The sequence below is a fragment of the Neovison vison genome, chromosome 6 (assembly GCF_020171115.1).
Source record: "Neovison vison isolate M4711 chromosome 6, ASM_NN_V1, whole genome shotgun sequence".
Taxonomy (NCBI): domain Eukaryota; kingdom Metazoa; phylum Chordata; class Mammalia; order Carnivora; family Mustelidae; genus Neogale; species Neogale vison.
The window spans coordinates 23,839,297-23,911,385 of NC_058096.1; the positions used below are offsets into that span (position 1 = coordinate 23,839,297).

Consider the following 72,089-nt stretch of genomic DNA (forward strand, 5'->3'; position numbering starts at 1 on the left):
TATAAGCTGAAATGACTTCCTTTAGCACATCATTATGCCAGCTTCTGGACAGTTTAAAGAGAGAGAATTACATTGTACCCCAAGTTAGATTAGTTAGCATCTGCTTTGGCATCTAGAATCTCCATTTCCTATTCTTTATTGTAATTTTTATTATTTTTCACCTATATAATTCTAGTTTCCTTATCTATATGTCTAAAATTAGTATTTCAGAGCAGTGTTATAATTAAATGGATGAATAAATTATATAATGGAGTAGTTAGTTCATAGAAATCCCAGATATGTTTTTAATATTTATGGATCAGAAATACTCAAACAGTTGTGAAATGGTTTCATTTAGGTTTGAAGAAATTATGTATGTGTTCAGTAAATGTTAGCTATCATTTCTCTTCTGTATATGCTCTCAAAGAAATTATGCAGTCAAAATAAAAAAGATTCCATAAAAAATGTACAGATGGTACAGAATAAGTGCTAAACTACAAAAGGAAATGCAAATGATATATAAAGCAATAAAGTATCACTATAGAAATCAAAATTTAATAGAAGCAACAGAAAAGATGAAAATTAACAAAACTAAGCTATAAGAAAATGGTATAAACCAAAACATACAAATGTAATTAAAAACTCATTTGAAAGTAGGTTAAAAAAAAAAAGGAAAAAAGAGAAAAAGAGTGATGTCTATTAAAAGGGCAGAATTACAAATATAAGAAAACTGATATTGAAAAAACAATAAAAGAAAATGTTCCTGAAAGAAAGACCTAAAGATTGTAAGGAACATTCAATTTTATTTAAAAAAGATATACATATTAATAACTTATTTTAAAGAAGTATTATCATTCACCTATATAAAATAAGAAAATAAATAACCTCCACAGGTAGATTAACTGTAAAGAACAATACTAGCTTCATGTTTCTCCAAAATTACATTCAATATTAGAACAAATCAAATAAGGTCTATAGATCATACTTTATTTTATTTTATGACACCAAAGGACCAAACTCAGAACTTCTAGGGAGAGTAGAGAAGGTCACTGAAACAAATTGTGCTTATTTTTCATAAAGCAAGAGTCAAATAGTTTTCCAGTTAGAAACACTGATGAACTAACCAGCTCAATTTTGAAGGTGTGGGGAAGGTGGTGTATCACAGAAGTAGCAACAGGGAAATTCAATCATATATTGGAGATAAATATTCCAAACAAAATCTTGGAGAAAATAAAGTTAACTAAACCAAAATTTTTGGTGTGCAAAGTCAATGGACCAAATTAAGTACACTTGACAGTATCAATGCACTAAAATATCTCTGATTTAGATTAAGTTCTGCTTTAAAATGTTAGAGGATTTTTTTATATAATAATTTTCATCTCAGTTCATATACTCATCAAATAAAAAATTTTCACATGAGTATATAACTCAGCCAATATTGCTTCCATGAATGCCTCAATCAAAGAAACATATCCATAACAATGCAAACAAACCAAGTAATAGAACCAACTGATTATGTTATCTATACAATAAAACAGGATTCAAATATAAGGCCCCAGAGAGGACACCACTTCTAAAACATTTGTTACTGCTGTTACAGAATTTACTCCGTGGCAGTGGATTAGTAATTTAGATAATCTCTTTTTTTGAGATTACATAACATTAGAAGATAGAAAAGGTGGCAGTCTAGAACTTAAAAGTCAAATCTAGCTTGCCATCTTATTTTTATTTCCCTGAGCTACTCTATTCACAATGGTAAAATTCAGATTGTTATAACTGGAGGGCATACTGGTTTGTGGAAAAGCAAAGAGCTTTCTTTTGCCTATGCCAAGTTAAGGATGCGTAGTAAACATCAACACAAGAATTCAAGTGGATAGGCTGTGGTTGTTAAACAACTAATGTTTCTGTAAATAACACATTTTATTTTTCAGAATGAGATGCCTTTATATAATAGTTTTAGATTAAGTATTTTGCTTTCATGGAGGTTTCATTTCAATTCACAGCATTTCATAGAGATTTCACTCCAATTCACAGCAATTGTAAGCAATGAGCTCTTGGTTTTGGAGGAGGTCATGACCCCAGGGTCCTGAGTTCGAGCCCTACATGGGGATCCAGGCTCAGGAGAGTCTGTTTGAGATTCCCTCTCCATCTCCTTTGCTCTCTGCTTCCCACCACCCCCACTCGTGCTTTTGATTTAAAATAAATAAATAAATAAATAAATAAAATCTTTAAATTACAATATTTCCTGATTTCACAAAATTAAGATTGTTTATGGACCTAGCAAGTTGACTCAGCATATTTAACAATAACAACAGATAACTGTTTCTCCTTGCTTTTATCATTTATTTTTAGTGTGACTTGAAACTAATGGGAAAAATTTAAAATAAAAAATCAGAAAATATCAACCCAAATTACTACTAAACAGAACACTTCATGAGATTACACACTGTTGATAGGCATTAATCATATCACCTTTAAAAGTTTTATTTCTGGGGTGCCTGGGTGGCTCAGATGGTTGGACATCTGCCTTTGGCTCACGTCATGATCCCAGGGCTCTGGGATTGAGCCCCATACCAGGATCCTGGCTCAGCAAGAAGTCTGCTTCTCCTTCTCTCCCTGCCTATCCCCTTGCTTGTGTTCTGTCCTTCTTTCTCCCAAAGGAATAAATAAAATCTAAAATAAAATAAATAAAATAAAAGTTTTGCCTGGGTAGATCAGTCAACTAAGTAAACCGACTTGACCTCAGCTCAGGTGTTAATTCCAGGGTCATAAATTCAAGCATGTGTTGGGGCTTAATTTAAAATAAATTACTTCAAAATTATTTGTCCAACTATTTATTTTTCTGCAATAGATTTTTTAAATTAAATTTATTTATTTTCAGCGTAACAGTATTCATTATTTTTTCACCACACCCAGTGCTCCATGCAATCTGTGCCCTCTATAATACCCATCACCTGGTACACCAACCTCCCACCCCCCTGCTACTTCAAACGCAATACTATGAATTAATTTTAAAAATCTATCTGCAATAGATTTTTAAAATTAATTCATAGTATTGCTTCTCACACTTTTTGGTCAAGACAATTTTAAATTATTAAAAATTAGTGAAAATCTAAAATAACTTTTATATGGATTATATTTGTCAATATTTATCATGTTAAAAATTTAGCTGATTTTATAAAATATATATCAGTTTAACAAATAGCAGTGATATAACCATTATATGTCAATATAAATAATATGCATGAATATTACTGTATTTTTCCAATGCAAATATTAGTGACAAGAGTAACATCATTTTACATTTCGTATTGTCAGGCTTAATGGAAAACAACTGGATTATTAAATCTATTCTACTTTAATTTTTTGCAATGTCACAAGTCAGGTAGTGCTTCTAGAAAACCTTACATTTTTCTCTTGAGAGAACTAGAGTGAATAATGTCTTAGAATCATTATGCAAATAGTTTTGAACTGGAAAACCCCATAAGTCCCTAGACTACTTTTGAGACCTTTTATTCATAATAATATATCATTCTTCTTTTACTATTTTCTTCTTTATCCGTTTTTCTTTCCTCACCTTTTAAAAACTTACTGTCAGCTTTCCAGTCTCACCCATGTTGAAGTGATGAAACCAATTTTGAGTTAACACCTTAAACCTTTCCATGCACCTTGCTAGAAATGATTTGAAAATGGGAATTCATCATCTCTGGCTGTGGAGCTGAAGGATATTTTTTTGGATAACCCAGAGAACCTAATGGAGAACACTTTTAGGAAGGCTGCTGACTTCTACCTTGTGTGTGTGTGTGTGTGTGTTTTCTCTAAATAATGACATATTGCTAAGAAATGCCCATATGAGTTATTATAATAATTTAATGTTCTAACTTATATTTAAGAGGGAGGGTAGATTTACAACAACATGCATAGATGTTCCATGAACAAACAACAGAATGCTGTAGTAATTATTCCTGAACCATCTCTCTCATTCTGTGTCCATTACCACTAGTATCTATCACTCATAAAAGAGTTATGAGTACCAAATTTCAACAGGCAAGTAAAAAATATACTATATTGAGAATTGTTTTAGAACTGCACAGCCTTGAGGCCATACAGAAGGAATCAGGATATACAAATTTAGTCAGTTCTACTGAAGTGCTTTTATGAAACCACAAACTTGTTCCTACATGATTGATGTATTAGTGAAAACTCTAAATGTAATGGGAATTCTCCGTTTGCTTATGTATGTTATAATTTGTGAGAAATACCAGGTGAGCACAGAAAACTGCACCCAGCTGAACCAAACTGTGTAGGAAAAGAAAAATGCACACAACTCAAACACCCACCAGCTGCTTCACTTCACCATATGTGCTACCCTATAAGGTTTGTTTGCTGTGCTTTTGCATTTATGAATATATATATATATTTTTTTCAATATTGCAAACATGCTTAAGTATCCTGATTCAAACTACTGAGAAGTAGAGAAGTGGTAAGCAACAGGAAATGCAGTTTGTTTTATAATGGCAAGAAATGCAAAACAAAAATTCACCTTATCTAAAATACTTTTCTTTGCGATTTACGTAAATCTGTATAGAACTGTGGTGTGTCTGTGCACGTGTGTGTCTGCAGGCTGGTGCTGTGTATATTTGTTTTTCTTATATAAGTGCTCTCAAATGTTATTTTAACACACATAACAGATGACATTTTTATGCAAGACAACTTTAATGTTTGCTTTCTGCCATTTTAGTGGCAACCAAATAGAAAAAAGTGGGCCGCCGGGGCTGTCAGCATTTCCGGTAAAGCAACAGTGGCCCCATTCCTTTGCTGCCCACTAATGCACAGCTGACTACTATCATGTGAAATTACGGTTAGAACCAGTGCTCTTCTACATATGAAGAGATAAAACCAAACTGTGTCGTGATTTTCACTAGAAACAAGTGAAAAATTGGTACTTTCCGATAGTTTTTTATTACTATTTCTAGCTGGTTTCTTGAAAAATAAAACAAGGAAACCAGTGAGCTGTCAGTAAAGAGAGGTGAGGAGACTGAGCGTTTTTGACTTATTCTGCTCACCGTTGCAGCTGCCCGTTGCCCTCTTGGCTTGAACGTATCCCAGGAATATTGGATTGTCTTGCATATAAGAAGTATCTCATTGATTTATGCTAATGTTTATCATTTCTTATTCTGCAAATGAAAATGCCCTCTGCGCACGCTCCACAAAGAAAGAGGGGGGAAAAAAATGAAGGTGAATTAGCAAATTGGGAAAACCTAGAGTTCATCAGTATGAAGGATCCTCAGCACGTCTCCCTTCTCTTAGCGTGAGTCCACCGTTGACCAAAAGAATACACAGTAGTACTCCCTCTGTGAAGGAAAGCCCAGTGTTCCTGAGTTCAGTTCTCCAGAATTTAGCTTTTCATTTCTCCCTTATGTACTTCATCTGACTTGTTTCTTTCTTCTGATCATGATTCTTTCTTCTTCTCCCTGCCCATGGCTGGGTGCACAATAATTAAAAATACATATTTGTCAAAGGAAGAACCAGATGTTCCAATTGCCTGTTCCCTGTTCTTAGCATGGAAGCCCAATGATTATTGTTATTTTAAAAAGTTATAACTCCTGACTTTCACATTTTGTTTTCTGGCAGGGTATACCACGGCATTTTTTGCAACCAATGAAAGTTACATTTAGCAAACATTGGTACCTCCTGGCATTAGCTTTACTGCATCACTAAGGTCCTTTTGTTGAACCCAATTAGTTCTGATAACAACAAACAGTGAAAATGCATGAAAAGTTCCAACCCTCTGCTTATTTGAACCTGTGTTATGTCCTTTGCAACATAAATATTAAACTACCCTAGAAGTCATTTTAGTAGTTGTAGGTCATAAGTTAAACAGCTACAGGTTAAAATTAATAAATGTCTAGAGGCATGGTAGATGAAATAATGAATACTATCACCTTGAATTTTGAGTAGGTTTCAAAAGAAAATTCAGAAAATGTGGATACTACTGCTAATATAAAACTTCCATTTCAGACTAAATCTTGCAGTTAACCTTGTCTCTGGGCACACTTTACTTTAGTCATGTTTTTCTTTCCATTTAATTTATTTAATCACTAAATTAAGCTAAATTTGGGCTTTTAATTTTTTCGTCGATAATTCAATAGCTTGAGCTCTTATAGAGAAGACTGTTTAATGATGGCACAAGAACAAATTAAAATGGTTGACAAATCCCAGGCAGAAGAATAGGGCACTCTAGTAACTTTTCACACGTGTTTCCAGTTTATGGGATGTAGTGAAAGACAGGTTGGTAAGCAAACCTTTAGATAACTAAAGCTTATTCTATATAAGATCTGGAAACTCCAACAATCTTGCTACATCACAAGAGTGAGTGACACTGCTGTGTCATATTTATTAACAAAATAATAATAAAATAATAATAATAATAATAAAGATTTAAAGGCTCAAGTATCACTTTGGGCAAAAGTATAACAGTTCTGTTGTCTAATGCAGACACTATGTTTTTTAAATCTTACATTTTTCAGTAAGGCAGAACATTCAATAACACAATGAGGACATGCTGCCTAAATTGCATATTCTCAATCTCACTATATAAGAATAACCAGCCTAATTATTTTGGAACCCAATCCAGAAATCAAATAGATACTCTGCAAGGATATGCGGATATGCCTCGGCAATTCATTTTCCTCCTCCTATTAAGAAAAGACATACTTAAAGTTTGACTCAGCACTGGCAAAGCCTGGTCCCTATATTTCATTCTAATTGTTTTACCTTTACAATAGATACATTTCTTTCTACCATTGCCCCTTTGGCAGGTCACTTGTCTCATCAGTCACTTAGACATAACTGTGCTTGTTAAGCAATCATCAGAGTAAAATCAATACTAAGCTTTATGCTCCCTGTACTGTAAAAGGGAGAGTGTATAGAGCTAATCAACACAAAACTTGGTGATGTTTTGACCTTAACTCTAAAGGTTTATCAGGGCAAGGCAAGTTGCTTAAGAGTTGTGCGGTACTAGATTTCCACTGTCTTTATTTATGCCTCTCAATGTTCCACTATTTGTCATCCACTCATATTTATTGTGCATTCCCAGGTGCCTGACATTGCAATAAGTGGTTTGAGATTTAGAGTTCTTATTTGCTCTTTGCCCTTAAAAGTCAGCTTAATGGCGCCAACAAATACAAGCAAATAGCTTATATTGCTAGGTTCGTATGCTTAGAATTGCAAGTAAGTAACAAGAACAAAAGCAAAGAAAACATTTACAAACCAGGGATGAGGACTGGCTGAGATTTTTAGTTAAGTGTGAACCAGCTGAGGACAATATACAGGCTTTGACATATTCAAAACTGCAGAGTAGACCTGAACACATAAGATATATTTTAGATAGAATAGACAATTCATTCACATTTAATCTAGCAGGAGAACAACAACAAAAACCACTAAATCGCCAGCCTCATGAACCTTAAACATTTTTAAAGTTAAGTTATATATGATAAATAAAACCAGATATCTCAGACTCAAGAACTACATCAAACACTGGTATTATCTTATCTTGTATCAAATATCCATCTGTAAAATTAAAATACAATTCATTCACTTATAGAAACATTTGAGGTGAAGTAGAAAGTTAGAAACAAGAAGAATACTGGCACTCAATTTTTCTCTAGACAGCTTGATGGGATTAAATTATTTTGATGATCTTGAGGGGTGATTTTGGTGTTTGCTGTTCCTTGATCTCCGCCATTTCCCATTAATGAAACTCAACCCAGTATGATTATTATTATTTTGAATTTTGTGACATAGACACACACATGTGTATAATACATATATAAATATATATAACATACATACACAAATACAAATATATGTGTATGTAAGTATATATAGTTTCTGAGAGAATTATATGAACTCAATTTGAATTATATTTAATATCTGTACTCTCAAAACAAACAGATTACAATAACACTACCAGTTAGTTTTATGATCTTGGACAAATTATCCAACTTTCCTAAACCTCCATTACATCATTTCTACAATAGTAATTTTCAGAGTATCTTTCTCCCATTGTTGTTTTGAGGATTGAAAGCATTGATTCTAATAAATGAAACCAGAACAGTGTTTGGCACATTGTAAATAAATTGTCTTGGTTTCTTAGGTGTTTTTTTTTTTTTGTTTGTTTGTTTTTTTGTTTGTTTGTTTAAAGACCATAAACTGGGTAACATAAAACAATAGAAATACATTTTTTAAGCTTCGGAGGCTGGGAAGTCCAATATCAATGTGAGGGAAGATTTGGTATTTGGCGGAGGCTCTCTTCCTAGACTTCTATCTTTTCACTAACCTCATGTAGTGGAAGGGGAGAGGTCTCTTGTAGATAAATCCATTGATCCCATGCATGATGGCTCTGTTTCCATGAACCAACCACCTCCTTATACCACCACACTGGTTATTATTGCTTCAACATACAAATTTTGAGAGATAAATATATTCAGTCCGTGATAACTCTCAGTAAATGTTAACAATGTGTGATATAATTTGATCATTGCTTTTGTATCATATTATTCTATAGGATACTAGGCTACCATTCATTATATGATAAAACTACATGATATATCACTACATATCAACAGGTATTTTCCATGATAGTATCATGATTTACAGTAGGTTTGGAAGAAGTAGTACTATTGCAATGGCAGGTTGTAGGGTTAGAGAAAAAAAAAATCCTTGGTAGTCTAAAAACTGACAATTATCTTACTCTGTCATTTGACACAAGGCACTCTGACCAGTCTTGTTATATCTGCATGCCTGATGCTTTCCCTAGTGCTCAGGAAATTTACTATAAACTGCATGGACTCTTCAACCTCTGTGCTGCCACCAAGATCATCCAACCTCTGCTATTTCTTAACCCTTTCTTGTCCATTCCAATAATCCTAAAGTCATCACTTTACATCATATTTGCTTATACCTTTCTCTTAGTTGCTAAAACAAAATAATCATAAGACTTGATGGTCTAAAACAGAAAAATCTTTTTGACAATGCAGGAAGTTAGAAGTCTGAAATTAGAATGCCAGTGTGGTCAGGTTCTGATGAGAGCCCTTTTCTGGAATGCAGTCAGCTAACTACTTACCTCACACAGTGGAGAGAGGTAGCTATTTCTCTCACTTCTTTTTATAAGGCCACTGGTCCCACTTAGGAGGGTTCTACCCCATAACCTAATTACTTCCCAAAGGTCCTACCTTCAAATACCATCCCATTAAGATTAGGATTTTAACACATGATTTTTTTGGGGAAAAACATTCAGTTCACTGCAACTCCAAAATACTTCTCAATACAATGCTGCATTAAAGTCGTTACATGGTGATATTTACTCCTACTTATAATTGCATGAATGTATCCATTTTATATTTTTTTCCATATTATAAACAATTCTCCAATGAATAGAATACACATCTCACTATACAGAGTAGCTGAAATTTCCATCGACTGTATTCCTAGGAGTGGTTTAGGTGAAGCATAAATATTCAAATTTTCAATTTTACTCTGCATTGGCAAATTGCTTTCTAGAGTAGTTGTAATATTTCCATCCCTAACTTTAAGGTAAATTATGTCGGGATTTAACAATCTGACAGTTCTCAGTAAACTCCAGTTAAAATCAAGCAGAAATAATTTTGTGAATAAAGATGAGGTATGCTAGAGTGAATTAATGCAAAGTTTTAATATCAGGATTATAAATACAGATTTTTCTGCTAGGTTTCTGATTTATATGATTTAAAATTTTTTGATATAAATATATGAGAACATATTGTTTTCAATATGAAAATGAAAAAGACAGATCCAAGAGTTCATAAATATATATAACAACAATTAAACATGAAATTAAAATAATCTGGATAAAGCTTGGTCTGTGTAAATGAACACTTGTTGAATATGAAGAGTCAGTTGGACTTGGTATTGGGGTTGGTGCAAGCCATTTTGATGTTGAGGACTAACATTTATCAATATCTATCACATACCAGTGAGGTCAGTTGATTTTATATGGTACTTTATTTCCATCTTACTATACATTTTATCTCTTAAATCTTATTTCTTCACATAAGGAAACTGAAGCTTAGATATATAAGAATACAAAGAAGAAGAAAAGAAGAAATAAAAAAGTTTTCCTAGAACAGTGTCTGTAGGGTATCAGATAAATGCTGTTGCCATTGACAGGGATGAAGATTTGGAGGAAAGGTTCAAGTTTGGATATACTGAATTTAGTTGCTGAGAAGATATATTTTGTTGGTTATCAGAACATCTATTCAATTTCACATTGAATGAGCTTCTCTAAAGGATTTAGATATGCCTATTCAGCTCTGAGCATTCTTATTGGAGCAGAAGTAAAATCATATTTACTTTAAGAAAGATTATACTCAGTTCAGTCTTTCTTATCAAAATATTAACAACCATCTAACTAGAAAGCTGAGTGAGGGAAAAAATGAAGCAACGGCATATGTTAAAAAATCAAAAGAATATTTAATATTTAAATGTATAATGCTCTCAAAAATACTAATTAATGCATTTTGGGTTTACTTATATTTTATGATTCATATCCCTGATTTCAATGCAAAAAGCTGACTTTCAGAGAACAGATTCTTGCTACATATTATGTCTATAATTGATACTACTCTCTCCACACTGTTAACTTTTTAAAGCCAAAATGTTATTTTCTAGGATCATTAATAATACAACATATCTGACTGCATTGTAAAGTTCAGTTAGCATGAAAAATTCACTAAAAACTACAAACTGGGGTAATCTGCCGAAGCTTATTTTCCTTTCTATACCTGATATATATAAAATCAAAGGTTCTCATATTTATCCAGCCATCTATTTTTATTGCTAGTAATTCTTGGCACAGAAACCATCACTTGAACAACATTTCTACTTTAAAAATATATATGCATATATATAATTTTTTTAGTTTTTGTTTGACTCAAATTTTTATGGATAATTACACAATTTTCACATACACTGGATTCTCTAGGCATTCTGAAACTGAACATCTTAACGTTTGCTAATTCTGAGATGCATGTTTCACTTTATCTGTATCATTTAAATTGATGATTTCTCACTGCATAACAATAAACTTAATATATTCCATATTTTTTCATTCTTTCATTCAACAGATTTATTGGGCCTATGCTTCACACTAAACAACTTCCTGGACACAGAAAATATACAAATGAATAAAACTCTTTACTTAATGGGCTAAATGTTTAATAGAATAGATATATAAACCATGAATTATGATGCAATATCATAGTTTTTGAATCAGAAATAAACACAGAGTGGAAGAGAGACTTCGATTTCTCTCCAAAGGAATAAAAGGAAAGGCGTGAAGCAGGATACTCTCTGAGTATCCTGAGTAATGACACCATTTTTGTATCACCCCCTTCTCTCCAGGGTCCACTGTATTGCCTCAGACATGCAGTCTCAGACCAGGTCCCAACAAACCCTGACAAGCAAAATACTTCACCTGTAGAGTGTGAAGCATGAGGAATGTGGATTGAAAGAACCCAGATGTCATAATAGAGTAAGGCTGACTGTACCAGCCGTTACACAAGATGTGTCAGTTAGAGGTGGGGGAGACTTGTGAAAATTGCCTGGAAATCAGAACGTAAAGTGTACTATTATTGGGAAATTAAGATAAAAGAATAAATGCCAGTGTTAAAGTCTTGTAAGCAATAAGGACAGGCTCCTCTGAGGTGTGTTATCAGGACCCATAATGGGACATCATACTCAGAAGCTGAATGAATATGTCAGCAGGATGTAAGAAAGGAAAAATGACCCCTTCAGACTGCAAGAAATTTGATTTACTCTGAAGTCATTAAAGGATACTAAAAACATATAACGATTTTTGTTACATAAACTCTCTTTGAATTTGATTGTATAAGATTAATAAACAAATAGAAAATTAAGACTGCAAAGAAGGGAAACTGAAATATGTATGAAATTTTAAGAATAAACATTTGCTGTTCCTTAGCAAAGGAATGGCAAATAGTGAGTAATTGATTCATTAGTGTTCATTATTTTAAACTTGTTTAATAAATAAAGGGTTATTTTCTTATTTGTGTGTGTGTGGATTTTGGGGGGAAGTAAATGGAAGATGGTGAAGAAATCAAAGTGATATTTGTGTGAGGCTTTTCCTTAACATAAGACTATGTAGAAGAATGTAAAATACATTTAAAGCTTGTCTTTTATTTCTACTATTTTATTTCTATTCAAAAAGAATTTATCTGTGGATTTTAGAAAGAGAGCCATGGAAAACAGTTATGCATGTAGAAAAAAATGTATAAAACTTTTGGCTATCTGGTAGAAATGGATTTATTATAAAATAAGATCTTCAGACTAAGAATCAGGAGTCCTGGGTTTGAATTCAGACTCAATCCCTAATTCGTTTTTTATTACATTCAGGTCTCATAATGAGAAAAGCAAGAAGTCTAGATCCAATCATTTTTGGTTTTGTTTTAATAAAGCTATAGTTTCATAGTACACAATTTGAGGACTATTTGCATTCTGACAGTGTTTCAGAAGAGACTAAAAGGGATTGAGAAACAAAAGAGTAAATCTTTAATAATTGAGTTCAGAAACTATAACAGGTCATAGGGTATAAATTTTAGGTATTTGGCCTTCCAGGTGCCCAGAAAATAACACCATATAGATGGTTTCTGGGTCCTGCTTACTTATTAAGGTCATTCATAATAATAAGATGAAGCACAGATCATAAGTCAAACCAGTGCAGCTGCTGACAGTTGGAAGTCGTTTTCAGGGATGTATTTAATACAAATCACTCTTCAGTTAAATCTAGTAATGCAAATTATATTGTCAAAAACCCCCTTTTTAATAAATAGCCAAACTGTTATTATTATGACACTAAGGAGAATAAACACTAAGCTTTTATCACAGTCTTCTGAATTGAAAAAAAACTAACACCACCACCACCACCACACAGAAATGTCTAGAGAATAATGCCTCAAACAACTGTGAAACAACCATCAGTATTAATTAACTCATAATATTTCCATTATATCCCTTTAGATATTAAAAGAATAATTTTTACATATGAAATATATGCTTGTTTTACTTGAATCCCCTTATTACATCCTTTTCTTACCAGAAACAACTCCTATCAGTAATGTTGTGTATAGCAATTCAGTCTTTATTTTGATATTTAGCTATAAATGTCTGTAAGTAGACTCAGACACAAATGGAAATTTGGTACATGATATAGTAGGTCTCACAAATTAGAGGGAGAAAAATGTTCTCTGCAATAAATCACTTTGGATCAATACTCCTAGTGTTGGGATAATCACTATCAGATAACCATTAATTCAAACTGCATTATAATCATTTATTTGAAAAACAAAACTTTAGAACTATTCAAAATAAAAAAGTAAAAAAAATTAGATATGACCTATTTCTGCATTTGTAGTTCAAAAAAATTTCTTAGACAATTCATGGAAAATAAAACTCAAAAAATATTGATTAATGTGATCGTGTGAAAATTTAAAACAATACAGCTTTCAACATTAGTTTTATAAAGAATATTCATGAATATTGAAAACAAATGATAGGAAGAAAGTCACGTAATGCTGTTTCTTTGAATATTTAATAATGTCTTTACGTAGAATAAAGCTTCTCCTTTTTCATTATGTAGTAGAAAGAACGTTGGAACCAGTGAATTTCTTAATCTCTCAATTCTAGCTTCCTCATTAACAAAGATAGTCTAAAAACATCAATCTCACTAATTCTTATGATAATTAAGTGAGAGAACGTGTGCACGGTGCTCAATATATCTTAGCTCTCTCTCACCCAGATAGAGGCAAAATATTGCTAAGAGATATAACTTCTATCACTTAGAAATTTTTGAACTATCAATACTTATTTTCTGCTCCTTCAAGTTTGTGTCTATTCTTGAATCTGGGTTCCTAGTTAAAAATCAATGTAATTTTTCAGGCTTGACCACAGGCAATTACGAAATGTTTTTTCATGGTGGCCTTCAGTGGAAGAAAGTTGTCCTTTTCATCGTAACTTGGAGACAGCCAATGCATTGCAGTTTTTGAAGATAGTTTCAGTCTAGGAGGTGGACTCCCCTGGCCAGATGGTCATGCTCTTCCCTTAACTGCATTCTTAGTCTGATCATCTCCATTGGTGACTCTCTTTGTCTAAGGCCTTGGGCACAGCTCCTCTTTAGGCCTTAGACAAAGAGAGTCACAAATGGAGATGATCAGACTAAGAATGCAAATTTCTTTTTGCCAAGGAGAACTATGAAAAAGTTATCAAAATGCTGAAAGTGCTCTGAATCGAGAAAATACAAATGAAAAGGATAATAAGAAATAGCTATCTTGGGCTCCCACATGGCTCAGTTGGTTAAGCATTAGACTCTTGATTTCAGCTCAGGTTATGATCTCAGGGTTGTAAGACAGAGCTCCGTATTAGGCTCCATGCTCAGTACAGAGTCTGCTTGAAATTCTCTCTCCAGAGTTCTCCTTTTACATATGTTTTCCAAAGAGTTATAAAAATGAATCATTTTGTAATATTTCCATCTGTTTTTTCCTACTGCATTTATTTTCCCCATATGAAAATTTGAGGAAAATAAATAATAGCTTTATGGTGCTACTGCATTGTGATCAAAATGATACCCCATAAAATGCTTCTTCAAAATAAATTACAGAAAATATTAAGTGGCCTAGTCACTTCTCTACATTGTCATCTTTTTATTCCGGCCCAATTACTACATCCAAAAGAAAGTTCTCTTTAACTTCTATAGCTATTTTATCTATTCCTTTTTTAAATGCATTTAATATACTCTCTAGTCATGCACCTACTTTGTGATTTGCTTTCTCCTCAAGTAGTTGTAATAGATGACTACTGTGTAGTTTTCTATATGTTACTATCTAGTGTTTCTTCAAAAAAAAAAGAAAAAGAAAGAAAGAAAGAAAAAAATCTCTAGTAATTTGCAAATGGCAATTAGATAAAACTTTATAATTTACCCTTTTAGGATTTTGATCTAACTCCCTAAACCAAGAAGAGTTGATGTTGCTTTTTTGATATCTCAATACCCTTCTTGAATGATACTAAATTTGCTATCTAGCGTTATGCTCCCAATTCTAAGAACACAAGTAACAGTTGCTCTCTTGCCCCTGCCCCCCAAATCAACTTAAAGTCACACATCCCTTGTTAGTTTACTCGTGCCTAATTATCATCTTGATCTCTGTTCTCTGGCAGGGTTCGGCCCAGGCAGTTTAGTATTACACATGTAGGCTCATAATAACTTTCTTGTTAAAAATACATAACCAGGGCACCTGGGTGGCTCAGTGGGTTAAGCCGCTGCCTTCGGCTCAGGTCATGATCTCAGGGTCCTGGGATCGAGTCCCGCATCGGGCTCTCTGATCAGCGGGGAGCCTGCTTCCTCCTCTCTCTCTCTCTCTCTGCCTGCCTCTTTGCCTACTTGTGATCTCTCTGCCAAATAAATAAATAAATAAAATATTTAAAAAAATACATAACCAGAAATACTTATTCAGAGAGCGTGATATAGGACTCAGGGATCCACACAAAGTTACTTTGGACACCTTTTGAGGATCACTCCACTATCAAGGTCAAGTTCTGCCACTAAAAATGCTCCCAGTGTTTTCTATGCTGGCTAAACAAAGTCTTAGTTATCAGAGCAGTCCACCAATTAAGACCAAACCAATCACCACAGAACAGGTAGAGGAAATATAACAAAAAACAAAGATGAAATGGCTTTTTTAAAGCAATGTGGTAGAAGAAGAGACAATTGATCTTCTAAGTTTTATCCTGTTCTTTCTGGTATACCTTGATTCTAATTTCTGTTTTAGTATTTTCAAGGAGATAGAAAAACAACATTAATTCCAATTATGAAGAAAACTAGCACTGTTTACTTCCATAACATAATTCTCAATCAACTGAACTTGTTATCCAAAATGTACTAATGAAATAATAAGTGTGGTAGGGTTTTTCAAATGTAACATGTTAAATATTAGTAATATTATAATTACTAATTTCATTTTGCCATCAATGTAACTTCTTGTTATTGTTTCCTTCAGGAAACTCTTCATGAAACGGACCTGAATTGCATTTAAATTTTTGTTTATTAATTGATGCTTTAAACATCTTGCAGAATTTAACCTATTTACATTATGATAGCATTTACTCTCCATATTTAAACTCAACAGTCTAAGACTGAGATGCCCCTTTTGTTTCTGTGAGCTGATATTGACAGCAATACAATTTAAGAAAATAATATAGTTATATGAACAATTATTGTTAATACATATAACATATAAATACATATAATACATAATACATATAAAATACATAGTTAATAATAATACTAATAATACCACTAATCCACAGAAGGCTGAAGATAAACCAAAGATGTATTAACCCATCAAGGAGAAGATATGCAGATCCTTGAAGTTCTAACTGATTTAACAGAAAACTATCAAGACCTGATATTTGGAATGACTATTTTTCTAGCTACCCCAAAATTGATTAGCAACAACTGGAATGGATAATATTAAGCACTTAAAGATATGCCAGGGGAATCCTGGAGAGGTTTCTGCATTTAATAAGAGTGAATAATGTGGATTATTTTTTATTATATAACAGTTTTGTAGCACCTCACTCACCTACACAAGGAAATGAGGAAAAGATAGTAACTCTAATATCTTTTTAAACATTGACAAAATATAATAAATTATTTTCCTTGACATATAACTCACAGAATTTATAAAGTTTGCTTAAGAGAACAGAATTGACTAACAGTACAATATGAACAGTAATACATAAAACAAACAAACCTTCTGTTATCTACAAAACTGCTAACTCTTATTTGATTTCTTAGAGACTTATACACTTCAAAGTCATGTTTTGTTTTAGAAGATATGATCAAATATATTTTCACAGGAATAGGAACAAGTTTGCACCCCAGATATTGTGAAGACATATAGAAATGCTTAATCATTTAAGGCAAATCACAACTTTATCTGTGAGTATAAAATCAACATATGGCTTTGTCTTAAATTGTGAAACTTCTGCATCATTTCTATATTGCCTTTACTTTTCAGCTGGAATGTTAATGAAATCTAAGAGACCAATGTTGGCTTACACAACCATTTAAAATATCTGGAAGCTTCATAATTAAAGGCTGTCTATCTCTCTTCTAACTTTTTCTATGATCATTAGCAGTTGCTCAGAATGTTGCTTGGGGCTGATCAGGAGTCTTGAGAATCCTTGTTTGGGCAGAGGTGTACAGTGCCAGCCACACTGTAAGGCAAGGGCATGAGACACTAAAAAAAGTTGTCTGAAATCCAAAGCCTGCAAAAGTATAGGTCTTAGGGGGACATATTAAGTATTTTCTTAAAATAGCAAGGAACTGTTCCTTATCTGATTAAAAAAAAAAAGAGCTGGGCATTTCTAATGAGAAAGGAGTATGTTTCCTACCTGAGATATCTATTCTTTTCTTCCTAGAACATTTTTAAGAAAACATGACCTGGAAAACTGGACAGATAGTTCTACAGAGACTATCAATTACTCTAGGAAGAAACATATGGCAGAGAACTGTCCTGGAAAAATAAGGGAAACTCACAATCAGTTTCAAACTTATTTTTGTATGGTAACAAATGTTACCACAAAGAGAAATAAAAGTATTATTTTCTTAACTTACCCAATTTGCATTCCAGCTATAATATTTAATCCTTACTCTGTCAGAGGAGTATTGGATAAATTATTTTTACTCTGATGTCACTAAGTGATCAGATTTAGGCAGACTGGTCTACTTCTGCGAGCTTCAAATTCTCATAAGCACAATATAGATAATCTACTTCAGAGGAATGTGAGACACAAAGGTGAAAATATATGTGCTTTCATAGAATAAATTGTAAACATATAGCTGTTGAATTTCTTTCTGCCTGAATGGACTTTGCAAGCCCCTCTTAGAATTACGTTCTGAATTTTGAAGCTTTACCATTGGACTGAGAGAGATACTGATTCACTACCATCCGTAGTTAAAATAAAATTCACCAGAGGAAAGAAGGGCCTTGCAATATATGCAACAGTCCAAACAACCGAGTTTCCAATAGTTCGTAATGCAGACTATCATATGAGTAATTGGAAATACACCACATTTTAATTCATGAAGTGGTGATTCTTAATTTTTTTGTGGCACATATTTCAATGGGAGAATTTGATGAAACCGTAGACAGCCTATTTGAAAATATGCTTTTCTATATTTATATACATAATTTATTTTGAAGTTTCAATTTCAAGACACCTCTGAAACCCACCTACCAATAGTAATAACTTTTCTACAAAGGTATAGTGGATACATAGCCTCCTATCTATTCTAGGTTCCATTATTTAAATGGAAATCAGGGTTGGTCTTTTATTCTAATTCTTTTAAATTGGTGACTTTGAAATGAGGTCCTGTTAATCATGTGCTGGGCTCATAGGAGTACTCTGAAACACTAATGATCATAAAATGTTCAAAGAACTTTAGAAAGCATCATTCTAACCTTTTTTATAACTAATTAGACTTTTACTTCTCTAGAGTCCACTATGATTCTGTTGTTATAGTAATTAAATTATACTCTGGAAACAGACAAACAAATAATCCCCAAAGCTTACAGTATCTTGCTTGATTTGATACAATTTAATAGGAGAATACACACATTCAAAATAGAAGTACTCCATTTCACTGCTTAATTTTCTTTTAATTTCACTGAAATAAGTTTTCACCCACTAGAATAAACTAATTCAACCATGTTCAGCAACTTTACGTTTCTCATAATCTCAGTGTATTGCTGTTGTTGCTTTCTTCACTGGGAAAATTAAAAATTTACATCAAATCGGAAATTATGTTTGAATCCACATTATATTACTATTAAGAAGAGAGTACTTGGGGAACCTGAGGACATATTCTAATGTGACTTTTCAATAAAGAAAACACTACTTGAACTATATCGTCTTATTTAAAGCCAAGTGATAGAGCTGTTAAAAACTGTAGGATTCTATCTGAAGTTCAAACCCATGCTCTTGTGACTGAGACATTTTGAAACCTTCCCTGCGCAAGTTTGTCAATGGGAAAGAATGAGAATAATAATTTTGTTAAACTGAAAGAACCATTGTAAAATGTAAATGAAAAATGCATGTGTACAATTATGCATGTATCATTTAATAAATTTAGCTAGTCATCGTAAACATTCACAAAATAAGTAAGTCACAAAAACCTTATATAAAAATATGAGGTTTTTATATAAGTTTTTAAAACTTACACTCTAATGCTTTTTCTTTAAAAATGAAATTCACAAGGATACAATCAAAATCTTCACTTTGCTAACAAAAAATGAGATCAATTTATATAGTTTTTAAACTTTTCTTCAATTTGTTTTGTTTTCCTTTGGTATATTATGGAAACCTCCTCATGTTGGTACAAACATAGAATTTACAGAAAGCTTTTAGTTTTCTGATATCCAACCCACAACTAATCTTCTAAGGGAATGATTTGTAGTGATTTCAAGCAGTTGATTTTCTATACCATATCCAATATCATCATACAATAGATGTATTCAGTGAATTGAAGGGATTTTTTTTCCTAGTTGTTTTGTGCTCTAAAATAGAATATCAATATTTTTCTAAGGCAGGCCATCTGAACATTTTTTTTGTGTGTGTTCTTTACTGTTTTGATTTTAGGATGTAACAAGTGAACATAACAGAAAAGTGTATTTTGAAGTATTAACAATTTTCTTTCTCTGGCATTTAGTTTTATTTTCTGATTTTAATTAGGCTATTCTGAGCTTCCTATTTCGGAGAAATGATGTGACATCCCTGATATGAGGAAGTGGTGATGCAACATGGGGGCTTAAGTGGGTAGGAGAAGAATCCATGAAACAAGATGGGATAGGGAGGGAGACAAACCATAAGTGACTCTTAATCTCACGAAACAAACTGTGGGTTGCTGGGGGGAGGGGGGTTGAAAGAAGGGGGGTAGGGTTATGGACATTGGGGAGGGTATGTGCTTTTGGGTAAATTGGAAGGGGAGATGAACCATGAGAGACTATGGACCCTGAAAAACAATCTGAGGGGTTTGAAGTGGCGGGGGGGTGGGATGTTGGGGTACCAGGTGGTGGGTATTATAGAGGGCACAGCTTGCATGGAGCACTGGGTGTGGTGAAAAAATAATGAATACTGTTTTTCTGAAAATAAATAAATTGGAAAAAATAAAATAAAATAAAATAAAATAAAATGGTAAAAAAAAAAAAGACATTGGTGGGAGGGGGAAGGTGGAAACCAGGCATGGGCTAGATTTTACTCTTCAGAAGTTTAGATTCTTTCAGAAACACAAGAACAAAAAACTTTTACAAAACATGGAAAAGTAAAAGTTCAGTAAGAGCAAGGTTTCCCTGCGTGCTCTCCTTCTTCTTCCTGGTCCCTCCACATTCTTTTTCTTTTTTTTTTTTTTTAAAGATTTTATTTATTTGAGAGATAGAGATCACAAGTAGGCAGAGAGGCAGGCAGAGAGAGGAGGAGGCAGGCTCCCTGCTGAGCAGAGGGCCTGATGTGGGGCTCGATTCCAGGACCCTGGGATCATGACCTGAGCTGAAGGCAGAGGCTTTAACCCACTGAGCCACCCCGGTGCCCCCCTCCACACTCTTAATTCAGAGAAATAGTGGACTGGGAAGGGGAGAGAGAACATGCAGATAGACAAGTGGCTTCAGAGAGACACATGGTAGTTTCTTGAACTCCATCCTGACCTGAAAGATCACAAAGATCCTCACACCCTCTAAAGTGGAGGGACAAGTGAAAATCTATCAGGTTGAAAGAACAATACAATGGAGACCAGGTTATGTTGGCCCTAAAAAGAGCCCTAAGGAAATGGGAATAGTGATATTAGGCAAAAAAGGTTTCAATACTCCAAGGAAATGAGGACTTGAAATAGTAATACACTTTTTATTTTTTATTTTTTTTTTTATAGATTTTATTTATTTATTTGAGAGAGAGAGACAGTGAGAGAGAGCATGAGTGAGGAGAAGGTCAGAGAGCGAAGCAGACTCCCCATGGAGCTGGGAGCCTGATGTGGGACTCGATCCCGGGACTCCAGGATCACGCCCTGAGCCGAAGGCAGTCGTCCAACCAACTGAGCCACCCAGGCGTCCCAGTAATACACTTTTTAAAAACAAAATCATGCTTCTTATTCTCTAGGCCTTTGGAGTAAGATCTTTCCTATTACATAAATTATTTAATCTGCTTCTTCTAAGTGAACTGGAATCCTAATGTGTTATTTGTGACATTTATTTAAGTGGAGTCAGCCTAAGTACTGTGCCGTTTTGCCTATAGCTCATTATACTCACAGAAGGGATTCACAAGTTTATAAATCAACAGCATCTTTGCAAAAGACCTATCGTACTATAAAGTGTCCTAGATTTAGCAGAAAAATAAGGGTGAAGAAGATCTATAGATTTGAAGCACAACAAAAAAAGTTCATTTTCTTCTACTTTAGAAAATAAATTTAAGAAACTCATTTTCAGTGTCAATAAGTGCAACATCCTGTTTCTTTAATTTTTCTAAGTTTGATTTGAATATTGGTAATGACCATATGTGGTGTTTTAGTTTTATATACTAAGTTATTTGTATACTTAACTGCACACAATAATTATTTTCATTATGACTAAAACCAGACACTAAATTTTCTATAAGATTTTGTAGAAATTATTTCTGCAGAATTTGACATCAATATGATGATGATGTTTATATTCATATTAGTACCCTTCCAGATACTCACCTAGGGTCAATTATCAATGTGAACTTAAACTAGAAATTTGTTAATTGTATATTATTTTGTGTTGATTTCCCGGTAAGTTGAAGGGTACAGAATGACTAACTTAGTGGATTTTAAGAGCCATTGAACTGGCCAATGCCATTTAAGCCTGAATTCCCCTCATGCTCCTGGGCGGCTTTGCCTCACCTCCTCCAGACAAAGTGCTGAGAACACAAAGCTCAGGCTGCATCTATGTCCTAACAAAGTCCTTTGTAGCTGAACCAAGAATCTCTTGTCTTCTCTAGGTATCCGTGACTCTTTGGCCAATTAAGTGTTAGCCTGAAAATAGCATAAAACCTCAGATGCTTAAAACTTCTTGCCACTGCATACATCCACATTTTATCTAATAACAATGTCCTTGTTTTTCTCTGAGGAACAGTCTCCTTATCATTTCCTGTATATATTCCTCAGGAGAATATGCACCTCAGCTGTGGACATTGAGAGCACTGGAATTTATTGAACATAGAAATTTAGTTAATAAAAGGATCATGACACAACTTGAACTATGGAAAGTGAGGTTTAGACCTCTGTACAAACACTTTGGCAAGTATATAATTTTTTGTTCAATTAGGCCTTTATTAATAGTGGTTACTATGAAGCATCTTAATTTCCTGTGCTTCTATTTCTTTATAAAATAAGGATAATGTTAGTTTCTATTTCATGGAATAATTGTGAAGATGAAATGCGTTAATTCATGTAAATTCTTTGACAAGAGTGCCTGGCAAATTGGAAACACTCAACGATTGACTATTATAATTATGATTGTACCTCTGAGATGGTAAGCCAAGTGTAGTTGGCAGTCACCATGATACCACATGGATCTTGACAATGAGCGGAGTAGAAATGGAGAAGAAGCTGTCCTGAGGAAATTATTTGAATCTCAAATTCCATTTCTGCTGGAAGCTCATGGATTCTGAATTAAGTATACCAATAAATTCCACTCATTTATTTTTCAAATCACTTTTGGCTTAGATATTGTGTTACTTGCAACTAAAAAAAATCAATACTAGGAAAACATGAAAATAAACAGTCTTACAATTCAGAATAAACTGAGTTATAGTAGCGTGATTAAGAAAATAAGGACCCCTATATTTTGTTCTGGAATCAGTGAAACATTGCTCTGACTTGCTCTTCGGAAGTCGTATCATGTATCATTCACCTTTACTGCAAAGCAAACAACTGCAAATTTAAGTGCCTTTGAGTAACATCTCTTACTCACGTTTGAGATTGATGACCAAGGATAAGCATTGGCTCACTTTAGCTTACACTGTCTCAGATTATCTCTGTTCCAAAACTCAACCTGAAGAAGAAGCCCTTAGAAGAAACATGCCCTTTTCTTGTGGCAAAGGGCAAGAGGTAAAGAGGGTGTGTAGAACCACCCAATTCCAGGGCTATCTTCTGCTCTTATGTGACGTATAACACAAAACACAGAAATGGCTTAGAGTTTAATGGCTCAAATCTCATGGGCTAAAGCAAGTCATAAGACTGAGACAGAGGTGCCTGGGTGGCTCAGTGGGTTAAACCTCTGCCTTTGGCTCAGGTCATGGTCTCAGGGTCCTGGGATCAAGCCCCACATCGGGGGTCTCTGCTCAGCAGGGATCATGCTTCCCTTCCTCTCTCTCTGCCTGCTTCTCTGCCTACTTGTGATCTCTGTCTGTCAAATAAGTAAATAAAATCTTAAAAAAAAAAAAAAAAAGACTGAGACATCATCAATGGGACAAGGGAGTATAACTCTTCACCAAAAGCACAGGGAAGTCATTTCATGGTGGTGAGTTGATAACCCTCCGACGAGGTATAGGGAATGGATGAATACAATAATATCTGGAATATTAAAGGATTTGTTAGAAAAAAAAAGATTTGGGGGCATAATACTTTTTACTTTCAGTTTCAATGACATTATATAAAAAGTTGGCCATATCAGACTTAAGCTATCCTATTCAGAAGCAGATGGAGTTAGTAGGAAGTCCTTTCTATCTATTGCTTGCAATTTAAAATGGATGGAGCAATTATTTTCTAGACTAAGATCAGTTTGACTTGTAGTAGGGGAGTGTAAAACTAGAGATAGACTGGAACTTAGAAGAAATTTTTTTCTTTTCTATTCTTTAAAACTTCTCTTCTAAATGGTGAAAAGGACTATTTTTCTCTGTTTTAAAGAGGCAGCTATGAGGCAAGGGTAGACTGAATCTACAGCCTGAATCATTATTACGAATTGTCCAGAGGTTGAAGCCAGGTGAAACTTAACAGAATGATTAATCTGATAGCTAATAATTATTGAACATTTAATATTTGTTAGGCAGTGTGGTGTTCTAAACACTTTAAAGGCATTCAATAATTTATTCAGTATTGCAACTTCATAAGGTAAGCACTATTAACATCCTCCTTGTGTGAGTAAGGAGGAGCTTGCTTAAGTAACTGGCACAAAGTACAAGTACCCAGCTGGGAAATGATGAAGCTGGGATTCAAGCCTAGCAGGAAAGCTCCTAATCTAAATTATTAAGCAGTGAATATACCACTATCTTGCAAGACAAAGTGTCAACAACTTGCTACTATGTTTCTGAAGTGCTCAAACAGGTTCTGAATTTCAAGATTGTATTTTCACTTTACAAGAAATTTTAGAAAATCAAGAACTAAAGGGAAAACTGAGAAACTCCCCCTTCCCCCGCCTCCATGTTTCCATTGTATGAGTTAAGAAAGACCACATCTGTGGCCATTACCCACTTCCAGGGATTATGCTGCATTAGGAGGGGCTCAAGGCTCTTGTCAGGAGCTCAAGAGAGGTGACCCTCCTCCAGCTTCCTCACCTTCATATCCAGAAGTCCAGAACCTTCACTGAGCCATTCTCCTCAAAGCACACTCTCTCCTTCACAGCACAACTATGGGAATGAAGAAGGTCCTGGAACTCAACCTGCTTCTGGGAAATCCATCTCTAATCCTGCGACTCTTATCACTACTTGCCCAGGACCATCAAGATTATACACAGTAATCTCTCTATTCTGGTTTCTTTTGATTACAATGGAAGTGCAGTCACCCAAGCAATCAGTGATCTTTATATTCCCATATAATTTTGTTTTTCCTCTGGACTGGATCAGAACTTAACAATTTTGATCCAGAGATGCCTGGGTGGCTCAGTAATTAAGCAGCTGCCTTTGGCTCAGTTCATGATTCCAGGGATCTGGGATGGAGCCCCCCATCCAGCTGGATGCAGGCTCCTTGCTCAGCTGGAAGCCTGCTTCTCCCTCTCCGACTCCCTTTGCTTGTGTTCCCTCTCTTGCTGTATCTCTCTGTCAAATAAATAAAGTCTTTAAAAAAAAGAAAAATTTTTGATCCAATGGTAGCTCTGGGACTCACAGTCTTTAATAAAATCCTCCTATCTCCTCCCTGCAATTGAATCTTCCATTTATAAACTTCTCCATGATATTAAAATCCTGGAATAATTGTTGATCTCGATTTCTCTTCTACCATTTTCTCTTGAACTCACTCTGTTGAGACATTCCTACCATACAAACACCCTAGCGAAATCAATCTGCTCAAGGTTAACTGTATCTTCTACACTGATATGGTTAATTCTTAATTTTCATATTGCTTGACTTATCAGTAATTTTGACACTGCTCATCTCTGAAAGTTTTTTTATTTGGCTTATAGCCTCTTGCTGTCTTCCCTCCCTCTCTCTCTCTCTCTTTCTCTCCCTCTCTCTATTTTATTTTATACTGAATTATCCCTTCTATCTATTTTGTGTTTCTGTTTTATCCCCACAATGTTTGTCTTTGGATCAGATACAGTAATATGACTTTAAATACTATCATTATACCATTAATTCTAAAATTTGTATCTCTAGAGCAGACATCTTCTCTAAACTATAGACTTGTGAATGCAGATCACTAGTCAACATTTCATTTCAGTTTCCAAAAGTTATCTATTATATGGTATATTTAAAGTATTTTCTCCTAAAATTTGCTTGTGGACAGTCTTTCGCATCTCAGTTCGTGGGAATTCCAACTCACTCAAAATACTAACTCTGAATTCTAACAAACACTAACCAAACTTCAAACTGACAAAAGGTTGATATCAAAATATTAATATTTTGGGAGTGTAATTATACAATTACAATAATTACACTACACAATATACTACATGATAAATGACACAATATACTACATGATAAAATGTAGAATGTTTTTATGAGATCTAAATAGTTCTTACTTAAGCATAAAAGGAAAAAAATCATGAAGAAGATAACAACATGAACATTTATATATTTCACTTAGCCTCTACACTGACATGTTAAGTGGAAAATGAGAAAGAAAAAGAAAGAGAAAGGGAGAAAGGGAGAGAAGGAAAGAGGAGAGAGAAGCAGAGAGGAAAGGAGAAAGGGGTAGAAAGAGGGAAAAAGGACAGAGAGGAAAGAAATATGACTTAAACAACATAAGCTTAATTTGGTAGTCTTATATAAACATTCTTCTTCTAGCAGATGTATTTTAAAAAAACCTGATCATTAACTATACTAAAGAAAGGTATTTTAAAATACAAAAGAAATATACAAAATAATAGCTTATGATCATATTTCTCTAAATACAGTAAAATAATAACAAGCAATGCCAAAAAGCTTTCCTTAAGGAAATTCTTATTTTTTCAAGAATTAGAAAATATACATGGTCAAAAAGAAAATCACATTGAATATTATAAAATATTCAAAACTGAACAGCAAATACAATACTACATTCTCTAACTACACAATTAATGCAGTTGGATAATGTACTTGGATGAAACTTATAACTTCAATATATAAGTTGGAGTCAGACATTTTTTGAATTACAAAAAAGGACAATCTAGTTTAAAAAAATTAGAAAAGTAGGGAAACCAAGTAACACAGCATGAATGGGACAACAAAGAGAAGGGCAAGAAATAACAGCAAAAACGAAGAAAAAGTTCAAAGCAGTATTTTTTTTTTAAAGCTAATACCAAGATACTTTGGTTTCTCTTCAGATCGTATAAATCTTTCGCCTTTTAAAGCTCATACCAAGAGCAAACCTCAGCCAACAGTGCTGAACATAAAATTGAAAACACACTTAATAATGTGACAAAAAAAGGAGACAAACTAAATAAGAAAGAGGTTAAAGTAATGTATTAACTTTGTCCTGATACTGTATAAAATACATTTAATCTGTGGAAAGTACTAATTACCAAAATGACATTTTTAAAATATGCCTGAAAAAATTAAGGGATATGAAACATAACATCATAATTTTTCTACAATAAAGCCACAATAACAATACTACCCCAAGATAATTTAAACATTGGGTTTTAGGAACTCTTCAAGAAGCGTATAAAGTCTTTTTTTTAATCTTTTTTTAATCGTTTTTTTAAATATTTTTATTTAGTCATTTGACAAACAGATATCACAAGTAGGCAGAGAGGCAGGCAGAGAGAAAGAGAGAGGGGAAAGCAGGCTCCCCACTGAGCAGAGATCCTGAAGTGGGGCTCGATCCCAGGACCCTGAGATGATGATCCGAGCCAAAGGCAGAGGCATTAATCCACTGAGCCACCCAGGCGCCCCAAGAAACATATAAAGTCTAATACATTCTTTCTTATTAAATGGAGGAGGGCAACGTTGTAGTATGAACTTTAACAAAACATAAGAACTCAGAAAACATAATTTAAATCTATTTTACTAAAATGTAAATGCAAATATCTTAGCTAAATATGCAAAATGAATTTGATATCATTTTCCTCTAAATAAAATAATTTTAGGTAACTTTAATTAGATTTAATATTTTTGTATGAATATGTAATAAATCCTACGAAAAAATCATAGTGGGGGCACCTGGGTGGCTCAGTTGGTTAAGCAATTGCCTTTGGCTCAGGTCATGATCCTGAAGTCTGAAGATCAAGTCCCACATTGGGCCATCTGCTCAGCAGGGAGTTGACTTCTCCCTCTGCCCCTTGTCCCTCTCATGCTCTATCTCTCAAATAAATAAAATCTATAAAAAAAATTATAGTGGGAAAATGTTAGGAACATTTCCTTTGTAAGGATATATAAGAAAATAAAGCCAACTATACATTATTTTATTCAAAAGTAGAATATAGACCTTATCCTTAGGCAATGGAAAAGAAAGGTAATAAAAAACAAAATAATAAAAAGTAATGAAACAAAATCACTCTGGGCCAATGTTAAAATGTTCACAGATAACTCATGGAGCCTCTACAGAAAATATGTAAAGTAGGATATGAGCACTATGAGACCAATCACGAAAAATTTTCAAACTAACCATGCCACATTCATTTTGTGGATACACTTTGTGCTGTGCTTCCTGTTGTTGACCTGACACCACCATAACACTACTGAACCCTGGGAACTGCATTTCCTAGAATGACCTTCCCTCAGGTTCAAGTGCGCCAATGACAGGCACTCACAGACTCAGAAGCTGGAAGTCAAGTGGCAACCAGCAGTTTTAGACTGACAAAACATCAATTTCTGGTGTCTACTACAGGATCCGCATGCATCTCTGGCTGCCCTTATTCTAGATCTTTCCCATGTTTGGTAACTCTCCACCTCCACGCTTATTCCAGTGATTCAGTTTAACTTTGATCATTCGTTTTGTTTGTTTGTTTGTTTTCCCAAAGACTACCTTCTTTAGAGCAGTTTTAGGTTAACAGCAAAACTGAGAGGGATCTACAGAGAAAGATTTTTTCACTGATTATCTGGCTATAGCTCTTCTCACCCTACTGCCCTGTTTTCTACATTAAACCCATTTGCATATCACCTGTTAGTGGTTCTATTTTTTTCTGACTGATACACATACATACATAATGACATTATAAATAAATGGTCTGGAAAGATAAATATCAACATCAAGATACTAGTTATTTCAAGCCACAGGGGAAGAGAGCAGAATTAGCAATGGATACAATGGCAAATCTCAACTGTGTTACTTTTGTTTTATTTATTAAGAAATAAAATCTGAGGAAGGTATAAGGAATGAACTAACTTGTTACAGCTAGATTATATTAGGTAAATCACTGTGTGTTAAAAAAAATTAAAACTTTTATGCATTATTCCAGATTTTTAAAATACTTCCTTAAATAAAAAGATGTAAACATCTTTTTACCTGAGATGCTTTCCAATATTTCTTTTTAAGTCATCAGATTCCCTGTTTAACATACTCAATTATGGCCAGAAAAGTATAATTATATTGATGAATATGGCTGATATAAAACACTAAAATTATCATCATCTGGGCTGACATTAGGTGTCTAGACACTTTGCCGTTAAAATGATATATTATTAGTTTTAGAGGAGTTCATGAATGAACTTGATTTCCATTTCAAATTCAAATTTTTAGTCAACCATAACATATTACAGCACTGTTTGCTATAACATCTCTTTGAAGTGGTATTTAAGAACTATCTTTGAAGAAACTTGAAATTTGAGTCTTAGTTGAGAGAGGGAATGGGTGCATCCTCATGCTTCTCCCAAATTGATATCACTAGGTTCCCTCACCATGCTCACTTTATAGTGCAAATGAAGATGAGAAACCTGTTCAAATGCTAAGCTGGCCTAATTATACCACAGCTGTCTAATAAACTCTTCACAAAAGAAGGAACATGAACATTAGTTTGAAAAAGTTCACTTAGGGGCAGCTGACTGCTTCAGATGGTAGTTAGAGCAGGCAACTTTGATCTTGGATGTTCTAAATTCAAGCCCAATGTTGGGTATATACCTTACCTTAAAAAATAAATAAATAAAACAAAGTTCATTTATAGTTTTCAAAAAATGACAAAATATTTTTATGAGTCTTACAATTATTATGATTTTATTGAGATAAGAAGTATTAACACAGAGGGCATTAAAAACCACTTGAAACCTATGTATACTACGGTAGTTTTGGTCTTAATCCTAGTAAAACCCCTTCCCACCTACTGCCATTTCTTTGGTTGCCTACAATTAGCTTCCATGTCGTCTATAGGTTTCCCAAAGAAAGAAGCCCTATATATTATTTTGTTCCCTAAAATTGCAAATAAACTTCATCTCATTTTTAAATGCTTCCAGATGAAAGACTTGAAACACCTTGAGAGCTGTTTAAGAGTTTTCAATTCTTAGCCATATATTAAGCCCATCCTGTGAACCCCATGTAAGATCCACACACAATCATACTTTGTATAAACACAGAGGTAACTCAAAATTGTTCATAAATTTAATTTTGTAAGTATTTGGAAGAACTGCAAATAGAACTTGACTTCTCTGAGGCTTTGAGATTAGGACACACATCGTCTTCCCCCCTCCAGAAATGCATCTAGATTTTTTTTTCCTTTTCCTTTTTGACAGTTGCCAGAATGGGAGAATGGGATTGATGTTTTTGCCCCTGAGAGAATCTGAAAATTCCAATTTGACCCCTTTACCTTTATACCTTCTTTCCCCACTCAAGGCATTCAGAGTCAGTGAACTGGCATCAGACTACTAAAGTTTTCCTGAGTCATTCAAAATTTCAAACAGCTTGGATGTTAGTCCATATGCAGGTACTTTGTAAAATCATAGCCCAAATATTGGAAGTGATAGAGCCATTCAAAGGAAAATCTTATGGTTGAAGAATAGAGAAACTAAGAATTTTGCTTCTTTACAATAACATGAATAGAATTAAAAAGAATCTTGGGGTACCTGGGTGGCTCAGTGGGTTAAAGCCTCTTCCTTTGGCTTGGGTCATGATCTCGGGGTCCTGGGATCCCGCCCTGCATCAGGCTACCTGCTCCGTGGGGATCCTACTTCCTTCTGTCTCTGTCTGTCAAATAAATAAACTAATTAATTAAAAAAAAGAGGAAAAAAGAATCTTGAAAGAAATGAAAGTGATTATGTAGAAATATTACTGTGAACTGAGAAAAAAAAATAATTGAACTTCCAGTAAATAAGACCTGGTCTCTTTTTTTTTTACTTTTTTTTAAAGATTTTATTTATTTATTTGACAGAGATCACAAGTAGACAGAGAGGAAGGCAGAGAGAGAGGAAGGGAAGCAGGCTCCCCATGGAGCAGAGAGCCCGATGCAGGGCTCGATTCCAGGACCCTGGGATCATGCCCTCAGCCGAAGGCAGTGGCTTTAACCCACTGAGCCACCCAGGCACCCCAGATCTGGTCTCTGAGCAGAAGAGAACACAGGGTGTTGGAATATGCTCACTGAGAGTGTCCTAAGTGTTCTTGTATTATAGTGCTAAGCACGTATTAGGCATTACATGGATTTGGTCATTTACAAAGAAATATTTTATGCCTATTGGGTCCCAGTCACTGTGTCAGAGTAGAGGCCTGTTGAAAAGCTCTTGAATCTTAGGGTGCCTGGGTGGCTCAGTCAATTAAGCATCTGCCTTTGGCTCGGTCATAATCCCAGAGTACTGGAATAGATCCCTGCATCAGGCTCCCTGCTCTGCTGGGAGCCTGCTTCTCCCTCTCCCTCTGCTGCTCCGCCTGCTTATACTCTCTCACTCTCTGTCAAATAAAAAACAATAAAATCTTAAAAAAAGACAAGCTCTCGAAACAGTATATATAAGCAGCAATAGATAAGTACTCCTTCAATGTAATATAATAGTGTATAAATTGATTATGCATAAAATTAGCAAAGTTCCATTTAATCTTAGAATTAAATTGAGAACCTCAGTGTACTATTTCTTCAGTTTATTATTTAATTTGAATATCATACGGAAGAAGCTACTGAATACATTTGCTAGGTTAACTTCACCTGTAATCTTGCTAGCTTTTAAACTGATGGATATATAGGATGTCTGGGCAATCAGGAACAGGGGTAACTAGCGACAGAAACTAAGATACTTAATGTGGTGTAGATTGTTCAGAAGAAAATGAAGAAAGTCAAATTCTCTACTTTATAGACTGACTACAGGTTTTTTTTTCTTTTTTTTTTTAATTTTCTTTTCTTTTTCTTTTTTTTTTTCTTTTTTTTTTTTTTTTTTTTTTAACTGCTGTGCTAACTAACTCTTCCTTCTGTGGAGATAAAAAATTCTCACAGTGTCTGACTTAACAATTTGTGAGACTTTTTATTCTTGGGCTTAATTCATTAATATATTATGTGAAATAATTTGTGACAATTAATTTCTGTAATAAATGTCTCCAGTAGAAATAATCATTCCTTTCTTCCCACTCATGCACTGAATGGGTGACTGCTGTAGGTCAAAAAGAATCATTACCTCCCATTTTGTAAGAGATGAACAATTTCTTTCACTTACAAGTCATGTACTGCTCCTATTCCATTCTAACAAGGACTATTACAACTCTCGTTAGTTCTGCACTAAGACCGCTGCTACTACTACTGTTAATGTTGTTATTTTTATTTCCTGAGCAAATAAATGGGATTACCACACAGGTGATTGTTTTGTGTTTGGCCTTATTTATTTATTTTATTTTATTTTATTTTATTTTATTTTATTTTGAAACCTTAATTTCCACTAACATTATTTCCATTTGTTTGCCTTTATGCAAGAGCAACCTAAGACCACTTAGTGGTTGTTCTTACCCATTCAGTGGCCTGAGGAGTGGGAGCTGCGAACGAGTCTTCAGGGGCAGGCGAAGTGCTCCAGTCTTCAGTAGAAAACTACTGAAGAGGCAAAGAGGACACCTGCATACCTCCAGGTCAGTCTGTGACTCTAGGCTGAGTAGCAATGAACTCAGGTGCTGGAGCAGTTCCTTTACCCTGAAATTCCTCCTTGGTCACAGCCTTTTCAGCAACAGCATGCTCTTCCTTTTCCAGTTCTTCAGGATCTCTGTAGAAGTAGGGATCAGGCATGACTTTCCATGGGGCTGGCATCCTCCAGAGCAGACCCACTGAGTGAGCTCCCTTATGGTCGCAAGGGGCAGTAGAGTCCACATAGTATAGAGGAGTGTCTGTGTCACACTGAGCGGTGGTAGGCAGGAGGCAGGTTAAAATAAGACATTGTGAGAGGCTGGTGGTCAACCCTGGGTTCAGTAGCCAGTCTGGGCTCCCAGAAGGCTGCCTGGATGCCATTAGTGAAAGTTCCAGGAGATGCAAAAGGAGCATCTCCAGTAGCAGCAGCAAACTTCAGCACAGTTCACTGACCAATATTCCCAAACAATATGACACTGATATCAGCTAGGTTTTCAGTGGCAACAATGGCATGAGCACCGTGAAGCTTCTCCCAGGTTCTTTACAGATGATACATAGTTGCCATCACTTTTCCTTTTGTGGTGTACTGTTCCATTTAGAATTCAAGGTCAATGTCACTGAAGTGGGTTCTTGTTGCAAGGAATTTGAGGACATCCTCCTCCTCCATTTGCAAGATGTCAAGGGCTCCAGCCATGGTGAATATTTCCCACAGTATGGGAAAAGGCTAATTCAGTTTGCTTTAAAGGAAACAATGTAAACATTTCTAGTAAGGTGCATTGTCAAGTTCCTTTTTTCTCTTTGAGAGTCACCAATGGTTGGAACACAGGATCTATGGGACTTTGTTAGACTGCTTCAGAAGATAAGTCAGAAAAAGTATCTCGGGCTTCTTGCCACATACAACCATGATAGAAGATGCCCTTTTCAGACAGAAGGTGTGTGAAATAGGTGACATAACACTAAACATCTAACTAGTCTTTCTGAAGGATGATGTTATCCTGAGATCTGTCATTGGTCTCTGCTACCAACAGGCTAGTTGTATGGCAGTAACTTAGCAGTTAGCTAGTTCAACCCACAAGTGTTAGTACATTTATGATGGCACCCATGCATTTGTTCCATTATTCACAAAATTTGAGGTGTTTGTAGACCATTGTCCAAACTTGGGTGGGATAAGATGGAAGTCTTACTGAAAGTCGCAGAATTAGTCATTTTGTATACATTACATGAAAAATAAAGACGTACATGCTTTTGCTCACACACCTCCATCAATCTACCCATTTTTCTTATCTCTTCCCCAGAACTCTGAATTTTTACCTCCCCCTTTTTTTTCCCCTTTCCGAACTAGATAAGCAATCAAACCTTTTAAATCTATCCTAAAGTTACTCATTCTTCTGGCCACTTCTCATCCATAGAATGTGACAACTAAGTGATTGCACACAGCTTTGCTTTCTGAAGTGATGTCCTTCATAACTTAACTTCAGGACCACCCCTTTGTAGAGATGTAAAAAGGCAGCAATTCCCTTCACCTAACACAAACATATTGCAATAATCCATCCATGAATGGGTTAAGATTTCTCCTACTTTATGAGTTGGTCATAAGGAATTCACAAAACCTCATAAGTGTGAACTGAAGGAAAGTCATTTGTATCAAGAGATAAGTGACAGAGGAATCAGAATTAATGACCTGTTCATGTAATTTAAATATGTATTTGATCTGCTTGAGACAAAGCTTTACTGTGATGTTCCAATTTTACAATAGATCTTTCCTCTTTTGCATGACATTATGTCAAAATGGTATGATAAAAGATACCCCAAAATGGACAGCTCTAATAATTCAGCCAATTGGTGTTTCCTGGCAAATAATAGTTCTTACTAGGACCACAGTACCTCCTCTCAATTCTGAAAGATAGACTTATGGTGAGTTCTTAGCTCATAGTATTAAATCCATTTTCTCTTCCCCTATTCTCATAATCTTCTGATTTCATCCTCAACACTCTGTCAAGGAAGTACAACATTTATTCCTAATTTACTGTATTTGAGTGCAGGATTCAAATAGCCAATGTAATAGGTTATTAGGATATTTTAGGGGTCCTTATAATGGTTATAAAGTCCCCAAAGCAATTAAGGTGTCTCCTATTAAAACAGGGCGCCTGGGAGGCTCAGTGGGTTAAGCCGCTGCCTTCGGCTCAGGTCATGATCTCGGGGTCCTGGGATCGAGTCCCACATCGGGCTCTCTGCTCGGCAGGGAGCCTGCTTCCTCCTCTCTCTCTCTCTCTGCCTCTCTGCCTACTTGTGATTTCTCTCTGTCAAATAAATAAATAAAATCTTTAAAAAAAAAAACATATTTCCCAATCCTTGGATGAATATATTCAGAATCTATGCTAAATACTGTCCACAGTTCCTGTCCAGCAAAAATTAGCTGGGTTCTATACTCCCTTTAATGTGTAAGCTATTTATTTCTAGAAGAGATTCTACTTTCCTGTTTGGTTTGTCATTAATCCTGATGCTTGCTATTGTCTTAGAAGCAAAGAGGGGAAGCAAGAAAGATCTTTTATGGAAACAAGTTCCATCTCTATAAACATCTAATTCAAGTGGGTCATTTCAAGGTCATCATTCAAGGAAGAGACTGCTTTCCTCTCATAAGAGAAAGGGGGCAGCTTCTGCTGAAATAATGAATTCAGTGGAATTTGGGAATTCAGATTAATCGGACCTGTCCACCTGTATTTTCCATCATGATTTCAGAGTTCTACTCTTATTCTGTCAAAGTCCTAACATCGACAAATGAAATTTGTTAAGTCTGAACACTTAATTAAATCACACAGTCTAACTCCCTTACAACTAGGTTTTGCCCGAGATTACATCTTCTGAAGAACTTATAGAAGTTACTCATAATATGCCATGAGATATCACTTGATACCCAGGTATTAGAGAAGTTGGCTGTTGAGTGACCTAATTGTCATTGCCCCACACAGTCCTAAGATGGCAAAACCACACATTCTAATGCCTTAGTTTCCACCTGTACCTCTTTCAATCACCACTTTCTTGATGAGTAACTCTTGGATTTTTTGAGATGGCCAATTCATAGCTTTATCAAATTTGGCCACTTCCTTCATGTTCTCTCCCAAACAAGTCCTATTTTTTTTTTTCCCTTTCAATATGGATAGACTAAGAATTTCCCAAAATTTTAGGTTCTGCTTCTTTGTTCCTCATTTCTGAGGAGGTTTTCTGATGGAGGTTTTCTCTATAGATTTCTTCTTCTTCTGTGCTCTTACAAGAATTGCTTTTAACAGTTCATTCGCAACAATCTTGGTACACAGCATGTACCTCCAAACTCTTCTAGCCTCCACCTTTTATCCAGTTCTAAAACTACTTCCACATTTTTAGGTATATGTTACAGCAGCACTGTGCTTCTTGGTTCCAATTTGTGTTTTTTTTGTTTGTTTTTGTTTTGTTTTGTTTTGTTTTAGGGTTTTCCAGAGAAACAGACCATTAGGTTGCATAAAGAGATACAAAAGGAAATGTATTACATTGAGCAATGTATTTCATGAGCAATTTGCTCATGAAATTATGGAGCCCAAGATATGCCACAACATGCCATCTACAAGCTGTAGAACCAGGAAAAACTTTTGGTATAATTCAGTTCAATTTTGAAGGTACAAGAACCAGAAATTTCAACATCCAAGGGTAGGAGAAGACAGATGTCCCAGCTCAAGGAGACAAAGAGAGAATTCACCATTCCTTCACATTTTTATTCAATTCAGTCACCCAAGGGATTGGATGATGCCTACTACATTGGAGGAGTGATTTTTATTACTTAGTCTATTGATTGAAATGCTGATGTCTTCCAGAAACACCATCACAGATACATCCAGAAATGTTTTACCTGCTATCTGGGCATCATTTGGCCCATTCACATAGAATCAATCATTATAATTGGTTAATTCAGTTAAAGACCAGAAAGGAAATGTCTTTTCCTACCACCAGTTTACCTTGTCTTGTCCACAACTATCTTCAGATATTACCAGGTATAAATATAGGCACATTGTTTCCCCTTTCCTCATTCAATTTCTGCTGGTCTTGGTCTCTGCTTTTTTATTCTACATCACATTTTTCTTTATGCCTTGCCCAATTATAAGAACTAAACCTGATACTCAAAGAGAACAATTGATTTGTCTACTCCTGTATAGAAAATATCTGAACTAGGAGTCAATCCCAAGTCACCTGAATCTCTCCCACACGCAGTATGATAATATTACCAAGATTATTGGAAAATTCATATTATTGCATAAATCATGTGGACAAGTACAAATATCTATTTCAACACAGATCAAATGACTATAGCATTAGTAATCTAAACAAAAATGGGCTTTTTTCTTCTTCAAAATCTAGAATCTTGATATAGAATATGGATGGCATATATACATATATTCAAATTATATTATTATTTTGATAAGGAATCAGGAAAAATAGCCATTTTACTGATTTTCCATTTTCTAACATAACAGAGTATACGTGTGCACAGTAGGCAATCAGATATTCCAAGGCATTTTGCTTTGTTTTTCTGAATATATGCAAGTATACATGCATATATTTGTGTTTATTATGCATACATTACTTATTATTAAATTATTATTTATTTAGTATCTGTAGTTTGTCAAGTCTTTAAACTATCCTCATGTTCCTTTTATTTTCTTCGACTCATGGCTAAATTTAGAACCATAGCATTTGCTTATTGTTGAAGTACTGATTCAAACAGAAGGTAACTGCATTTCCAAGAAATAAAATAAGGCTGAAATAGCACTGAGGAAGAATTTTGGCACTGTAAGTTGTGTAGTGAAATCATGAGAAATCTTTACATGTTCTCAAGGACAATATTCTTTGGTATTATGTGATACATGGAAAAAAAGAGAAACTAAAATCTGTCCGAAACAAAGGACCTGTTTAGCTCCTGGATCCATAAGTTTGATAAACTCTGATTGCCTAGAGAAGAACAACAGTCCACTGCGGGCAGAGAGATATCTATCAATGACATCTTAAGATGCCTTATGTGATTCTAATACACTCACATCATTCAGTGCTCTTATACATATCCATTCAGAGGAATTAAGCAAGAAATATTTTTCTGGAAAGTTGTGTTAATTCCATTTCCAACATAAAATGTATTTTAAATTATCAGGTACTTAAAAATTTTAGTAGAATTTCAGTAGAAACTTATATTTTTATCTATAGCATTTGACTGGAATACAGCAAAATAAAAAAATATTGATAAGTAGCTTTACTAAATATATCATAAAAGGCTAAAACCTATATGGCACATATATATCTTTGCAATCTCCCAGGTACTTCTTTTCACAAATGGGATTTCTTGACCTTTTCTATTTAACAATTTGAAATTGTTACATAGAATGGAATGAGTTATACTACCATACTTTGTAGTACTCGTAATTTAAAATTTAAAAGTCATTTAACAGGAAACATATGAATATTTCCAATATTAAGTACAATGCTAAAATTTTTCATGAATTATGTCTAAATTACATGTGATGTTTAAAGACAAAAGAAGGTTTCTGAGTATTCCAGCAGTTGTTCTTAAACCTTAAATATCTCATAACTTAACTCTTTGGCCTTTCTATATGACCCAAATACTTTAGCTTGTGCATTTATTCTTGGCTCTCATTTGAACTCCCTCATACTTGTAATTGATTCCTGAGGGCTTGAGGGTGAATTACATTTCTTTTTTCCTTTAAAAAAAAAAAAAAAAAAAAAAAACGATGGCAGAGAGGAGCTGAAGGAAAGGGAGAGAGAATTCCGAATAAGCTCCATGTTCAGCACAGAGCCTGACATGGGGTTGCATCTCAGGACCCTGAGATCATGACCTGAGAGAAAACCAAGAGTCAGACACTTAATTGACTGAGCCACCCAGGAGCCCTGGATTATACTTACTTTGTAATTAATATTGCTTAGGGAAAAATCACAACCTTAGAAAATTGATTACAATGATTCTTTTCTTTCACACAGGAATCCAGAAAGAAGTTACCATAAAGTTGTAAAATTTGACCAGTTTTTTAACTGATTACTCACCAAATGAATAAAGTCAGAAAACTTCTGGGTGGTAATTGAAGAACAGAGAACTAGGATTATATATACAACATCCCTAAAGCCATATCTGATTTTTGGGTCTGGATCCAATCAGAAAAATACAGTACTCTCAGGAAACCCACTTTACTATAAAGTTGCAAAATTGCATTGGGTAAATTTTTATTCCAAAGAAACTGAGACAGTTTATACAGTGGCTAAGCCAAGAGCACTGCTTGGGGAATTTAACTGTTTTGCTCAAGCTATCACTGGCCATCTGTTATTGAAGAGAGGTCTTTAGAGCCTGAGTTATCTAGGCAGGCTTAGGCTGTTGAAAGAATAACTTGGCTAAATACTCAGTTTTCCATGTCAATTTTTTAGATACATACTGTATAAGGAATGAAGAATAGGTTTTATTATTTCTTAGTGTTGATATTACATGTCTGAAAGCTTGTTCAGACATAGAAGAATATTCATGTTCCCAATCCCTGTGTCTGTGTGTATGTGTGTATGTGTGAAGATTTTGCTGTGATGGCTGAAGTGTGTTTTTTTTAATAACACTCATGACATATTTGCTCAGTTTTGAATAGTTTGTAAACACCAACTGAAAAAATATTTAGCAAGTGGTTTAAGAAAATAAACATGTGGCATAGTTTGCCTTGAATTTTGGTTCAGGTTCAAAGGATAAGTGCATCAACATTAAGCACTTCGGAATAGATACAAATTTTTATTATCTAATTTATTTCATGATGATCTGAAACATCTAGCTCTTTTCTTTGTGTTGAAAAAGAATCTTTAAAAAAAATTCCCACAGTAGAAGTAATGTTAATCGTGAGTATTAGATTAGGTTAGGTTAACAACTTTGTTTTGTGAAAATCAAAAGCAGAAATAAATTAACAGGTTATCAAAAATAAATTTTCAAATTATTGTATTATTTCCATGAACAAATATTTGATGAACAGTTGATTATACTGCTATAGAGCACTTGTTTTTAACCCTTAACATGTACTGAGAAGGGAAGTTAAATATTTCATTTATATATATAAAGTAGCTTTATTCTTGTAAAATTTATATTGTTGTTGTTATAAAGAAGTCAGGAAAAGATGCTTATTTCACCAATTTTCCTACTTCTGTTATGACAGAGTGAGCATATATGGGAAAACTGGGTGGCCAGATGTTCCAAAATATGGGTATTCTGTTTTGTTTTTCTGATTATATGCCAAGCATCTATCAGAGTGCTCAGGAAAATAACATTTCTGAATAAATTAATGAAAATAACAAAAACAGAAGCATTTTAGATATGACATTTTGACTACATTTAAAAAAAATACTTGTGTCATTTTAATTTGATATAATGATTCTATATAGTTATGAAGTAGTCATTTTCAAACTACACCAGGAGTTTCCATATGTAGGGACTGTCCTCCCACATTTACCAAAAGGCAATAGTAAGGGGAATAAATAGGAATATGAAGGTGGATGATGACATTTCATGACAAACAAGTCTGATGGTCTCATTTGTTATCATATTCAATCATTGAAAATATGCCAATTCTTGCTCATCAATAAAATTTTATTTTTCTCCACAACTCAGATAATGGATTTTATGTGGTATTTTGTAGAATGATTTAATTAAATAGGAGAGTTTATAATAATTTGAGTCAACATGCCAATGGAAGAAAAGACACAGGTGCTTTTATCGTTATATTCTTTGGAAAATATCTAAGGATCCAAATGTCATTTAAAAAGTTTTAAAGGGCATTTTTTATATGAAAAAACATTTTCAGTATTAAGACCTGATATTTTTATGTAAATTTAAGTGAGAATGACAAATTTACAAAATTTGAGGGGTTATTTTATCAAAAGGGCTTTTAAAATTTAGCTGATATAGTTCAAATATCCCTTTACTTTTTCTTTTTTAAAGTACGAACACTTCATGAATTTGGTGACATCCTTGTGCAAGGGCTGTGCTAATCTTCTCTGTATTGTTCATAATTTTAGCTTAAGTGCTGCCTAAGTGAGCACTCTCTTTTCCTTTCATGACAATACATTCTTTTGTCTTTGAGATTTAAGCTCACAGTGCCTGTTCAAAAAAAATAATATGGAAGGAAGCCTAATGAACTTACAGAAAATGTTGATTTTGGACAGGTGAAAGAATGAAATGATCTGAAGTACTTCTTATAAATGCGTATGATGAATTAGTCTGCCACATTTAATAATATGCTTTATCCCTTTCAATTAAAGCTATTATGCACAGATTCAAGTACTTTTAAAGATTAAATGTTATGTGGATAGATAGAAAAATGATACTATCATTGCATTCCATGCTCAATAGTATTTTGCACTATTTCAAAAGGTAAAAGTTTATATTTTTATTTATAAACTATTTTTTTAGGCTTTAAAACTGACGCTGTGATGAAACATGTCAAATTAACCTTTAAAGTATGGAAAGTATTGGGGAGCCTGGGTAGTTCAGTCCATGAAGCATCTGCCTTTGGCTCAGGTCATGATCCCAGTGTCCTGGGACTGAGCCCCACATGGGGCTCCCTGCTCAGAGGGAAGCATGCTTCTCCTTCTCCCTTTGTGGCTCCCCCTGTTTGGGTTTGATCTCTCTTTCTCAAGTAAATACATAAAATCTTAAAAAAAATAGAATATGGGAAATATTTTATGCATAAGGATGCCATGTGTTCTGTTAAATTTTATTAGATAATAAAAGCTTATAATGTTGTGCTAAAATACTGATGGGCTATTTGAATTTATCTTGAAGAAATTGAATGCATATAGGTGGCATATATTCTTTTAGAGGGCTGCACATTGAAAAACAAAGATGAGAAAAAAATAGTTAAACTTTGATCTCAACTCAGCATCAAATAGGACAAATTAACTTTACTTAAGGTGATATACACAGATTATTATTAAGATTTCTAATGAAATTACAGCATACATTTAATGGTATTATTCAAAAGCAATTAATTAGAGAAAAGCATTTCAAACATGAATATAAGGATAACTTATTTATTTTTATTTATTTACTTGAGAGAGAGAAATACCAAGTGAGAGAGAGAGAGCAAAAGCAGAAAATGGGGGCAGGTGGGGGTGAGGCAGAGGGAGAAGGAGAAGCAGACTCCCTGCTAAGCAGGGAGTCTGATGTGGGGCTCAATCCCAGGACCCTGGGATCATGACCTGAGCTGAAGGCAGACACCTAACTGACTGAGCCACCAGGCACCCCTATAAGGATATTTTAAAGGGGTATATTTATTCTCTAATTATTAATGCAGTTTCTCTAAATGTCTATAGTTTCAATTTGGAACTATCAACATAAGAAACTAAAGTCTTATTTTATGTAATTGTCTTTCCTATGAAAACTGTAACTACCTTTGAGGAATTCTGCCTTTATACTTGATTAAATAACAACAACAAAAGTACAACACCCTCCAAAGTAAAACACAAAAGTCATTTACATGTGGGGACTGGCCTTACTTCACGACTATTCTTGTGAAGCCTACAGTAAAATTCACTCCACGGACTCTGTATTGCCCTACTTTTGTCATTATACTGTTAAGCCTTTAAAAAGATGTTAGGTATTCTTTCTCTCAAGTAAAACACATTTTACTTGATAACGACATATAGAAAAGTGTGTGTGTGTGTGTGTGTGTCTGTGTGTCTGTGTGTGTTCATGTGTGTCTCTGTGTGTGCATATATGTCTGCCTGTGTTGGCTGATCCTTCCATAAAGTCCTATTTTACATGTTTACAGCAAGGTATTGTTATAAACTGAGCCTCAAACTCAGTGAGAGCACAAAGCACAAGTAACGATGATGGCACTTGTGAGTTAGTTATTGTGGGGGATTTCCTGTGGGTCATTGAATGATGGGTCAGAGAGAAGGCAGAACCAAATGTATGGAAAGACACTTGGGATACAAATCAAAGGAGACAGTACTTCGTTTTAGGTGTGAGTCCCAAATTCATGAAATAAGTATAATTTTCATTTTTAAAAAAAGAAAACTGATTTCAGGAAGTTTAAGGCATTCATCTAGAGTTCTAAAGTAATATCAGAAGCAGGATTTTAACTTTTAACATCCTATATTATCAAAACTACCAAATATTCTGACAAGTATAAAAACAGACAAAACCAACAAACTCTCCCTTCATATTGGCATGGCTTCTCTATCCTAGACATATTTTCCATTTTTTCTTGCCAGATGTCCACCACCAGGTTTTATTCCCAGTATCTGTTATTAATTTAATCTCTTCCTCCATCCACTGTTCAAGATTTAAAACTATATTAATTAGCAACAGCTTAACACATACCATCATTTGGACTTCTAGAAAGGTAAGGGGATTATACTTTGACAAACAACAATTAAAGGAAAGCCACCTGGAAAAAAAATAAAAGTGCTGAGCAGATGAGCCAATAAATGTTTCTCCATAATTTATATGTATTAACATCCAAGAAATAGGAAGATAAATATACTGTAAAATCATTATTTGAGATATCCATTCTCTGGTTTTCAATTGAGACTCTGCCTTATATTTTCATAGAGGAAATACATAAACATAAACTCTAGTTAGGTATGAGCTTCAGTATCTCTGCTAAAAAGAAATACGTTAATTAAGAAAAAATACAGCAGAGTCGTTTTAGAAAATATGTATTTGATGGCTATAACTCCAGAATCATAGCAGGCTTATTGAGAGCTTTTTCACTTGCCTCTTCTCTACAGCATGATGGTAGAGAAAGGATCTGGAGGCTTGGCACTTGAAAGAGGAAAGGTGGAAAACCTATAAATTACTCTTAATTATCAAAAATAGAATGCATAAAGTGACTTTCACACTCTTGAGTATAAAACACATCAAAAATTACCAGTAGACCTCCTCTTACAGCTATAATTCACTCACTTGAATTTACAGAGTCCTCAATGTGCCTGTTTTCCTTGGTCTACCTATTTCTCCTCTCCCCATCACTCATTATCCCTATAATTCCTCTCCCCTCAACTCTTCAATTGGCACATTTCCATACTCCCCATTATGCTTACAAATAATCTCATTAAAAGAGTACAGCTCACCAAAGAGCACTTGTTACATCAAGGGTGAGACTGACATTGGACTCACTTCTCCATGGGCAGTATTCAAGTGCTTTACTGGAAATATACCCTCACATCTGGTTGCTGCTCAGTGGTTAAGTACATAGCCACGTTATTGAGATCAATTATTGCCTGCCTGAGCTAGAAAACAGTTTACAACCTAATGAGAGGGTGAAAAGAATAGTGCTCTGTGAAGTGATCATTGACTGAAATATCAAGGACCTCTTGTGTCAAAGTGCTAACAACGTAAAATCTAAGAGCAATAGTATCTCAAGATCCTATGCTGATTTCCTAGTGGTATTTATTCAGCCTCATATCAAAGACATATGCAATCTTGCTGACTGCAGGGACCGTAAAGGCCCAGTTAGCAGCATAGCCAAGAAATTAAAAGGTGGCAAATACTTCATGATTAAATTCCCATTTCCCATTCTTGATTCTGTTTACTATTTCATTTTGATCCATTTCTTTCCTCACACATTTTAATATCAGAGGAAATTGGATATACTTGCAACATGATGATTTTCATTTGAAATGAAAAACACACCCACCAAAACTCCTGGTTGAGCAACAGCTAACTACCACAGAAAAGGACACACACACCTCCTCACTCAAGTACCTCCTGCCAAGAGAACTAGGGCTTCCTGCTTGCTTAGATAACAGGCTGGCACATCACACACTTGACTTCTGAAGAGTGGGTGGTAGTGAAGGGAAAGCAGCAGGGGTGGGGGGGGTGTGCGGAGGATTCTTGATAGAAGAACTATACAAAAGGGTCGAGAGAGCAGGGCCAAGTTAGTGGCAGACGGTAGAATGCAAGTTCTGGCAAGCTAATTTTATTTTTGTCTGCACAGTACATTTGTAAAATCACAAAAAAGTAAATTTTGTTTCACAGATGCCTGCTGTGTAATATTGAATTTGGTTTCCTTGCTCAAGAACAGAATTTACCTCTTGATTAAGCCCTTACTTTTAAAGTCAAGTAACCCTTTTCATAGTCTGAAAGTCACTTGAGCTTTAAAATACAATGATTTTCCTTTCCAGGAAGAAAAGGTGACATAGCAGTGAACGATTTCAGCACTTAAATATTCTACAAAAGCCAACATACTAGGCCAATTCTAGCAATCCCATCCTCAATAAAGTGGAGAGATAAATTATTCTTTTCCCTAAATACATCTACTTATCTTAAGGGAGTCTGAAAAATTTATCACTACCTTCAGCAGTACTTTAAGATCACACCTATGTCTCATCAATCGGGGAACGCTAACTTATAAGCATTTTCTTTGCAATAAATAAAAATCTGATAATTAGCAAATGATTTTCAAGGGAAATCTGTAATGTGTAATTCCAAAAAGTACTTATTTGTAAAAAATAATATAAAGGTGACTCAGCAACTAAATGTAAGGGAGTCTTAAAAGAAGATTAAGTTCTTTAGCTTCTGTGATCCACGAATAGTTTTTAAATTAAAATTTCTTATAATATTTAAATAATAAAGGCATTAAACTTAAACTCATGTACTACATCTAAATAGCATTAAACCCACAAAAACTTTACAGAATATAGCACAATATCCAACATGAGAAAATAAATTAATGAGTTTTTGATGAGAATGATGCTTTCCTTTCTGCATCCCAAATTTTCTAATTTTTAATAAGGGATATTTTTTATTAGACCACTAGAACTTCAAGTATATTAATTAAAAATACTGACACTAGCACTACTGGGTAGTGGTGTTTACCCTTCCCTCCAAATGTTGTCAGGATTTTCCCTAACGATTACTTACAAAACTACAATATTTCTGAGCACATTTCTGTTCCACAAGATGACTTCCTAATTTTCTCCTCCAAGATAGCTCAGAATATGACAGGAAATTTCAGGTATAATAAAAACAAATATTAGTGCAAATCTTAATGAACATAAACATTCATTGTGACCAGAGCCCTTCACAATTCTGATTTTTTAAAAAAGATTTTATTTATTTATTTGCCAGAGAGAGAGAGAGCCCGTGTGAGAGACAGCACAGGTAGGGGATGAAGCAGAGGAAGAGGGAGAAGCAGACACCCCGCTGAGCAGAGAGCCTTGTAGGGCTCAATCCCAGGACCTTGGAATCATGACCTGAGCCAAAGGCAGATGCTTAACCTACTGAGCCAATGCCCCCAAAATTCTGATTTAAAACAACCCTGGAAACAAAATTGTGCAAGAAAGAGTTTCCTTTTTTCTCTTTTAAATCATTGCTTCCATTTTAAAATTCATATCAACAAAATAACAAGGGTTTTGGTTGCTTCTAAGTCAAATACTGTAGTTATTTTATCTAAATTATATATTGGATCTGTACCTATTTCTGTAATAGCAAACAAATTTTTAAAAATAATTTGTGATGATTCATTAATTTTTTGCACAAGTAATATTCCACAGAACCTCACTGGGAGGAGCTATTCTGTTATTGTGATGTAAACTGTTTACTTAATATAATTAATTTTTACATGTGAAGAGTATGTTCTAGTTTTATCTTCTGAGAATAGGTTTTCATTTCTAATAAAATATATTCAAGGAATTTATCAATAACATTATAACATACTAATACATTAATATCCATATCTATTTATACTCCTTGTATGAACTCTACGTGTGTGTGGCATTTAATTTTTTTATATTCTAATATTTAATGAAAGAGTCTATTTTATGGCAAATTGTTCTAACTTGATAATCTTTGACAATTTTGCCTTTTCATAAATCAAAATGGAACATTTCATTGTTTTTCTGTGCTCTGTATCGACTTATGTAAGAGGTAGCTTTAGCTCCAAGTTAGAGAGTGAAACACAAGAACGTAGGTCTTGTATCTCCATGTGGATTCTTTGATAGTTTTTTCAGTTTTATTCATAGTTACTAGTTAGTCACATATTGAGTCAAATTTGCATAAATATGCCCCAGGAGATGGTCTATTTATTTGACCTTTTAATAGATCTCAACAGAAATCTCAGGGTCTGTGTTAACTGCTTATTCCTTTTTAAGAAACTGCTTTTATTACACATATCATGTTCTCTTTGTTCTGGCCATTTAAAATGTTCACTACAGATTTTCCAGATAAAATTTTCACATTGCCTTTTCTCACTGAGTGAAAAAAAAAAAACTGTTAACATTTTCATTTACATTTTTTCAGCTAAGAAATAATCTTTAAGAGATTACTTGAAAATTGCCTTTAAAATGTTTATCCAATTACATTTCTCATATAATTTATGACCCATGAGTTATGTCTTCGATAATCCATGTTTGTTATATTCATACTCTGTTTTTAAGTCTGTAAACTATGTCCTGCATAATGGGATATTTTTCCCTTATAGGGTATAGACTTACATATCACTGATTCAATTTGCTCATTTGCATTCTGCTCTTTACTGCAAAATTAGTATTTAGTATTTCTTTAGTGTTTCATTAAATTTTAACTTTAACAATCATTTCATTTTCTTTTCATCCTTGTCTTTTCATTTTAGCAGGTTCCCTGTGCACATTTTCAGTTACTTTACAGGTGTTATATCTTTAAAATGGTATCTATGAGTCCACAGAATTAAAAAAAAAATTCTCTATGAACGTGGTAAATAATTTCCAAGTACCTCTCCTCTTATAAAACTTATCTCTAAGCTTCAGTGTTTTCAAAATCTAAAATATTATTCAGAGAATATTGCTTCCTTTATACTTAAGAAAATTATAACATGGAGAACTATTATCAAAGGTTCAAAGTATTTGGAAACAATAAAAATAAAAATAGAAAAGAAAAGCAAAACAGGAACGAAGGAAAGAAAGAAGGAGAAGATTGAAAGAGAAACATTAACAAATCTAAACATGGAAAAAGAAAACGTAAGAGGAAAATATATGGCTGTGAAATATTAAATAATAAGAAAAATCTGTTATATTCTACTTGCCATCACTAATGGTCATTACTGAATTATGTAATAATAATACACATTTGAAGAGAAATTTATTTTCACATCCAGCATTTTCAGTATAAATAGCCTTGCTGAACAGTATTTTTAATTAAAATAAAAGAAGAAAGAAAAACACGGCAGTTGGAATGCCATACCAACTGATTTATGCCAGCTAGTTCCTGATAGTTATGGGATGGAGGAGCCATTACCCTAAGATATACAGCATTATCATGGCCAGTTAACATTTTAAAATATTATTGGCGGGGCGCCTGGGTGGCTCAGTGGGTTGGGCCGCTGCCTCCGGCTCAGGTCATGATATCAGAGTCCTGGGATCGAGTCCCACATTGGACTCTCTGCTCAGCAGGGAGCCTGCTTCCCTCTCTCTCTCTCTCTCTCTGCCTGCCTCTCTGCCTACTTGTGATCTCTGTCAAATAAATAAATAAAACCTTTAAAAAAACACACACAAAAAAATAAATAATAAAATATTATTGGCAAACTAATCATCAGATTGTTGAATAAGTGATTTAAATAGCAGTTTTTTTGAAAGTTAAATCTGAAACTTGTAACTATTGCATTCTACCATTTTGTACAGTAACAACTAATCTTTATAAAATTTGACAATTACTTTTGCCATTATTTTTAAATATGCCTACGTGATTTCCAAATTATCTATGTATATTTGTATTTCCCAGAGAACATATGTGTATAAAATTTTAGAGAAAGATAATAAATAGATTAAAAAGATAACAGATTAAAATTTATAGTATATATGTTATGCTTATACCAGATGTACATTGAGGAATGTGCTCAGATCCAAATTCCATTACAGTCCCTTTGTTCCAGTAATTCAAATTCCTAAAAAATGCTTTCAATATATTCAATATTTCAATATATTCTTCTTGAAAGTCAACAATTCTTTAATTTTTTTTATACTGGAAACTTATTGCATAAATTTTGTCCAAGTTGTCATCTTGGACAACTTAGGTCATCATACTGTATCTCAGCTTCTTCACCTATACATGAGTATAAAAATGGTATCTAATTCACAAGGTTGCTGTGAAATTACAATGGTTAATATGAATAATTTTGTAAAGAACACATGTTTTAGCCATTAAATTCATTTTTAAGTCCTAATAAACCTACTCTATTATATTTGATGTATTAAGTAGTTAAATCCATTCATATACAATATACAATAGTTACTGTTTTTAAGAGTAGTTTATTTTATTTAAATAAATACAATGTTTATCAATTTTCTTACAATATAACCTGTGCAAAACATATTCATTCTGGTTGTCAAGTGATATAATTTATGAATTCATAAAATAGTCATGATTTTAGGCAAAGAACAAAATATTCTTTGGGCAAAGAAAAAAATGATAATTGATGAGGGAACAGAAGGCAAGCTGAAGACAAAGCAGAAGCTGACATTCCATAATTCCTTCCCTGCATGGGATATATGTGACTTTCCTCAGGTACTCCTTGCTGCCTTAAAGCTAAGGAAAGGAAAATAAGTATCTCCAGTTAATGAACACACAGTGTAGTATGTCATTTTAAAACTCATCCCATTGTTCCAGTAATTCAAATTCCTAAAAAATGCTTTCAATATATTCAATATTTCAATATATTCTTCTTGAAAGTCAACAATTCTTTAATTTTTTAATACTGGAAACTTATTGCATAAATTTATTTCAAAGAATATTGCCAGATTATCTGATCATATTTTAATTTACACACCCAAATTCTAAGGAATGTGTTATTTTTTGCAATAATTAAATCCCTATTTCTCCTAGCAAAACAAATAAGTGATACTACATAAAGAACAACAGAAAAAGACATAGTTGTGGAAGAATATTTCTCTGAAAACCTAAATGTCTGACAGGCCCAGAACTAGTTGCTGTTAGAAATGTAAAACCATTATAGAAAGGTAAACAGAAAAGTTTGCTAAGATGCTAACTTTTCCCTCGTGCATCTGAACTTAAGTTATTATGCAGTGTGATACATGACCTTTGGAATCCTAGCAAAGCAATTTCTTAGAAAGGAATATATCTTATGTCCTCATGTAAAGCTACTTGATAATGGGGATTTTAATTTCCTTAAATAAAACAAATCTCTTTCTTTTTTATACTTATTGAAACTCTTAGATATGCTGAAATATTCTATGTAAAGAACAGAAGACAAAAAAACCACAAAGAAAGACTAAAATGTACAAAAAATTATTACACAATTATATATACACATACACAGATATTTAACAGACTGTCAGTTTAATAAACATAACCAGAAGAAATATTTAGCCTCCTATTCCTGTTAAACAAAAAGTTGATGTTTATGTATTTCAAAAATAAGAAGACTGAGCTGTTTTCTGTACAAAAATATATCCTCTCTTAACATAAAATGTGATATTTCATACCTATAAATCAGAACAAATTAATTTACAACAGCGCAATGTACTTGTCTTGAAATTTTAATTTTCTTCTCTTAGTAAATAGATGGTTTTCTTTTCTGTAAATAACAATTTTGTAGTTGATGAGCAAAATTAGTGATTAGTAACTGAAGAATGATCTAAAAATTATTTCCATCATTTGAATACTCCAGAGCAAGAAAATAGGTATGAAAAATCAATTATTTTATCGATACGGCTTATCCAAAGTTCATATATTGTAATTTTGTAGATTTATTTTTCACATGGAATTTCCTCAAGGTGATAAAATCTCTCATATACCCTGTAAATCATCTTTAGAAGTGGGCATGGTTCTAAATTGAAAAAGGGAACCTGTGGGGTATAATAGAATCCCTGAATGGGAGGATATGATCTCACAGACCTGGTCAAGGTGGTCATAGAGGTATTAGGAGTTCATTTCAAAGTCTCAGTGGGTGTAATTTATTCATGAATGTGTTCACTGAGCTATTCATTCATATATTTATTCTTTCAACAAATATCCATGGTGTCTCTATGATATGACGTGAACATTATAACCCACGGAATAGATGATGAAGAATGCAGACAAGGTCTTGCTCTCTTTGAAGTTTAGACTCTTAGAAGAATACAGCCAGCAAACCATCACCAAAGTAATAAGCATTGATCATGCATAGTAATGCAATTTATTGTGAAAATGAAAGTGGGTAAAATAACAGTGTCTCACGGGATATGACTATTAGACAAGAAGGTTAAGACTTAACAAATTGAAGAAATGGCACTTGAGCTGGAGCCTGAATGAAAGGAGAGAGCCATGCAAGGATCTGATGGAAGAATGTCCCAGATAGAAAGGACTGCAAGTGCAATGAACTTAGTAGGAAGACTCCTGGGGTATCTGTGGAACAAAAAGAAAATACATAGGACTGAGGTTGTACAGCATTTGGTTAGTGTAATAAATATTGTTAAGCAATTTGGAGAGATTTTAGCTGGAGAGTGGAAGTTTCCAAAATATTTCCAAAAGTTAACTTTAAACCTGTATCATTTGCCAAACACTATTCCATGCATTTGATCCATATTAAAATATTTCTCAAAAATCCCTCTTGAGAGGTATTATTATTATTTCTGGGTGAAAAAAAATTGAAGTTTTTAAAGATTAAGAAATTTCTCCCCAAAGTGCATCTTATAAAGGGCCAGTGAATGAACTTCAGAGTCTGAATCCAAATTTTGCACAAATAACCACTCCTCTATTCTGCCTTCTTTTAAGTATTACAAAGGTCACCAAAAGGATAATTGAAGAAGAGTTTATTATAGGGATATAGAAATGGAAACAGGATGTTATATGCAGAATGTTTGTCCTCCCCGTATGTGGAAGTCCTAATCCCTAGTGTGATGGCATTTGGAAGTGGGACCTTTGAGAGATAATCATATAAAGAGTATGGAGCCCTTATAAATGAGATTGGCGCTCTTATCTAAAAACAAACAAACAAACAAACAAACAAACAAACAAAAAAAAAAAACGACAGGAGAGAGATTATCTCTCCCTTTCTCAGTCATATGAGGTTGTAGGGAGAAGGCAGCTTTCTACAAGCAAGGAAGCTGACTCTCACCAGACGACTAGTTTGCTGGCACTTTAATCTTGGACTTCCCAGCCTCCACAACTATGAGAAATAAAAATGTGTTATTTAAGCGACCCAGTCAATGGTATTTTGTTATAACATCCTGAGCAGACTAAGATACAGAGATACTAGTCTGAGATGGTAGGTGGTTGTTTTGAAGTCACAGCATATTTTGGAAAAAATAATACAGGTAAGACAGTGAGACAGTTGAAATAATTTTGGTTTATAAAATGAAGAGAGTATTCAAGGAAATCTCCTGTCTTTGGAGGTTAACCAAGCAAATGGGTGGTATTAACCCAGTAGAGGAAGAATGGGACATGTTTAGAAACAGGACTGATTTTATTTCAGACATGCTAAATTTCAGGTGCATTTAAGATATCTTAGTAGAGATGTCAAGTCAGCAATGGAGGTAGGGACCTGATATCATCAGCATACTGATTGAGATTAAATTCATGGCAGTAGAAAAGATCACCTAGGAAGAGAATAGACAAAGACTGAGTCTAAATTAAGAAATAGGCATTAGTCATAAAGGGAAGACCCAATAAAGTTGACAATTAGCTTTAGACATAGGAAGCCAACCAAAAGAGTATGATATTATTAAACACAAAGAAAGACACTGTTTAGGAAGAAGGAGTGGTCCCCTAAGACAAAGGCTGACAGAAACTGGAATAAGATACATGTCAAGAAGCCATGGTTTGATTAACAAGAAACATTTCAGTCTACTGGAGAAGGTTAAAGACAATATAGAGAAACATGGACAGAATGGGTAGTGGGAAGGCAATTACACAAATTATAAATGCCTATATGATAAATGTCATCATAAACTTGGTGGCCAAAGGGAATCTGAAGCAATATGAAACTGAGAAAATATTTTTTCAAGAAAAATACCAAAGTATGTTAGATAGAATAAATTCCTTGAGGGATAAATTCAGTAGAGAGGGGAAATTAATGATTAAGAAGAGATAGGACACATGCTGGAAAGAAATCCTTGAGTAATCCATTCTTAAAAATCAATTTTTAGCAGAATAGCAGCTAGTGGTAGTAGACAGGGATAGGCTTTATGTAAGAAAAATATGTTCACAAGGCTTACAACATGAAGTGTTTAACCTCATGCATAATTAAAACCATGTAAATTTAATTTTAAAAACTTTACCTAAGTAGGAAAATTCAAAAGTTTGATAATAATGTTAGCATGGGTGAGAGGAAGTATATACAAACGCACTGTGCAAACTTAGATTAGTGAAGCTTCAGTGGATAGCAAACCATCAATCAATATATTTCTAAATTAAAACTGCAATGCATGGAGGACATGGGGAGTTAGAAAGGAGAAGGGAGTTAGGGGAAATTGGAAGGGGAGGTGAACCATGAGAGACTATGGACTCTGAAAAACAATCTGAGGGTTTTGAAGGGGTGGAGGGTGGGAGGTCGGGGTACCAGGTGGTGCGTATTAGAGAGGGCACGGATTGCATGGAGCACTGGGTGTGGTGCAAAAATAATGAATACTGTTATGCTGAAAATAAATAAAAAATACATTAAAAAAAACCTGCAATACCTCTTTTTTCAGAAACTTCTCTTTAGAAATTTTAGCTTTGGAGGAGGATTCTTATATTTATTTTTACTGTCTAACATTTTAAAATATTAGAGTATAGTTAGCTCTTTTTAAATTAAAAAAAAAAAACCCTGCAAAATATTAAAAATAGAACTATCACATGATCCAGCAGTACAGATTCTGGATTTTTATCCAAAAAAATTTGAAATCAAGACCTGGAAAAGATAGAAGCACTCCAATACCATTGAAGGATTATTCACAATAGCCAAGGTGTATGCAAACAAGCAAACAACATAAATGCACTGGGAGTGGGCAAAAACAATGAATACTGTTACACTGAAAAAAAGAAAGAAAGAAATTCAACCCCCCCCCAAAAAGAGTGAATGGATAAAAATACTATGGTACACACACACACACACACACACACGAATATTATTCTACTTAATATACAAAGAAAATCCTGCAAATCCTGCAAAACCTTAGATTATTACTCCAAGCAAAACTAGACAAAAAATGACAAATACTGCATAATCTCCCTTACATGAATTATCTAAAATAACCAAACTCAGAGAACCAGAGAGAGAATGGTGGTTTGGGGCTTGGAGAGCTGGGGGAACTAGGAAATTGTTAATCAATAGATATAAGTATCAAGCAGGCAAGATGAATAATTTCTAGAACTCTGCTGTAAAACATTGTTATCTACAGTCAACAATACTGGATGCTACACTGAACATTCTGTTAAAAGAGGAAATCTTATGTTAACAGTTACTACAATACAATTAAATTTTAAAAATCGTTATAAGTGACTCAATCTCACGAAACAAACTGTGGGTTGCTGGGGGGAGGGGGGTTGGGAGAAGGGGGGTAGGGTTATGGACATTGGGGAGGGTATGTGCTTTTGGGTAAATTGGAAGGGGAGGTGAACCATGAGAGACTATGGACTCTGAAAAACAATCTGAGGGGTTTGAAGTGGCGGGGGGGTGGGAGGTTGGGATACCAGGTGGTGGGTATTATAGAGGGCACAGCTTGCATGGAGCACTGGGTGTGGTGAAAAAATAATGAATACTGTTTTTCTGAAAATAAATAAATTGGGGAAAAAAATCGTTATAAAAATGCATTGCCCCTCTAGAAAACAGAAATTCAGCAAAACAAATGCAACACAACCATTTGAAAAGAAGAGTGCCTGGTGTTAATATTTTCTTGGTGACAGTCAGCTGGAGAATAAACATATGAGTGGAGGGATGGTTGACCGATAGAGACAAACACAGGCTTCTTATACATTGATGATCATGCTATTGTTAATATGTTTTATCTATTTTTAATAAACTTTTTATGATAATTTCCCAGTGTCAATCAAGTATTTATCAGAGGATAATATTAATGGTTCGATTATATTGCAGCCAACAGATGTACCATAAATTATTTCATGCCTTTGAGGTGAAAATAAACATTGCCTAGTATCATTCCAGGTAGATTATGCAAATCTAAAATTCCATTAGCTTCGTAAAAACAACTGTTTTACTGCAAACAATTCAAGTGGAGAGTTATTATTTTCAAGGGGCTCTGAACCTGGGAGACTGGGAATAAAAAGTAATATCACATTGTTAGGTTAAACTTTTTCTCAGATCATTAGCCTTTTTTTTTCATTTTTTTCCCATTTTCTTAACAATTTCTTGCCTCTCCTTGCTTATTTTAGACCTAAAATTTATTGATAGTTATTTGTTTTTATAGGTTTTATAATAAGGTACAATTGTGAAAATGATTAATTTTATAAATAGCTTATATTTATAGTACTGTTTCATAAAATACATATAATATTTTAAAAGTATTGATATTATATGATTATCAATTTTTTTTCAATTTATTTAAAGTTTAGTCTAACCTTTAATATTCTGAAATCAGATATATGCTCAATTAATCTATCCATTCTTAACCCACTGAGATATCATAGCAGATCACTATGCCTAGATTACCTTGTTTTATTTTTTCATTTTTTAAATGAAAAATGTTATTGCTATTATTATTTTTATTATATTATCATTATTATTATTTTATTGTTAAGGAATCCACTTTTATTGTGTTATTTTATTGTTAAGGAATTATGTTATTATTATTTTGTTGTTAAGGAATCCACTTTTATGACTGTGTGGAAGCCCAGATTTGGTTAACAGTGACGAGTTCTTGAGGTAACTGCACCCTCCACTCTGGACTTTCTGTTCAGAATCACTGCCTTCTCTCTCTGTCTCTACAGAAAACCCAAACTCATGATGAGTCAATTCCTGCTCTCCTAATCATGAAGACGCCAAACCCAACCACGTTGGAGGGTTTATGGAGGAGAAAACTACTTTGTCTTCCCAGTAGGAAAACCTTCTGCTTTATGAGCCAAATAGCAATCACAAACCATGGACAGGTTGGGCACAGGCCTCAGTGATCTTGTTTAAAATATAGAAATTAACAACTAAGCTTCATTAGAGGGAAAAAAAAACATAAGGACTTAATTTTCAAAGAGCAAATAACAAAGAAAAAAGCCTCTTCCATATATATATATATATATATATGGAAGAAATATATATATATATATGAAGAAATATATATTTCACATATGGTGTGTCTTCCCTGAAAAAGTACATATTTGACAAAAAATAATAAACTTAATTTAAAAATTAAGGGCAAAATGATAATGATGTAAGCGGGAATTACGGATAATAGATGGGAGAGAGATGAGAGAGAGAGAGAGAGAACACAAAACTAACTGGAGTCAAGTACAAATTAACACTGTGCCATCTGAAATGTAAGAGCTGTGGTAAAGTGAAAATATTCCCGAGGGCCAATGAAATGAAATCAGAACACAAGCTATTTGATGTAGTCACATAACATCTGGACATGCTCCAGTGAAAGTTTAAACACTTCTTCAAATTCTCATTTGTCTGGCAGTATTGACTGGTTTCACTGCCATTTTAATAAGGCAATTGGAGCTACTCTTTTCAGTGACCTTCCCTACAATGTGCGTGAGGGATTATTGCAGCTGAGCACTGACAGGGCATTTTAAATGAATTTGGACTTTGTCTTTGCTAAATATGTAAATATCCTATGATTTCTGATTGCTGTGCACACATTATTTTCCAGTATATGTGATTTTGAATTGGGTTCCTCTGCAATTAATCTAATGCAGTAACACTGACCATAAACTCACTGTCTTTTAGTGAGAGTCTAGCCCCTAATAAAAAAAAAAAAAAGGAATCAAATATCATGCTGTCAGTCTAATATATTTCTCTAATGCCTTGAGTTCATGTAGTTCATGTAGTTACTTAGAAATATTTTATTACATTTTATTCCATAATAAATCATTGTTATTCAATAATGAGGCATAGAGGGGAGGAAAAATGACACTATCACAGATTAAGAACAAAATCTCACAGATATTAAACAGCTTAATTTGAAATGGCTAAGCAGAGAGGAATCAACAGTGATATCCATGTCCTCGGCATTTAATCTCACCTTAAAAAAATGAATTCACTTGTTCTACCTGTGCTTAAAAATTGTAATTATCTTTAGACTAATAATACCATTATTATTATTATTATTATTATTATTATTATTACTACTACTACTATTACTATTATATTAAGAACAACACAGGGGCACCTGGGTGGCTCAGTGGGTTGGGCCTCTGCCTTCGGCTCAGGTCGTGGTGTCGGGGTCCTGGGATTGAGCCCCACGTTGGGCTCTTTGCTCATCGGGGAGCCTGCTTTCTGCTCTCTCTCTCTCTCTGCCTACTTGTGATCTCTCTCTCTCTCAGATGAATGAATGAAATCTTAAAAAAAAAAAACATAGAACAGATTATATATTTTTTATGATATATAAAACTCTATGATCTGCCTTCTGACTGACTACTCGTCCTTATTGGTTATCATTCCCACACATTTCCCAGTCCTAATCTCTTCTCCAGCAGTACTGAGCAACTAAGCATACTGCTTTATATCTCTTCAGGCTAAAACAGGAACTCTTCGAACTTCTTTAGCTCTGTATGTTAATGATTTTTATTATCTAGATTAAATATGCCCTCTAATAGAAAACCTTTATTGATCTCTCCTAGAAAAGTTTGAATTTGGATCCCTACCGTTTTCCCCATGACATCTTATGGAACCTAGCAATATTTAGGGAGTTTGGGATATTTATTAAAATTGTTATTTTAATTTCAGCTGGGTTTATTGTTGAGTAAAAAAGTCTTAAGTTTCATGACTCCTTCGTTTTAATGGAACCTTTTAGTGGATCCTAGAAATGTGTTCAAACAGTATTTTTTAAAAGACCCAATAAAGTGGAATAAGTCATTGAAGTGAGCCCAGTACTCTGCATGCTGCTTTTTCTCTTGGAGATTTTGTTAACTCTTACCATAGGAGCTGTGAAAGAGAAAGCTGCAAATATGCAGAAGAGACCGCAGGAGTAACCACAGTCAATGGAAATTAAACATGACACTCCATGCTTTCTAGGGTGCTAGGACATAGACTCAACATCTTGGATAGAAGAAGAAAGCAGAGAAGTGACTGGATTTCCCATGCAGACATTTGATGACTCTAAAGCTTTGAAGGGCATGAAGTAGAAAGCCAAGTAAAAAAGTGAAAGTGGAAGGAAAAAAAGGTAAAGCAGAATTTTCAGCAGTCATATGTTGTTAAGGAAACAAAAATAGAAGTTCAGAACTCTGAAAGGTGGGTGGTCCTACATATAAACCAACAAGTAAATAAGTAGGAAAAGAAAAACAGCAAAATAAAACTCAGCTGGGATCCTATAAGCAATATTTAAGAAGTACAAATGAATGAGAGATAGGTCAGACTTTACAAAGTTTCTGCAATGCAGGAAGGAGTCTTTGGAATGTGGTGACCCACTCCTCCAATGCTTGGTAAAAGATAGGATTGGGAGAATTCTTAACCAAAGTTTTATACATACATTTTTTTTTTAAGATTTTATTTATTTATTTGACAGAGAGAAATCACAAGTAGATGGAGAGGCAGGCAGAAAGAGAGAGGGGAAGCAGGGTCCCTGCTGAGCAGAGAGCCTGACGCGGGACTCGATCCCAGGACCCCGAGATCATGACCTGAGCCGAAGGCAGCGGCTTAACCCACTGAGCCACCCAGGCGCCCCCATACATGTTTTTTCATACATGATATTTTGCATTCATTCAAGAATTTCATGATTTCCTAGGCATGCCATAGAGAAGAACAAGGTAAGGAAGACTATACTACCAGAATCGAACTTGCACAAGATGTTGGTGTTATAAAGATCAGACTTAAAAATAAGTGATTAGGGGTGCCTGGGTGGCTCAGTCGTTAGGCATCTGACTTCAGCTTGGGCCATGGTCCCCAGGGTCCTGGGATTGAGTTCCACATTGAGCTCCCTGCTTGGCGGGAGGCCTGTTTCTCCCTCTCCCTCTTCTTGTGTTCCTTCTCTTGCTATGTCTCTCTCTGTCAAACAATAAATAAAATCTAAAAAAAAAAAGTGGTTTAAGGGGCACCTGGGTGGCTCAATTGGTTATGGATTCAGACTTCAGACTCTTGATTTCAGCTCAGGTCTTGATCTCAGGATCATGAGGTCAAGCCTGAACCGGACTCCACACTGGGTGCAGATCCTACTTAAAAAAAAGGGGGGGGTATTAAATTACTCAAAATAGTGAAAATTGGAACATATTACTCGTGATCAGAAATTGATAGGAAAGAATCAAATGGAAATTCTAGAATTGAAAAATATAATGAATTAAGATGTATCTAACAGAAGAATGATCGCATCAGACAAGAACTTTATTATACTGAAACCTGCATCAGCAGAAAATAATTGGGTAGCAAAATAAAAAGGAAAAAGAATGAACCTACAGAAAAAAGTGTAAGATCAAGTTATAACTATGAACAACTGGAACATAATTCCATTAGACTACTTAGAATATAAAGTAAAATAAATCTTTCAGAGAAAAATTCACCCAAAGGAAGATTCTCAATGATATTGGCTCATTTTTCTCTAATGCATTTCTTACTATTAAATGAAAGGAATATGCCTTAGCCCCTCTGCTTAACCAGGTCAGCAATAGGATTTATATATAATAAATCTATCTCATTAATCTCACCTCTCTGATTCATTTGACCTCTTATTGACTATTTTAAGAAGAAGACATGTAGTAGAGTGGTTAGGCAAAGGTTTCAGAACTTGAAAGTTTTCAAGTTCTTACTTGGCATTTATTGTTTCCATAATCTCAGGAAACCTACTTGGTAACCTGTTTGCATCTCAGCTTTCTCTCCTGTACACAAAAGAAAATAATAAAGCCCATATCAAATGGGTTTCAGAAGGAGAAATTAAGTTAATATCTGCAAAGTGGTTAGAATATTGAACTTTCAGTATGTCTACCTTATCATCATTATTACCTTTTTAGTTCCATTGTTAAGCAAAAGTCTAGAATCTAAATATTATAATAATAGTAAAGATATATATATTAGATTATAGATTATATAAGATTACAGAATGTTATATAACATATAATAATATTATTACATATCTATTCTATAACCATATATGTAATATATATATATTACTAATTACTTCTAGGCTTTTTTCTAAATACTATATTAACATATTTAAGTCTCATAACATCTCAGAGATGGATACCCCAAGGACCCCTTTCCATAGTCCATGGCAATGAGAATAATAGTAAGCAAAGAGTAAAGAACAGTAAGTAATACTGCTCATATGTTTATAGAAATGGAAGGAAATTTAATGGAGTTACTTAACATGTCTATGACTTATAAAAAAGAATGTATCAGCGTTTAGAAACATAAATGCACTGGTAACAAGAATGAATAGGTACAAAATTGTGGAAGGATTCATTTAAATCTGTTAATGCTACTGGAAAGGCATTTTTCACGATACAGATTTTTGACAGTTACATAATAGCATCATTTCCCAACAGGGAGAAGTTTTGTTATATATAAATAGGACAGATTCGCTATATATAAATGCAACAAAGCTATGTTACCAGTAATGGACATGTGCACAGAGATGCCCCCAAATAATTTTTGACATGGGGAAGGGGATAGAAATGTAAACAACTAGGGGGAAAAAAAAGAAAAATGGTTCTTTTATTACCACTTTACTCATCAAACAATAACACTGTAATGTATTTTCATCCAGGACTACGTCCAACATTGGGCTGGAGCCAGTGCTTCTTGTCTCCTGAGAGACAATTTGTGGTATCTTTGCAGAAACATCACACTGGAAGCATGAAATTAGTCATGGAGAGAACATACTTTCATAAAATGGAAAATGGTAAAATTCAATAAATTTTACACTAGAAGTCAGGTTATTAATCATTTACCAGCACAATACTGGGTGGAACTCTGACGATTTGGAAAATATAGAAATGTAGTTACTGAGTGTCTGCATCAATAGTAACATGAAGTCAAACAAACAAAATATAGATCTTTATAATTGTATTGTAGGATGCATGATGATTTGTTTTCAAGCTATTTTAAAGGTTAAATATCCATGAAAAAAATTATCATTAAAATACTGGTTTGAAGTATTTAAAACACTGCTGGTCATTAGGAATTTGCTTGTATGTAGGAGGCTAGAGAACCTAAAGGAAACATCCCTGTCCCGATTCAGGCCACATTGTCTTTTATTTTATAGTTTTTCTGTTGTGGTTTAATATCTACATGTTAAAATATCCCCTTATTAACCCACTCCATACTTTGTTGTTTGTTTTATAAATTTCAAGTCTATGTAAAATAAACACAGTATGAAAATGTTCCTCAATATTTAAAAATTAATTATTTATGTATAGAAATTTCAATTTCTCACAGCTTCAGTTAAATCCTGTTTGTGACTTCACTGATTTTTTTAAATTTAAATTCAACTAATATATCATATATTATTTGTTTTAGGGATACCTGTATGTGATTCATCAGTCTTATTTAATTCCCAATTCTCATTGAAACACATGCCCTTCACTGATTGTTATAATATTCAAAACAGGGCAGATAAATTTACTGGAAAAGCAAACCTATTTCAGCAGTAAAATGCAAAGTTTGCATGCATTGTGCAAGTATGGAAGGCACTCTTAAGCAAATTAATTGAAGCTTCAAGTGTATAGCATTGGCCTATTGGTCTAGAGAAATTAAGAAGTTCTAAGTTTCAGGGAATAAGGTCAATACAAGATAATGTTTTAGTTTCAAGGGAGAACTTGTGACCTAAGAGGGCAGAGAAAGAGAAGACATATATGTCTGAAACTAATAAATTTATAAAAGACTCACCCTTTACTTATTTATGACCTCATCCCAACCAAATGTTATATGACAATTCTTTCTTTAAGATGTGCAACCACCGTGTGGCTATATAGAGCAAACGCTGCCCAAGTGACTTGACAATATTAATACCTTTTCTGAAAGAATAAGTGCATGTCATCAAAGGTGCATTGAACTTTTATCCAGGGAGTTCATTCCTGGAAGACTCTGGTTACTCAAAAGAATTATGGGGCCAAGTCATGATGGTTTTGGAGAACAGCCTAGTCCGAAATTGATCATTTAAGAAAACCAGAAATACTATTTAGTGTGATAGAGCAAAGACTCACATTAATAGCAATATGTATTAGGTACTATATGAATATTATTATTCAAGGAAAGATTGTTTGTAGCAATATGCAGAGAAGCAATTGACTGTGAACTCATGATAAAATATTTAAACAATGCTAAATGGCATTAAAGGTAAAGTCTTTGTTACTGTATTCAAAAAATAACTGTACAAATCTTACAAAATTACACAGCCAAAAAAGTAACATAATATTTAAAAAGTAGATTTGGTTATTAATGTTCTGTAAAAACAATAACAAGTAATTTAAGAATAACACTTTGTTGAATATAAGCTAAAATATAATTATTACTTAATATTTTACCTTAAAAAGGTAAAATGTAACTATATAGAGTAAGCTAAAGCAGATCACATTTTTTCTAACAAATACATTTTCAATTTTCCTGGGATATGACTTATATTCTTTGAAACAATATAATATGTCTTCTGTGTCATCCTAAGAAAAGGGGAGTATTTAATGCCATAAAAATTAGAAATTAATCCTTGATTAGTACTTCATATATAAATTTTATATTCTGTAAAATAATTTTCTAAGTAGAGCTACATGAAAGTTTTAACCTGGGTTTTGGTTTTAAAAGAGTAGTAAGCACAGTTCAGCATTAGTCTAATCTCGCTTTGGGTATCTATTTATATAGACCTACACTTTTCCTTCCTACTATCTTCATATCACAAGAAAGTGGGCTTTACAAAGGATTCATTTCATTGATATATATAATATTTTAATTCATCTTCATAAGAAATCTGTACAGTTTACAAATAACTGACACTTTGTCAACTTTGTCAAGTCTTCCAGAAAAACAAATGAAGCTCTCTATTTACTTCTGCAGAGTTAAGTTAAAATACACCTGTATGTATCTCATATAATGCATTTAAATATATTTTGAATCAATTGTTTAAAAAATCTGATTAGATGAAACAATTAGTTGGACAAAAAGGAAGCAAGTAAAAATTCCTTTATACTCAGGCCATATTCCAGTTTTCTCATACATTAAAAACTGACCAATTTAACTGAATGTGATTAATAAATTTAAAAAAAACATTACTGCCTAATGTAGGGGGAGGATCTGTTCTTTCTTGTGTCAATATAATTTCTTCTTGTTTAAGAATAAGGTCTTTAAACTTGAGAGAAAATGAGGAGCATACAGATTCTGGAACTGACCTGAAATTCGTAGGTCTCTATCAGATAAATGGATTTATGATATTGTTATTAGCCAATGCTAATTCCTGGCCAGAGAATTCAAGTTTAATCCACTAATCAGACTAGAACCTTGGAGTCAATGGAAAAGGGAATTTTGAAAGAAGAACATCTCACAAGGTCCCTGATAGGGACCCCACTGACCCCATCCTGTGGTAATACACCCTCTGTTTTGTTTTGCTATGTTTTCCATTTGTCATTTGTTTTCAGTTCCTACATTGCTCCCTAGAATGAGAATTATAATGACTTAAATGGCCCTGAAAAAAGCCTAGGAAGTTGCATTTCCTATAGGAGTAGTCAACTAATGATAATAACAGTTGCCGGGAGAGGTAAGATTGGGGATTGCTAATATAACCTCATTCAGTTTGTGTGTTTAGTCAATGTGGAAATCTATGGATCCTAGGGAATGTTGGCAGATTATCATAAATTTAACTACATGATGAACTAATTGTACAGCTGCTCTTATAGTGCAGGCCGTTTACTGGAGAAAATCAACAGAGACTCCATTTACATGCAACTGTCAGTTTGGAAAATTATCTTTGGTCTATAATAATTGTTAAAGTACACCAAAAGCAATGTACTTTCAACTGGCAAGTTTAACAATATCCTTCCATGTTTTACTTAGTAGCTGTAACCACTCTCTGATCTCTGATATAATTTTGTCAACATGGACATAGATAATCTCAGGGTCCAAAGAATGACACCCTTCTCATCTACATTGAGGAGATAATTCTGATAGGAATGGGTAAGCAAAAAGTAGACACACCTTAGATTTCTAGGAAAGAGATACACTTGCCAGAAAATGAAAGATAAATTGCATGTGTTAACATATAAGGAGATTTTGTCCTTGTTGTTGTTGTTTGTTTGTTTTTAGTTTTCCCTCTTTACAGAATGACAAGATATGTCTTCCAAATTGAAAGGCAAATCATTTTTAAGAAAGAGGTACAACATTAATGGCATACTGTAAATTCTGAATGTAGCATGTATCACATCTAGTATATTATTTGCTACCTGGGACTGTATTTTAATCTACAGCACAAGGGGCTCTGTCAGGGGCTCAGTTCGCCAGAAGAGAGAGAACTATACTGTTAGATATTAGAGTAACCAATTAAAGCAACAAGTCAAAAATAAAGAGTTAAGCTTCTACCAAGTTACTGTCATGTAGCAGCAAGAGTCTAAAACCAGAGAGAGTGCTGACTCCCTCTTTTCCATTTTCTTTAATGGAACAGCACTCTGGTTGAAGGGTCAGATGGATCAGAAATGATGTGAGGCATCTCACTGTTGAAGTAGTCCTGGATGAAAGTCTTTGGAAGATTTATGGAGGCCGAGATGGGAGGGAGGGAGGACTACTAGGCACTGAATAGTACTGGGTACTCAGTCGGTAGGAAAAAAGTGTTTTCAAGGTTTCCTCCTCTTTTCCCTTTAAGCAGTTCTCAGGGGAGGGACCTGAAGAAAATCTCCATCCCTGACCTCAAATACAGAGACCTTGAAATAAAAGCTCCTGGGAGGAATGTGGATATGTGTAAGTACATGGCCAGCCAGGGGGGCTCAAGTCCTTGACTGCAACACCTTTCAAAGACCACAGTGCCCTGGCTGTGCGTCTATTGTTAGGCCTAAGAAAATCACACCTAACTTTTTAGCTAGGAGCCAGACTCCTCAGTATCCAAAATCATTTTGATTCCAAGATAAAGTTAATTAGCAGTATATGCCAATTACTAAGAAAAATATCTGTACTGTTCCCTCAATTTTAAAAATAAAAAATGTTTAGAGCCTTCTGATATTTTCTTAGTTCTTTATATTTTGAAGTTCTCTTGTTTTCTTATTTCTTGCATGGCATGAGCTAAGATATGTTGTACTATTGGAAAATTCCCATCCATATGTAAGACCAGGCTCAAATGCTATCCACTCTGAGGAGCATTTACTGACTTAAATAGTTAAGCAGTTTACCAGTAGTGTTCCCGATATGTATTATCATAATGCTTCCAAATTTATGATATGGTATCTGATTGTAGTTACTCAATGAGTAAAATTTGAAGTAATTCAGGCAGAGGAAATAAAAATAAAACAGTAAGAACCTGAAGGATGGAAGCAATATAATATCCAGTCCTTTCTAGCATAAAATAGGATACACATAAAAGGAGTATGAAGGGTAGTAGAACATGCCACACCAAAATGCCACTTTTTTTTTTTTTTAAAGATTTTATTTATTTATTTGACAGACAGAGATCACAAGTAGGCAGAGAGGCAGGCAGAGAGAGAGAGAGAGAGAGGAGGAAGCAGGCTCCCTGCTGAGGAGAGAGCCCGATGCGGGGCTCGATCCCGGGACCCTGAGATCATGACCTGAGCCAAAGGCAGCGGCTTAACCCACTGAGCCACCCAGGCGCCCAAAATGCCACTTTTTTATAAAGATTATTTTGAATTGAAGACAACTATTAAAAAAAAAAGAAAAAAAAAAAGCAGACACAGAAATCTTTCTGCTCTCCCCACTGCTTTCTCTATGAGGAAGGGCAGAATAATTCTGAAATCACCAGAGACAACTCCAAATACAGCCTTAGAGGAAACTACATAATACTTTACTAATGACCCCCTACCTTCTATTGGCTCCCGTTCTATTTGTCTTCACACAGTTTGCTCTCCTAGAAACTCAAAGTCCTTATTTTTGTCTTGTCACTTCTCTAAAGATTTATTATTCTTTTGTAATTCTAACCACCTCTCTCAGTTACTCATCACAAGGTGCTCCCATGACTACTCAGGAAACACGTTAATAAACGTCTGTTTGTCTCTTATTAATCTGTCTTTGTAGATCTGATTTATAAGCTTCCTACAAATGAACCTAAGACGGGTAGAGGAAAACAGTTTTTCCTCTCCTACAAATACAATAATATAATTTATAAAAACAAAAACAACAACAACAAAAAAAGACTTTTCCCCTATTAGTCAACAAGTTAAGTTAAGCAGTAGTAAAAATTAACCTTGAAATCTCTATTAAGTTCTTGTTTGTTTCTTTCTAAAAAAAAAACCTTAATTGAGATATCTCCCAATTTTTTAAATGATAAATTACTTCAAATTCAACTTAAGTTCTTTCTTTTGCTCATTTTCAAGGCGTATTAATATGTTGACTCTATGTCAACATAGAGTTTTAGAGTTGTTCAAAGCAGAGGGGAAAAAAGCTGGAGAATCACACAATAGGTCTTAAATGCTTTTGTCTCAGAATAACACATTTATTTTCAATGCTGATTAGACAGAATTTTAATCAAATGACTCCAAAACTATAAAGGTTGTAGAATGGGAAAAATTGAGTATATAGGAATTTAACAGCAGTAAATTTCTGTCACATATCTGTTTATACTATTCTAAAATTTCTCTAAGAAATTAGATCACCTATTTTAAATTAAATTGTATAATGCCATTCTTTGAAAGGAAAGGACGTCATAGAATTATAAAAGCACAGACATTAGAGTTATAAAATGAGGTTTGCCTGGGTTGCTCATTCAGTTAAACATTTGCCTTCAGCTAGGGTCATGATCCCAGGGTTCTGGGATCCGTGTCCCATATCAGGCTCCCTGCTCAGTGAGGAGCTTACTTCTCCCTTTCCTCCCTGCTTTTTGTGCCTTTTCTATCTCTGTCTCTCTCTCAAATAAATGAATAAAATCTTTTTAAAAAAGAGAGCTATAAAATGACTGGGTAGTGCCTTCCTAGTGCAGTAGGCAGTGTGTCAATCTCATAAAATGATTGGGAAGACCAGATGTAAAACTGAGATCAAGGTTTTGGTAACAAGTTATTTTTCAAAGCTATGCACAGTTTTGTTACATCTGCTATTTACATTTTTCTAAAATTTCTAAAGCATATACGATTTGTATTTATCTCCTTTCTTTCTTTCTTTCTTTCTTTCTTCTTTCTTTCTTTCTTTTCCTCACTAGTTGTTTCAATGAGATGTTATAGGGATAATTCTAAAGTACATCAGTGCAATTCCAAGAAACTATGAAAGGGCACAGCATCATAAGAAATGCAAAATAAAAGAGATGTGAATTATGGATAACAACTTTGTTACTTAGTAGCAGCATGACCATACATAAGCAAATTAGCATTTCCTAGTTGCATTCTTGCCACATTAAGTCTATGTAACAGTTTGCTATCAAACTGATGTAAATTACATAATGCTTATAACTTATTTTAGCCCAACATACAATTCTGTTATTTTTTACTGTTAACCAATTATTTTGAGGATCCCATCTTTCATATTCTATGTTGTATTTATGAAATAGTGAAAGTTCTCTATAATCAATACAAGGTAAAGTAAGAAATAGTTATTGTATGTCATCACCCAAATAATAATAAATATACTGAAATTGAAGTTAAAGAGGGAAGATTGTCAATAGAAAACAAATTTCAAACTTTCAGCAGCAGGAATCCATTCCTAAGTCAGCCATTCTTTAGAATACTGATGTAAATTATTTTAAAACCATGACCGATGCTTTTAAAATTTAAAAAAATGACATTAAAATTCGCCATACTGATTTTTATGTCTCAAGTAAAAAAAAAGTGATGTTGTATTTAAGGCTGACTATTTTAATTAATTTAATGAAACCATATATTTGATGTTGAAATAAAACATGAAAAAATCTCAGTAGATTTTATTTTGGATTCCTTCTTTCATAGGCTCAGCTGACAGTCTAGTTATACCAATACAAAATGTGTCATTCTCTAATCTAAAGATAATACTTTCTTTTAATTGAACACAGAAGTTTTTATAATGAGTTGCAAATAAGAATTGGGACTTGGAGTTAATAGGAAATTAGGTCATATTGAAAACATCTGAAAAAACAAAAACAAAAAAACCAAAACCAACAACAACAACAACAAAAAACACCTGAATTAGTTTGAGCTTTTAACATGTAGCAGTATAAATAAAATACCTTTTAATATTTTTCTGTGACACGTTCTCTCTATATTTTTCTTTTCAGATGATATGAATCTTTATTTCTGTGATGCAAAATTTAGTGATTCTTATATGAGCATATATCTGCACCAACCAAATTTTAGCTTTGATTTAAAATGAGACACCTTAAATCACTGTCTTTCTTCAGAAAACACAGTTGTTTGTTCTTCTTAAAGTTCGAATACCTGCAAATATTCTAGTTATTTACAAAGAAGAGAAAAAGGTCAGACTATTCAGGAAACTAGTTCAGACAGGCCCAAGTAAGTTTCAGGAATTTGGAAGTAGTCTGAGCTAATGTAGTCATGATGTTGGGTCAGCGAATTGTAACCTAAGACTAGCACTTTGCAGCCATATATGAAAGCTGACTTTGTATTGCCTCCCTAAACATTGCCAGTAGATTTTTACTGATGTATTTTAGAGAGGAGAGATTGTCCCTTATGATAACCATTTAAGATTTCCCTGAGTAAGTGAATATTGTCTGGTTCTTGGGCCAAATTCAAGGATGATACTGTCGGATATAATATTAAAGAACACATTCAGGAGAATTTTCAAATGTAGGTTTTTGAGAGTTACAGAATCTTAGTGTGCTGGCTTCCCTGCTGTGACAATACTTGAATAAACAGTATGCAAGACCTTTCAAAGTTAGGAGACCTGTGAGAATAACATATCTTCAAAAGCAGAGGAGTACTCTAAGGCTACATGTTATCAGGCAGAGGCTTATGCAGCTGTGACTCTGGCAACATCAATGTACAGAGGAAAATCCTAATAGACTTACTACTTCACCAGAGAGTCACTGCCAACTAGCTGATGGTTATGCAGTCATATCTGGGATGGAAATCTGTGTATCAAAGGTCTCAGACAGACTAGTGTTGGCTTGTAAGTTTAGAAATGAGGTGTCATTTTCATTCACCACCTGTGCAAGTGACCAAATGAAAAATAGATTTGGGCTCTTGAATTCAGTCTTACATTACAAACCCTTGTGAAAGAGATACTGAAAGAGATATGAATGTGGTCTTTTTTTTTTTTTGTACATTTTTAAAAAAGATTTTATTTATTTATTTGACAGAGAGCGAGATCACAAGTAGGCAGAGAGGCAGGCAGAGAGAGAGGGAGAAGAAGACTCCCCACTGAGCAGAGAGCCTGATGCGGGACTCAATCCCAGGACTCTGGGATCATGACCTGAGCAAAAGACAGAGGCTTAACTGACTGAGCCACCCAAGTGCCCCATGAATGTGGGGCTTTTCTTACTCAACATGAATGTTGAGCTTTTCTTACTCAACATGTGAAATAACCATGTATATGGTCAAGACAGATTCTTAAAACAAAAGAAAAAACATACAATAGGTAAAGGAATTTGCCCAAATTATATATTCTTATAATGATAAGTTTTCAATTAGCAATAAGCGTGCCTCGGATAAACCTCATTGGCTATGATACTGCCACTGTGCAAAGCTATATTCTTATAATGATAAGAATAAATTTCTTTATATTAGTAATAGAAACTTCATATATCCATATAAATATATATATATTATCCATGTATATGTATATGTATATGTATGTATGTATACACACACACACAGATAGATATACCTACAATGGAATATTAGTACAATAGCTAATTATGTGAAGTAAATAATTTCCCATCACCAAGCTACCTTTGTGTACAAATACAGCTATATAATCTATCAGTTTTTTCTTGAAGACAGAACTATTTGACACTGAACATTTGATAATAACTTTTTTAAAAGATTTATTTATTAGAGAGAGAGGGCACACAGGTGAGTGAAGGAGGAGCAAAGGTAGTGGGGGAGAGAATCCTTAGGCAGACTTCACTGAACGCAGAACCTGATGAGGCTTAATCCCAGGACTATGAGATCATGACCTGAGCTTAAATCAAGAGTCAGATGCTTAACTGACAGAGCCACCCAGGCACCCCTAACATTTAATAATAATATTTAATCTATCAAATATTTCCATTTACTAAATTCAATCTAGTTTTATATTTTAGCACTGAGACGGTTTAAAATCTCAGGTGGTAAAGCTAATATGATCATAGTTAAAATCTTATTTCTGGGGCACCTGAGTGGTTCAGTAGGTTAAAGCCTCTGCCTTTGGTTCAGGTCATGATCCCAGGGTCCTGAGATTGGCTCCTGAGTGATTGGTCCTGAGAGAGTCCCACATCAGGCTCTCTGCTCAGTGAGGAGCCTGCTTCCCCGCCTCTCTCTCTGCCTGCCTCTCTGCCTACTTGTGAACTCTCTCTGTCAAATAAATAACTAAAATCTTAAAAAAAAATCTTATTTCCTATTGAAATTATAAACTGTAATTGTTGAGAGTAGAAATATAATTGAGTGGTTTAAATACATGCTAAGTAAACTACATAGGTAATAAGCAAAATATACAATTTATTATCTTAAAAGTAGCATTCTGAATATTAACAAAATGTTCCTAAGGGCCACAGCATAAGGTTAAACATCAATATCATAATTAAAATAAAATAGAAATACTTGATTTATTATGCTTTTATAAAGTAATCTATCATAATGTAATGGATCCAACTTCTGTCCAGATTTTTCAAGTACAGTTAAAAATGCAGTAGCCTTAATAAATTATTCTCTAGGTAACCATACATTTATTGATTTTGTTAAAGGTGTATAACAATATTGTATTTTTAGGTCATATAGTCAAATGGATTTGCAAAGAGCATATTTAAGACTCAGTTGTCCAAAACATAGAAATATTATGTCAGAGTCATTATATTATAAAATGGAAGGAAAAATGGATTTCATGACACATAGCTCTGTTAATATGAAATTATTAAAAAGAAATCTCAAGCTATAATTATTTTAATAGAAATGAAGTGATTTTTTTTTCTAGTTGGTCACATTTAAAATATTTCTTATCTTCTATTATTTTTAAACATATTGGAACTATTGGCTTCTTTCAAAGAACATAAAAGTATGTCTTTGGAGTATGAGTTCAATCTAATGGAAAATAGACTAAATAAAGAGTAAATAATTTTGATTTCAGAATTCAAGTCCTAACAGCCATATTTATTTGGCATGTTACTCAAATTTAATTTCTAGCATATAAACTAGGACTGACCTGATTGCAGCTATATGTAGTAACTAACTTAAGGATTTTCTAAATATTCTATAAATGAATAATATTTTACCTTTTCATCACAGATGGATACTTGTAAGCATCACATTTCTTTCTCTTTTTTTAAAAAAAGATTTTATTTCTTTATTTCAGAGAGAGAGAGAGGAAATGAGTGGGGAGAAGGACAGAGAGAGAGGGAGAAGCAGGTTCCCTACTGAGCAGAGAGCCGGATGTGGGGCTTGATCCCAGGACTCTGGGATCATGACCTGAGCCAAAGGCAGACACTTCACTGACTGAGCCACCCAGACACCCATATCCCATTTCTATCAGATGGAGGGAAGAAAGGAGAGTGACCGAAACAGATGAGTTGGCAAATAGGGACCAGAGTAGATTTTTTAAATCTAAATATGAGGGTGCTTTTAGATATAGAAGTAGAACATTACATACTTGGTCAAATAAGAAATTCCAACAACAGGAAAAATTCCAACCTAGGATAGCAATCCAAAGACACAGGATTAGAATGTATGAAAGAAAATTCAAGCAGCTGGATTGAAATGATGAAGGGGCCCACAGAAAAAGAAACTTCAAGAAAGAAAAGTAGTTTAAATGGCAAGTGGTTTGCAACAATTCACGAAATGTGTTACAAATATAACAGCCAAATGAAGATGTTTAAGTCCCAAACTCTGGTTCAAAGGAACTAGAGAGGAGCCAGTGATGGTCATTTGTAGATATTTCAAGGTCTGCAATTTAAAAATGAATAACTCATAAAAAATAAGCTTCCAGGGCACCTGGGTGGCTACGTCAGTTAAGCATCTGCCTTTGGTTCAGGTCATGATCCCAGGGTCCTGGGATCAAGCCCCACACTGGGCACCCGCTCAGTGGGGAGCCTGCTTCTCCTTCTCCCTCTGCCTGCAGCTTCCCCTGTTTGTGTCTGTGCACCCTCTCTATCAAATAAATAAATATATTTTTTTAATTAAAAATTTAAAAAGCTACAAGTTCAGTAAAACACAGACGTAGTGAAAGTTCAGTCTTTAACAGATACATAAAATATATATTTAAATTACATACAATAAATAAGCTTCAAATATGAGGTTTACTTTTA

At 34.1% G+C, this 72,089-nt stretch overlaps 2 non-coding genes and 1 pseudogene across 2 annotated transcripts; all 3 read right to left on the reverse strand.

Moving 5' to 3' along the window:
- Positions 1 to 32,342: 32,342 nt before the first annotated feature.
- Positions 32,343 to 33,171, reverse strand: LOC122910353 (annotated as a pseudogene).
- A 7,296-nt stretch (positions 33,172 to 40,467) lies between these two features.
- Positions 40,468 to 40,574, reverse strand: LOC122910999. The gene has a single exon (XR_006385343.1). It is a non-coding gene; the product is annotated as a U6 spliceosomal RNA (small nuclear RNA).
- A 28,622-nt stretch (positions 40,575 to 69,196) lies between these two features.
- On the reverse strand, positions 69,197 to 69,339 carry LOC122910899. The gene has a single exon (XR_006385294.1). It is a non-coding gene; the product is annotated as a U4 spliceosomal RNA (small nuclear RNA).
- Positions 69,340 to 72,089: the final 2,750 nt, after the last annotated feature.